Source organism: Lactuca saligna, chromosome 5, assembly GCF_052625555.1.
Source record: "Lactuca saligna cultivar CGN05327 chromosome 5, ASM5262555v1, whole genome shotgun sequence".
NCBI lineage: Eukaryota > Viridiplantae > Streptophyta > Magnoliopsida > Asterales > Asteraceae > Lactuca > Lactuca saligna.
Genome location: NC_136421.1, coordinates 182,506,133 through 182,578,221, shown reverse-complemented (window position 1 = coordinate 182,578,221; position 72,089 = coordinate 182,506,133). Strand labels below are relative to the sequence as shown.

At 36.2% G+C, this 72,089-nt stretch overlaps 1 protein-coding gene across 1 annotated transcript; it reads left to right on the top strand.

Moving 5' to 3' along the window:
• The first annotated feature begins 24,254 nt into the window (after positions 1 to 24,254).
• LOC145046015 (glucose and ribitol dehydrogenase-like) lies at positions 24,255 to 69,415 on the top strand. Its single transcript, XM_078994294.1, has 5 exons — positions 24,255 to 24,806; positions 66,613 to 66,750; positions 67,048 to 67,424; positions 68,807 to 69,203; positions 69,257 to 69,415. The coding sequence occupies exons 1-5, from the start codon at positions 24,255 to 24,257 to the stop codon at positions 69,413 to 69,415; spliced, it is 1,623 nt and encodes a 540-aa protein (XP_078850420.1).
• The last annotated feature ends 2,674 nt before the right edge of the window (positions 69,416 to 72,089 follow it).

Below are 72,089 nucleotides of genomic sequence, written 5' to 3'. Positions count from 1 at the left end.
ACCATATGAGTTTACAACCGTAAACTCAAGGTGGCCGTAAACTCATGTCCTTAAACATGATATTCCATCTCTTTTCTTCATTATTCACCATTACACCTCAAGAACTCGACTTCTCTCTCAAGTATCATCAAGAAATTTCATCTTGATCTTAAATCTAGTAAGTAATCCTTCCATTTTTGAGTTGATATCCTTCTATATCTAGTGAAGATACATGATTTCATCCATGAAATCTCTTCTTTTGGTTAGATCTTCAAGTGTTCTTCATTTCACCAAGAACACCAACAACACCTACTAGTTCTTGGACTGTGAACCCCCTCCTAAGCTTCAAAAACGTGAGCATATATTCTATCTCATAGTTAGGCTTGTTAAGCTCTTGATTTCTAGCCTTGAATCATCAAATAATGTAGGAATTCCAAGAGTTTATGGCCATGACCATCTCCCTTGGCCGTAAACCCTTGTTAAGGCTACTAGTTGGACATAAACTCTTCTTTAAGGCTTGGAATGAACCTAGAACACTTCTTGATACTTGTAAAAACTTTAAATCACCTTTTTGGCACAAGACTTCATGATTTTACGGTCGTAAACTCATAGGGCCATGAACCCTATGGCCGTAAACTCAAGGGTCGCGAACACATGGTCGTAAACACCATAGTGTGGCCGTAAACCACTTACATGCAACCTTTTTGTACTTCTAACACTTCAATCCAAGTGTTTCCTAAGTCCTAGGGTGTTTTCCTTACATGATTAGTTATATAAACACTAATTATACACATATGTGTCAGTATATGCTTATTAGGATCCGTTGTGCTCAAGCCTTCACTTGACGCTTAGCATCCTACAATCGATCTTACATTCGCATCACTCACTATAGGTGAGTTTATACCCCTTAACTTATCTTTTAAATGATTTTATGGGGGGGGGGGGGGGATACAAGTTGAACTATTATAGTTATTATATCAATCACATGTGATTAATAACTATCAAACAAATGGATTTTGTTACATTTCAAACTGTGATATCAAGCAAATTGCTTCAAACCGTTTTATCAACTCTTTTACATGTTAAATACTTTCTATGAAATTACCAATGTACGGTCAACGTACTAATCCTTTGCTGAAATTAACAAAATGCCACTTTGGACAATTTTGCACTCTTTCTTAAACTCAAGGACTAAAACCAATATTTATCCGTACATAGGGTTAAAATTGAAAATACCTCAACACCGGGATGTTACAATTCTTGCACACTTGAACTTGACTTCGCCTCGAAGTCGGCTGGCACGAAAAACTCACGATAATGCTCTTGCATCTATGCCTCCGACTCCCAGGTCCACTGGGAGCCTTTTCAATATTGCCACTGAACCTTTACCAAAGGTATCTCCTTGTTGTGCAGAATCTCCATCTGTCTTTCCATTACCTCTACAGAAATCTTAATATAGTTCAGACGTTCATTGACATGTATAACATCCAAGGGGACCCCTGCCTCATCGTCCAACATGCACTTCCACAATTATGAAACATGGAAAGTGTTGTGGATCTCGCTGAGATCACTCAACAAATCCAAATGGTAGGCCACATACTTTGCCTACCCTTGCAATCATACAGAATGATCCAATATACTGGGGACCCAAATTTCCCTTCTTCTTGAAGCGTATCACAGCCTTCTAGGGTGAGACCTTCAGTAGAACCATATCACCGACCTGAAATTCCAACTCTGATCGACACCAGTTGGTATAACTCTTCTACTGACTCTGAGTTGTCTACAATCTCTACCTGATCTGTTGTATAAGCTTCGTGGTATTAAGGACTACCTCGGTGCTTCCTATGACTCCATGACCGACCTCCCCCCAAGAAACTGGGGTAGGACATCTCCGACCATACAGGAGCTCAAAAGGTTCAACACCAACGCTGGAGTGATAACTGTTGTTGTAGGAAAACTCCGCAAGAGGTAGGTAGGAATCCAAACTCCTACCAAAGTCTATAACAAAAGCTCTCAACATATTCTTAAGTTTTTGGATGGTCCACTCACTCTGGCCATCGGTCTATGGATGATAAGCAGTGTTGAAATGTAGTCTTGTACCCAGTTCCTCGTGGAACTTCTACTAGAACTGGGAAGTGAACCGAACATCGTGGTCTAATACAATGGAGACCAGAACCCCATGACGAGCAATAATCTCCCGAACATACACATCATCCAAGTTTTCGGCCGATGAGCTCTCCCAGATGGCCAAAAAGTGGAACTCTTGGTCAATCGATCCACGATGACCCATATAACATCAAATCCATTGGTAGTCTGCAGCTTGCCATGTGGCCTCTATTTCTCAGGCCTTGACCATCCTACAGGTTAGGCACCTCTCAACATACCAAGCTATCTCCCTCTTCATACACAACCACCAGTAACTTAGTCTCAAATCCCGATACATCTTGGTGGCTCATGGGTGTATTTAAAAGCGAGACTTATGAGCCTACTCCAAAACTATCTGCTCGATCCCACCAGAAATTGGAACCCAAAACTGACTACACTAGGTCAACAATCCATGACTATCGATGACAAACCTACCGATCTAGCCCCTGATCCTCTCCTGTTTCCAATTCTCCCTCTTGACTCCTTTTTTCTATGTCCCTCTGACAAAATCAAAGAGTAAAAAATCAATGGATATCCTCATACAAATCTCTCAAACAGAAGATCCCACCGAATTGCGGCTCAAAGCATTACCAACTACATTCGCTTTACCCTGATAGTAAAGGATCTCACAATCATAATCCTTGACCACATCAAGCCATCTGAGCTGCCTCATGTTCAGGTTCGATTGGTCCATAAGATACCACAAACTCTTTTGATCCATATAAACGGTACAACATACCCCATATAGGTTATGTATCCAAATCTTTAGGGAAAACACCACTACTCCCAACTCCAGGTCATGAGTACGATATTATGCCTCATGCGGCTTCAGCTGCTGAGAAACATACACAATCACTCATCTCCAATACATAAGAACCGCCCCCAAACCGATGATGAATGCATCACAAAATACCAAAAAATCCTTGAGATCCTCTGGAAGGGTTAATATCGAGGCCTCACATAACCTGTGTTGTAGTGTCTCAAATGAATCCTGCTGCTCAGGTCCCCAATAGAAATCCATGCCCTTCCTCGTCAGACGAGTGAGGACCACTACAATCTTGGAGAAGTCCTGAATAAATTTTTGATAATAAACTGCTAATCCCAAGAAACTCCTGATCTCCAAAGGAGACTGCGGGACCTCCCACTGTATAACTGCCTCAATATTGGTTGGATCGACCAAAAAATCTCATTTTGGTTAATGAAATGCCCCAAGAATCGGACCTCTCGTAACCAAAACTCACACTTCGAGAACTTGGCATACAACCGTTCCCACCTCAATACTCCTAAAAGCTCTCGAAGGTGCTCCTCGTGCTATTCTCTGATCTTGGAATGCACTAAGATATACTTAATGAACACAACAACTTATCAAAGAGGCCATCAATCCGTGGAAGGGGATAACAGTTTTTCACCATCAACTTGTTCAAGTTTTGTTAATCAATGCACATCCGGTGTGAACCATCCTTCTTCTTAACAAACAATATCGGTGCTCCCCACGACGAACTGCTCAGTCTAATAAACTGCTTGCCTAATATCTCCTGATGTTGAGAGGACAAATCTTGCATCTCGGACCGTGCCAAAAGGTACGATGCCTTGGAAATCGGAGCTGCACCTGGTACTAGGTTAATCCTGAACTCAACCTGCCTCTCGGGAGGCACACCAGATAACTCCTCCGGAAACGCATCAAAAAACTCTTTGATGACTAGCACATCTGAAACCGAGACCTACTCCCCCACCCGAGTGTCAACCACATAGGCAAGATAACCCATACACCCATGTTGAATATACTACCGAGCCCTGACCGCCGACCAAAACATGATCCAACCCTGGTACCCTCTTCGTAGATGACCAGTTCTCCCCCACTTAGGGTTTGAACTATCACTCGTTGATGCTTGCAATTGATCATAACACCAAACCCGCTCACCTAATCCATCCCTACTATCACGCATACATCCCCATGGGGATATGGATAAAATCAATCAGATAAGGGCACCCTGAAAATCTCTAATACACAACCTTGATATACTCTGGATGAAGAAACCCTATGTTCATTGGTGATAGAAACCCGCAACGGACACTCCAATTCGCTAAGGCTCATACCAAAATACCTACTAAAAGATCGAGACAAAAAGGACAGACTCACGCCCGAGTCAAATAAAACAAGTGCAGGAAAAGAATTCACTAAGAATGTACCTATCAGAAACATAAACATAAGCATTCCATGAAATAATTAACAAAATAATAAATAGAAACATACCAGTCACGATGTCTTGCCCTGCCCTAGCCTACTCGGTAGTGAGCTGAAAAGCACTGCCCCGGGACGTTGGGGGCTCTGTCCTACCGTGGCGCCCATCGGTGATTGTCATAGTGGCTGGCATCGGGGACTACATTGGCTTGGCGGCGAGTAATGGACATTTTTCCTTCTCATGGCCAAGCTGATCACAATGGTAGCAAATCCTGGTGCTAAGTACTGGGGCTGACTGGTGATAATCCCTTGCAAAATTCCCCTCTTTGCCAAATTTGTCGCATCCCGAAGATGACCGGCAAGAACCCTCGTGGACCTTGCTGCACTTCGCATAAGTGTGGCCCCTCTAACTCCTGTATCTTACATCAACAAACGTGAACCGCTTCGCCGCAGGCTGCAACTGCACCGGAACCTACCTCTACTCCATTTTCTGGAGCTCCAACTCAATCTCCCACCGCCTAGCGGCCTCCTGTAACTCCACAAGTGTACCATAGCGCTGAGTAGACACAAACTGGCAGATGTCCGTATTGAGCGTGCTCAAGTACCGGGTCATCCGTGCGTGTTCAGTAGCAACAAACTCAGGGCTAAAAATGCTCTCTCAGTGAACATCTTGGTGATCTCGGTCACCATCTCCATCCCCTAACTCAGGTGCAGATACTCCTAGGATAATCTCTCTCTCTCTCTCTCTCTCTCTCAAGCAAATGGATGTATCTCGAGTGGAACATATCATAAAACTGCTCCCATGATACAACAAGTCTCTACTCTGGGGTGTATGAACCAGTAACCAGTCTCCACCAATCTTTCACTCCAGACCGAAGAAGTTTTAGAGCACTCTTGACCTTCTGGTCAACTGTATAGGAGCATGTAAAGAAACACCCCTCTACATCGGACAACCACCTCATGGCTATGATCAGATCCTAGGCTCCATCAAACACCGGGGGCTTCGTATTGTCGAAGTCCTGGTACTGGAAGGCTCTCCTCCCAATAATCCTCGCAGCAGCGACTGCCGCGGTAGCTGCAACAACAACCACGGAAAGTGCAGCGTATCAATCATGAAAGAACTCCATCATGGCAGTTTTGATAGACCTAAACAACTCCAGTCTCTAACGCAGGACAATAGAAACAACCTCAGCATGAATCATCCCCCTAACCTGGTCCTCAGTCAACCCTGGCCTATCTTGGCCAGTCGCTCCGACTCCTAATCCATATCCTGACTCAAATCACCTCGTAACCACGATACTAAAAATAAACCAGAAAATATCAGATGAGGCGCATATCATACCATATGAGCCATTCCAACAACAAAATCCTAGGGGTTGTGGCTTCCTTGCTATGCATACGGGTCTTGTGCTTCCAGTAGTATGGGTCCATACTACCTTCTGCACCTACCCGTATTTGTCTTATAAGATCATCGCAACAACCTTAACAACACATATTAGAATACACATACATCATATTCTAACTTCCTAGAGAAAGGTTAAACATTCCCTAAATGGCCAACTAACCCTACATAACTCATCCATGAAACTTACACCAACCATGCATCACTCGTGTATGGTAATCATACATAACAATAGATTCCATAGCCAGTTGAATACTTGATTCTACCCTAAGCCTACAACTAGACAAGGAACATGAAATAAGGCTAAATCAAACATTCTCAGGCTATAAAATCATAGTTATGTACAATTTTGATGCATACACTAAGCAACTCTAATAATGATGTCAATTTCATTCAAGAATAACCCTAGGATATCAGACATCATATAATCAGGCAATTCTATCATGCAATTCCTGAAGATCCCTAGCTTATCACTAGCATTCAGTTCTATCATAAACATAATAGCAGATAACTATGTGGTAACTTAGGGTATACTTCCTGGCTCCGACTGATAGTACACATCACATCCTTCCTTGTTTACTTTTGAAAACAATTTTGAAATTCAGTTTTAAAACTTTTGCAGTTCCTTAGTTTGAGCCTGGATTCACACGGATGTTCCTCCAATTCGCTCAAGCAAAAGCTATGATACCAACTTATAACATCTCAAAAATCACAACAAATTTAAACTTTTCAAAACAACCCATTTACTAAAAATAAGTGTTTACATAACCATTATTCGCAAAAACATTATTCAAAATCAGAGTCTCCCGAAATCAACAACATAAAACCAAGGCTGTGTACGGTCATGCCTTCGCCTGGCCACAGTCTTTAGAAGTACCTAAAACAAAACTAAAATTATAACCCAATGCTGAGTGAGTTCCTCAAAAGTACCACCAAGTTAACATAAGAAACAACAATATGCACACAAAGCCTTCATCATCACTAGACCGCCTCATCGGGCCTACAGTCTATCTGGAATGCTCTCTGGGCCATCAGACTGACTGATCCGCATTGTAGGCCTTCAGTTTATCTGGACCACCCTGGGTATCTTGGCCTTCATTCTTATTTGATTAGGTGTCTAGGTTCATAACTATTTCTGGGATGTACTTGACCCGGTTGGCATGTTCCATTTAGGTTGCATGGCATTGCAACACTTGGATAGACTAAATGAGAGAAAAGACACTTAAGTTTTATTAATATGTTATAAGTTCTAATATACTAATAATATTATTTAATTAGTATTGATCAAGAAATAATTTAGAATTAATTTGGTGATCAAAAGGAGACTAATTAAGTATATGGGGTTGATTGTGTAAATCATCCATTATTTTATAGTAGGCTAATGATCCATGGTTTATTGAATTGGGCTAAAACAAATAAGGTGCTCCAGGGATAGTCTATGGAGGTTATAAAACCATGGATCATGGAATATGAAAAACCATGTCAATTAGGGTTTACATGTTGTAACCCTACTTGTGACACAACTATAAAAGGATCCCATGGGCTACCAAAATCGGCACTATGTGTAGAACAAGAGGGCTAGCCGATTTTGAGTGATAGTATACTTCTCTCAAATTTATTCCAAGAGTTGTGGTGCTGTGTGAAACATTGGAGGCGCTAGGCTCACAAGGTTCTCAAGTAATCCAAGTAACAAGAAATGTATGTTCTTCTACTAGCTTTTATGTTTCAAAGTTCCCCATGCCATGCTAGTTAGGTTAAGAACCTTGGAAAATCAATTTTGCATGTATCTTAGTAAAACATAGATCCAAGGTTCCTAAGGTTACATGTACACCTTAGGAGTGTTAGAATTCTCAATACCTTTTAGTGGTATTAGAGCCTAGGCTTGTTTTCGTGATACTTGATGCAAATTGTTGAAAAAACTCAAGATTTCTAGATTCTATTGAGTGAAATCGCCTAGTCCATGGGGGGACTCGACGAGTCCATGTGTTATTTCAATCTAGTCGTCGAGTAGGTTCTTGCACTCGACGAGTAGGAGGCCCTGAACGCAAATTTTCAAGTTTTGCTGCTGGAAATGGACTAGAAACATTACCCTAAACTGTTTTGGTATTCTAAAACTTGTTTTAGATGGTGTAATGGTTATGCTAATCCATTTACAATAGCTATTATCAAAATTTTAAGTCTTATATGTGTTTTTATGATTCTTGAATATGTTGATATGAATGTTCATGAACTTATGAGTTTAGTAGATCATAGGAATTATTTTGTTAGTTTAATTCTTGATCTTGATGTCTTTTAATGGAATCCATAATTTGTCCTCAATTTATGGATTACCAAAAGTATTTCTTTTAAAGTCCATTAATGAACACATAGGTTACATAAAATGAAGAGTCTTTCATTTTAATAAACCATTAACTCATATGCTATGAAAGTCGAAAAGTTTTGAAAGTTACAAAACTTTCCCTCAAGTTTTGGAAAATGTAAAGTCACCTTAAAAGATTTAGTTCCAACCCCTAGAATTTTAAAAGTAAAAATACCCTTATACTTTATAATATTATAAGTTATATATATATATATATATATATATATATATATATATATATATATATATATATATATATATATATATATATATATATATATATGTATGTATAAGAACAAGTTGTTTTACCGTTAGTAGACCTCATTCACGAAGCCGGTCTATAAGGGGGGTGGGGGGAGGTATAAGGTTGATGCCTATAAAATAGTAGCTTAATGGGTGTCCACTCTCATCGCTTCCTTGACCGGTGGAGGGTCGTTAGCCGAATGGGTAGGACAATGACTTTAATCCTCATTAAAAGTATGATGGTTATAAAGTAACTAAATGTTTTTATAAATTCCCAATCTTATTTACTTTAGGAAAATGTGAATATGGTGCTAAACCATGAAATTACACTTCACACTTTGCTTAATTCATTAGTGGAGAATGTGTGGTTAACCGACACACTAACTTGGACTTAATAAGGTAGGCAAAGGGTGGCTTAAGGTTTATCATTGATCGGTGGAGCGCGTGTGGTTAACCAGCACATCGGTTAGGTAAGAAACACTAAGAGTACCAAGTAATTTGCATGGTTAATTCACACCTTGTTCTGTGATCCTCGGCATCCCAGTCACAAAATTTGAAGGGCACACTCGAGATTGAAACATGCCATTGAAAAGTTCAATGAATCTCAAAAGAATCTAGGAGTTTCAAAACCCATTAAAACCTAATAATTTATTTCGTTTTTCATGGTGGAAATTGGTGAATCGTCATTCACCTACCTTCAAATATTTTATAGCTTGGATTACGGAACCCCCCTTCTAAGTTATAAAATATTGAGTTGGTTCCTAGCCTTAATATTACATTTGGCTGTCTTGTTAAGGACTATCTTTATATCTAATCAAACTTGTCCTTCTTTATTTTCAGATGTCTTCCAACAATGCTGCTTCTAGCTCAAACCCTACCAACTCATTCTCTCTCATGAACCTTTATGGGAGAGTCATCTTCTATGGTTCCAACTTTATGGATTGGATATGCAACATCAGGATGGTCACTCATTACGAGGACAAGGAATATCCTCGATAAGGAGATTAAGGAGCTCGATGAGTTGTTTGCTACTCTTGAGGAGATCGCTAAATTCCGGACTCATGAGAGAGATGCCACCAAAGTGACGTGTATCATGTTGGCCACGATGACAGCCGAGCTCCAAAAGTCCCATGAGGATGATTATCCTTTTGAGATGTACCAGGACTTGATGGACCTCTACCATCAAAGTGATCATCAAGAGAGGTATGAAATCATCTCTTCCATGATAACAACCCGAATGAAGGACGGTGAACCCATCACGGGCCACATGCAGAAAATGCAAATATTTGTGGACCGTTTGCTGAAATTGAATGTGAACTTCCTCGAGGAGTTGGCAATTGACATCATTTTACGCTCCTGAACTTCGTGTTATGATCAATTCCGAATGACATATCACATAAACAAGGAGGAAGTTACACTCAACAAACTTCAAGGACTTTTGAAGACGGCCGAAAGTGGTCTTAAAAGTAAATAGGTTTTTACCACTCCTACTCCTACCACGACTCCTATCATGGCAATCAGGCAAGGTAAAAGGAAGAAGAGGAAGAGCCCTTCGAAGGGTACCAAGGTAAAGTCCCTTGATGGATCCTCTTCGAGTGGAACCAAAAGAGGTTATGTCACTCCTTTTGCCAACCCTAAAGATGCTGAATGCTTCTATTACCATGAAAAGTCGCACTGGAAGTGAAATTTCCCAAAGTACCTATAAGATGTTAAGGATGGTAAAGTGAAACCCAACCATGTAGGAATTTATACTATACTGTCTAATAACTCACCCCATTCTAATTCTTGGATCCTTGATACTGGTTGTGGTATTCACATATGTTCTGATTTTCAGGGACTAAGAAGAAGTGAGAATCTAGAGCAGGGAAAGATAAACTTGATCATGGGGAATAGGAAAGCTTCACCTGTCACCAAGATTGGACTGGAAAAGTTCCCAATCTGGACCACATCAAGATTTGGGGTTGCGAGGCTTTTGTGAGGCGCAAGACTCAAGATAAGCTCGAGCCTCGAAATGAGAGGTGTATTGTCATTAGCTACCCACATAAATCCTTTGGTTACCTCTTCTACAGACCCAATGATAATGTGGTCTTTGTAGTAAAGAGCGAGAGTGAGAGAGAGAGAGAGAGAGAGAGTTTATAAGCCAAGGAAATAGTGGGAGGCAAATTGACCTTGAATAAATTCAAGATTGAAGTTATGAAGGAACCTCAAAACCTAGCAATCAACCTGAGGAGGAAATTCCTTTTGATCCGACTGACGAGTTCGTACCTCTGAGGCGTTCCACGAGAGTCAGGAATGCACCTGAGCATTACTATGGTTTCCATATTACTGTGGAAGGTGATACACTTATCAGTGATAATACACTGGTAATTCTGGATGAACATGTAGGGTTTTGAGCATTCTAACACTCCTAAGGTGTAAATGCAACCCTAGAAACCTTGGATCTATGTTTGTCTAAAATACATGCAAAATTTGATTTCCACGATTCTTAATGCTATCTAGCATACATGGGGAACTTTAATCATAAAAATTTGCTAGAAATACATACCTTGAAGTAATTTGGATTCCTTGAAACCTTTTGAGCCTAGCACCCCAAGTGTGATGCCTTAAATGTCTCACACAACACCAAATGCAGTGGGAATAAACTTGAGAGATATGTAGAACACTTAGAAATCGACTTGCCCTCACTAGTTCTCTTATGTGCCGATTTTGGTGTGTAACATGAAGCTTATATAGCGTGTTACAATTAGGGTTACACCATGTAAAACCTAATTGTCACGGCCTTTCATTTCCATGATCCATGGGTTATATAACCACCATGGAGCATCCTATGGGTTTTAGCCCAACTTGATAATCCATGGAGCTTGAGCCCACTATACAGTATGAGTGATTTACACAATCAACCTATATATTTAATTAGTCTTCTTTTGATCACATAATTAATTCCAAATCAATTCTTGATCAATAGTAACTAAATAATACTATTAATATATTAGAACTTATAATATATTAATAAACCTTAAGTGTTATTTCTCTCATTTTAGTCTATCCAAATGCATGATGCCATGCAACCTAAATGGACCATGCCAAATCGGGTCAAGTACATACTAGAAATAGTTATGGACTTTGACACCTTATCCAACAATCTCCCACTTGGATAAGTCTAATAACTATAATTGCAAGTATGACTTCAGGAACCGATCAACAATCGTAGCTCTTTCAAGGTCTCTCGGAACTAAGACGATGATGATACGCCATTTAAGATAAGTGATCATATAATCCTCTATTCTAGATATCTTCCGGACAAATACATGGACCAATGTCTTACTTATTATCCAATAGTTTGTTTCTCGATTTCCGATTTGTTTGAGATAGAACTTAATCTAACACATCAATTTAGTTCTAACCAGGCCCGGTACATGGGTCAAAACAAAATCATCGAGGGGCCCAAAAAATTGCTTCTAATCCAAGAAGGAACAGATAAACTTCGACTCATGTGCTTGTTCTACTACTTGTTGAATCACACACAAAAGCATGTTTTATAACATTCGTACGATCAATGCATAACCAACTCATAGGGAACAAGTCATATCTCTAGGTTTGAAGACTTATATGATGTTACCGTCTCACGGTCACTCGAGATAAATTCCATGAAGTGATACTAGGGAGCATGGGTTGAATCCAATACTCATAACTTATGAGCACTCATGAGTGTTGTAGCCATGTCCAATAACTTAGACCTTTGCAACCAACTCATGACAGTCTTGATTCGTCCCTACTTCCAACATATTACCGACTGTGAAGAATTTGAATAATATGATATAGCAAACATAATTATTCTGGAAGTCAAAACATGCAAAAGAAATATAGTAAATGATTGACAAAAGATAGCAACACTTTACTTATAAATAAACACAACTTTTATTCATCATCAAATGGTAATTACACTTTACAAATTTCAAAGCTATCTAACTACTAAAACTAATATCATCCTTCAGCCCTATGCGCCTCGCATGTTGGAGATGCTTAACCCTATGCAGTGCCTTCGTGAGGGGATCTGCTGGGTTCTCATCCGATGATACCCTCTTTGCCACGAGGAGTCCTTCTTATATTCGATGTCTGATGAAATGGTATTTTTTTGTCGATGTGTCCTTCTTTCACTAAGGCTACTACACTTTCACTATTACAAAAAATTTCCATTGGCTCCTTTATAGCTGGTATAACTCCAAGGTCACCAATGAAGTTCTTTAGCCATATAGCCTCCTTTGCAGCCTCGCTTGCTGCTATATACTCTGATTCACAAGTTAAATTAACCATTGTCTCCTGCTTGGAACTTTTCCAAGTAATTGCTCCTCCGTTTAAGGTAAAGACCCAGCCCGTCTGAGAGCAGAAATTATCCCTATCAGTCTGGAAGCTAGCATCACTATACCCTACAACTCTCAAGTCATTACTCCCACTGAGGGTAAGGACCTAGCCCTTAGTCCGCCGCATGTACTTGAGGATATTCGTTACCACAATCCAGTGAGCCTTGCCAAGATTCCCCTGATATCGACTGATCATGCTCAACACAAAGTCCAAATCAGGACGAGTACAAGTCATAACATACATGATCGAGCCTACATCGGAAGCATATGGTACTCGACTCATCTAAGCTATCTTAGCCTTTGTACTCGGGCTCTGAGTCTTACTCAATCTGACGTTACTCTGGATCGGTAACTCTCCTTTCTTGGAATTCTGCTTGCTAAACCTATTCAACACCTTATCCAAGTAGGTACTCTGACTAAGTATAATTAGTCTCTTACTCTTGTCTCTCAAAATCCTTATCCCTAGGATATAGGCAGCTTCTCCAAGGTCCTTCATAGCGATTCACTTCCCAAGCCATGACTTCAATTCCTACAGAGTTGGGATGTCATTTCCTATGAGTAGTATGTCATCCACATACAATACCAAAAAGCTAACTATACTCCCACTAGCCTTGACATATACACAAGATTCATCTTCGCTCCTTGAAAAGCCAAACTCTTAGACTTTCTCATTGAAACAAATATTCCATCTGCGAGGTGCTTGTTTCAATCCATAGATGGATTTCTCAAGCTTACACACTCTATTAGGGTATTCTGTACTGAAAAAACCTTCTGGCTGACACATGTATACATATTCAACCAAAGTTCCATTAAGGAAGGCGGTTTTGACATCCATTTGCCATATTTCATACTCATGACATGCAACAATGGCTAATAGGACCCTAATGGACTTAATTTTTGCTACTGGTGAAAAGGTCTCATCATAACCAACTCTTGGAGTTTGAGAGTAACCGTTTGCAACCAATCACGCCTTATATGTGTGTACATTACCATCCATATCCGTCTTCTTCTTGAAGATCCATTTGCACCCAACTATCTTACGACCTGGTACATTGTCAACCAAGTTCCAAACTTGATTGTCATACATGGACTGTATCTCGCTGTCCATTGCCTTTTTCCATTTAGCAGACTCGGTGCCTTCCATGGCTTCCACATAGCTGTTAGGTTCATCCAGACTTACTAGTGTCTCACCTTCCATAGTAATATGGAAACCATAGTAATGTTCAGGTGCATTCTAACTCTCGTGGAATGCCTCAGAGGTACATACTCGTCAATTGGTTCAACAGGAGTTTTCTCCTCAGGTTGACTGCTAGGGTTTGAAGTTCCGTCACCACCTGACTCTCGAATTTCTTCGAGGTCAATTTTCTTCCCACTATTTCCTTGGCTTATGAACTCTCTCTCTCTCTCTCTGTGTGTGTGTGTGTGTGTGTGTCTCTCTCGAAAGACACCCCTCCTTGCTATAAAGACCACATTCTCACTGGTCTATAGAAGAGGTAACCAAAGGATTTCTGTGGGTAGCCGATGAAAATACACCTCTCAGTTTGAGGATCGAGATTATCATGAGTCTCATGCCTCACAAAAGCCTTGCAACCCCAAATCTTGATGTGGTCTAGATTAGGAACTTTTCTAGTCCACATCTGATGAGGAGTTTTGACAACTTTCTTTGTTGGGACTAGATTAAGGACATGGGCAACAGTCTCTAAGGCATACCCCCAGAATGAGATTGGTAGCGAAGCTCGACTCATCATGGATCAAACCATATCCAACAAGGTTCGATTATGCCTCTCTGCCAGACAATTCAATTGTGGTGTCATAGGACGTGTCAATTGTGAGACAATCCCACATTCCTTTAGATAGTTGTGGAACTCTGTACTAAGATACTCACCACCACATCGAAGCATCTTAATGTTCTTGCCCAATTGATTCTCGACTTCTTGTTTAAACTCTTTAAACCTTTCAAAAGTCTATGACTTATGCTTGATTAAGTTGACATATCCATATCTACTATAATCATATGTAAAAGTCACATAATAACGATTAGCATCCCTTGTGGTAGTTTTGAAGGGTCCACACACATATGTGCGCACTAGATCTAACAAACCTTCACCCCTTGCACAAGAACCAGTAAATGGTGACTTTGTTATTTTTCCAAGTAAGCATGATTCACAACTATAATCCGACTTTAGGTCAAATGACTCCAATACTCCATCCTTTTGGAGTTGGCCTATGTGTTTCTTGCTTACATGTCCAAGACGACAATGCCATAATGACGCTTTATCCAAGTTATTATTATTATTATTAGAAGAATCAATACACAACACATTATTCCCTAGGTTATCTACAATAGACACAACTTCATACACAACATCATAAGGTAATGCTTTATAATAAAGAGCATTATTAAAGAAAGCATTTATTCCACCAACTTCATTATTAAAAGAAAAGGTAAACCCTTTTTTGTACAAAGCATGAAAGGAAATAATATTTCTTGCCATTTCAGGCGAGTAACAACATTTATTCAAATCTAATGTAAACCCACTACTTAGAAACAAATAATAAATTCCAATCTTTGTGACACGTGAAGCTTTCCTATTCCCCATGATTAAGTTTATCTTTCCAGGCTCCACAATCTCACTTCTTCTTAGTCCCTGCATATAAGAACATATGTGAATTCAACATCCTGTATCAACGACCCAAGTGTTAGAATAGGGTGAGTTATTAGAAAATATTGTGTAAACACCTGCGTGGGTAGGTTTCACTTTCCCATCCTTAATATCTTGCTGGTACTTTGGGTAGTTCCGCTCTTAATGCGACTTTTCATGGCAATAGAAGCATTCAACCTATTTTGGGTCAGAAGAAGGAGTGAAGAAACCTTTCTTGGTTCCACTTGAAGAGGAGCCATCATGAGTCTTACCATTGGTACCCTTCGAAGGGTTATTCCTCTTTTTTCCTCAACCTTTCCCGATTGCCAGGACAGGAGCGGAGTTTGGAGTAGGATTAGGAGTGGTAACAACCGACTTACCTTTAAGACCTGTTTCATCGGTCTTTAGAAGTACTTGAAGCTTGATGAGGGTAAATTCCTCCTTGTTTATGTGGTATGTAATGCAGGATTGATCAAAACACGATGGTAAGAAGTGCAAAATGATATCAATTGCTAACTCCTCGGGGAATTTCACATTTAGCTTCAGAAAACGGTCCACATACCTTTGCATTTTCTGCATGTGGCCTGTGATGGGTTCACCATCCTTCATTAGGGTTGTTAGCAAACAGTCCACATACCTTTGCATTTTTTTCATGCATGCCACTTTGGTAGCATCTCTTTCATGTTCCTCATATTCAGTGACCTCCTCAGGAGAAGCAGATGGCTTGGGTACCTTAAGCTCCTTGTCGAGGACATATTCCTTGTCCTCATACCGAGCGACTATCCTGATGTTTCCGATCCAATCCATAAATTTGGATCCATCAAAGATGACTCTCCCACAAAGGTTCATGAGAGACAAGGAGCTGGTAGGGTTTGAGCCAGAAGCAGTGTTGTTGGTTGACATCTGAAAAAGAAGAGAACAAGTTTAGATTAGATATAATGATAGTCCTTAATAAAACACCCAAATGTAATATTAAGGCTAGAATCGAATCATAATATATTATAACTTAGAAGAGGAATGCCGTAATCTAAGCTATAACATATTTGAATTGTAGGTGAATGATGATTCACCAATTTCCACCATGAAAAAAGAAATATAAATTATTAAGTTTTGAATTGGTTTATTAGAAACTCCTAGATTCTTTTGAGATTCATTGAACTTTTCAACGACATGTTTCAATCTCGAGTATGCACTTCATGTTTTGTGACTAGGATACTGAGGATCACAAAACAAGGTGTGAAGTAACCATGTAAATTACTTGGTACCCTTAATGTTTTTCACTCAATCGATGTCCCGGTTAACCACATGCGTTCCACCGACCTATGAAAAACCTTAAGTCACCCTTTTCCTACCTTTTTAAGTCCAAGTTAGTGTGCCGGTTAACCATACTCGCTGCACTAACGACTTAATCAAGGTGTAAAGTGTAATTTCATGGGTTAGCACCATATTCACATATTCCTAAAGTAACTAGGATTGAAAATTTATAAAAACATTTAGTTACTTTATAATAATCATTATACTTTTAATGAGAATTTTAAGTCATTGTCCTACCCTTTCGGCTAATGACCCTCCACCGATCGAGGAAGTGGTGGGTGAGAGTGGATACCCATTAAGCTGCCATTTTATAGGTAGCAACCTTATACCCCCTTAATAGATCGGCTTCGTGAATGAGGTCTACTAACGGTAAAATGACTTGATCTTAAACATGTATATATATATATGTGTGTGTGTGTGTCTATATATATATATATATATATATATATATATATATATATATATATATATATGTACATATATATATATATTATTATTATTATTATTAACTTATAATATTATAAAGTATAAGGGTTGATTTTTAACTTTTAAAATTCTAGGGGTTGGAACTAAAGTTTACCAGATGACTTTACATGTTCCAAAACTTGAGGGCAAGTTTTTTAACTTTAGAAAACCTTTCAATTCATAACTTATGAGTTATTAAAATGAAGACTCTTCATTTTTGTAACTTGTGTGTTCTTTTAATGGATTTAATACAAAGTGACTTTTGGTTATCCATAACTTGAGGACAAGTTATGGACTCCATTAAAACACATAAAGATCATGAATTAAGCATTAAACAAGTAATTCCTATGATCTATCAAGAACTCATAAGAACATGAATATTCATATCAAAATTTCAAGAACATATGAACACATATAATCATGGAATTTTGATATTAGACATTGTAAATGGATGAGAACAACCATTACACCATCTAAAACAAGTTTTATAACACCAAAACAGTGTATGGTAATGTTTCTAGTCCATTTCCAGCAACAAAAATCAGAAATCTGCACTCTGCATGGCCAACTTGTCGAGTGCGAGAACTGACTCGCCGAGCTGGCTGAAGAATCACTTGGACTCATCGAGTCCCCCCTATGGACTCGACAAGTCCCCTGTTTAGACAACAATAAATTCAACTTTTTTCACTATTTTGCATAAAGTATCAAACAAACAAGCCTAGGCTCTGATACCACTGTAAGGTTTTGAGCATTCTAACACTCCTAAGGTGTACATGCAACCCTAGAAACCTTGGATATATGTTTGTCTAAAATACATGCAAAATTTGATTTCCAAGGTTCTTAATCCTAGCTAGTATACATGGGGAACTTTAATCATAAAAAATTGCTAGAAATACATACCTTGAAGTGATTTGGATTCCTTGAAACCTTGTGAGCATAGCACCCTAAGTGTGATACCTCAAATGTCTCACACAAACACCAAATGCACTTGGTATAAACTTGAGAGATATGTAGAACACTTAGAAATCGACTTGCCCTTACTAGTTCTCTTAGGTGCCGATTTTGGTGTGTAACATGAAGCTTATATAGTGTATTACAATTATGGTTACACCATGTAAACCCTTATTGTCATGACATTTCATTTCCATGATCCATGGGTTATATAACCACCATGGAGCATCCTATGGGTTTTAGCCCAACTTGATAATCCATGGAGCTTTAGCCTACTATACAAGTATGAGTGATTTACACAATCAACCTATATATTTAACTAGTCTTCTTTTGATCACTTAATTAATTCCAAATTACATCTTGATCAATACTAATTAAATAACACTATTAATATATTAGAACTTATAATATATTCATAAACCTTAAATGTTATTTCTCTCATTTTAGTCTATCCAAATGCATGATGCCATGCTACCCAAATGGACCATGCCAAACCATGTCAAGTACATACAAGAAATAGTTATGGACTTAGACACCTTATCCAACAGAACCTAACAACTACATGGAAGCCATGGCAGGACCTGAGTATGCTAAATGGAAAGAGACTATGGACAACGAGATATAGTCCATGTATGACAATCTAGTTTGGAACTTGGTTGATAGTGTACCAGGTCGTAAGACAGTCGGGTGCAAATAGATCTTCAAGAAGAAGACTGAAATGGATGGTAATGTACACACTTATAAGGCGCGACTGGTTGAAAGGGCTTTTCTCAAACTCTAGGAGTTGATTATGTTGAGACATTTTCACTAGTAGAAAAGATTATGTCTATTAGGGTTATGTTAGCCATTGTTGCATTTCATGATTATGAAATATGGAAAATGGATGTCAAAACCACTTTCCTTAATGGAAGATTGGCTGAGGATGTTTACATGTAACACTAGTAAAAATTAGGTCAAAAATAAATTATTCAGTAACCGTAATTGGGAAGTGCCAAGTGGTAGATATCGTAAAAAGGTTTTCAGAAATATAAAGAACACTAAAATCCGAGTTATAACGAAGACGTTATGACTCGCAGGATAGACAATTATTATGGTATTATGTTTCTGGGGGAAAAGTAATATTACAGTTATTTTTACGTGAAAATACAAACTTATTATAGTTTTGTTTACTAATAAAACTATATGTGACAACTGCCAATTCAGGTCATTCTTGGACTCATGCATCTTTATAATAACCATTCATGCACAACATGTCATGACCTAGTAGTATAAATTAGGTCAAAAATCTTGCATAAACTAGGATCCAACTAAGGTCTAGGACTAATATACTTGATACTTACAATTCTAGTAAGTTGCTTAGCTACAATAGGAAATGCCAATACTATAATTAGAATAAAGCTTCAAGCTTTGTTATAATTGAAATAGGGTATAAAACTCTAAAAATAAATTAAAACATTCTAATTATACTTCAACATGTTGTTGAATATCAATCAATGTTCCAAAAACTCTAAACAGCCAAAAATCCAAATTTATAAATCTTAAAGCTTAAAAACTTTATAAAATTTGGCTATAAACTTTCTAATATCAAATTTTATTAATCAAATTATGGATTATACCAATGAAATAGAAATATAAATTACAAGTATTAATCATAATTTATTAGTTAAAAACAAGATTTTTAAATAAATCAAAAATTGCTTAAAGAATCACTTTTATAAAAATTAGATTTTTATAAAAATTAGATTTTTATAAAAATTAAGGAGGGATTTTTTATAAAAATTTGAATTTAGGAGAGAGGAGGCTTTAATGCCTCAAAAATCTGGCCATCTCCCCTCTCCCCATGCACTCTCTTCCCAAAACTCATGATTAAACTCAAACCCACACTCCACCTCTTCTCTCTTCACTCTTCTCACTTCACTCTCTTCACACACTTCACCCTCTTCCTCTCTCTCTCTAAACTCACGAAATTTCTCTCATTTCTCTGCCAAATTTCAAGACTTTGAAGACCTTGAAGTGTTCTTACTTCTCTCAAGATCATAACCAAGGTAAACAACATCATCTTCTTCCATAGTTTGATGATTCTACTTCTTTTCCTTCTTAGTTTTCTCTTCTTTTAGGATTCTATGCCTTTCCATGGCTAGAAATCTTTATTCTCCCCTTGTGGTTTGTAGATTCTCACCATAACACAATGCATGTGTTTGAAATGGTGAAAATCCGGGATCAAACCCATGCAAGGAGTGAAAAAGATGCACATATGATCATGTGACATCAAAATCTAATATTTCATGTTCTTCTCCATCTCTTTTATGTTCATGCATGACCAAAAGCATTTAAACCATTTCTAGTACATATTGAATCCTCATTCATTCCATGCATGTGTTAGAAATCGGATCTTACCAAAGACATGCATGATGTTCTTGTTGAAATACCCTAATAATGCACACAAGCAAACATGCAATCTGCCAGATTACTTTGTTCGACTTTGAACAGTCATAACTCAGTCATTTCTTAACCAAATCATGATATTCTTTTTGTATTGGTTAGTTCCACGAGTTAACTTTCTAACCCAATTGGTCTCACTGTAAAATATTAAATATCCGATTTTTAGCAGATTTTACAAAAAGGTTGCGCATACAGCTCTTTTTCTGTGATCACTATTTTTATCTTGCTTAAACAATGGCCTTAAACCCAACCATAAATCTGAGGAAAAATACCTTAGAAACTTAACATATCTAGTGAATTATGGTTGAAATTTCGTGGCTTAAAACCTCACTGAATGGGCTACACAAATTCATGAACTTCAGCCACATTTACACTTCATGCATTATTGCATGCAACTTTTCTTAAATTGTTTGGAATCATTACCCTCATTTCTCTTCTGAATACATTTTTTTACATTTTTCCTTTTGAAAGCCCTTGCATGCATGAGATAATCTGGAAAATTTCAAGAGCTTTTGTTATTTATTTGATTTATTAGAATTATTGCTAAAACCAAGGGCATAAATCATATAAAATACTTCCAGAGGTCAATAAATCCTAAATAAATTCATGGATGATACTTATGGGGAATAATGACCCCTCACCAAATTTCAGTAATTTTTGTTACTGTTTAATACGATTTCTAATTTTCTTTTAATTAGAACATGATAAATTACAAAACCACTTTTTAGGATGTGAAAATTGTATCTAACAATTTTCGCATACCTTACCTGTGATGGGTGACTCAAGAAAATAATTTCAAAATTTTTCATCATGTCTAGCTATTTTTCCCAGTTTTTGGTAATTATAATGGTCTAAAAATGGGAAAAATAGTTCTGATTATCCAAAATTCATGAAAATTTGCCAGGATATCATATTATATAGTAGGAGGTTACATAAAAATTTTGAATATTTTTCTCCACTGTAAACTATTTTTCTCTTATTTTCTAAAGTTAATTGCACTAAAATTCACTTAAATATACATAAATACCCAAAACCAGTTTATACATTATGAAAACCACTTTTGATATTTTTCCCAAGATATTTATGCTGTAAATGATGTTACAAAAATTTATGGTAATTTATTTTAACTGTTTAATAATATTTCTTTAATTAATGACTATTTAAAGGAATAAAACAAGGAAAAATACAAATAACCACTGAAAAATATATTTTATATTTTTCCCAGCCTATTTATGTATAATAACAATTAAATAAAAAGTTTGGGTAATTTTGGAAACTGTTTTCTATTTATTTCAATTTTTATTGAAATAAATGCTCAAAAATTATAAAATATAATTAAACAGCTTGGAAATCCATTTTTATAATTTTCCCAGCTTAGTATTATGTAATAACAGTTAAATAAAAAGTTTGAGAATTTTTATCCCTCGAATGCTATTTTTCGTGAATTTATGTTGTTATTGAGACTTAAAATTTGGAAAATTAACCTTCCAAGGTTGTAATTAATCGCACGACTTGTAAAATTTCAATACATCAGAAAAAGTGTAACAAAATGATATAAATCCAATACTAAAACGTAAATTGGCATTTCCCTATATGTAGAGTTTAGTATATTAGCATTAGATATCGACATGGAAACTCACTAGTGCGTGTGTTTGGTGTCGTAGGATCCCGGTAGTAAGACGTTGGTGCATCCCGAAGTACCGCTTGTGTCTACACAAAACATCGTGAGTATTCACGCACTCCCCTATTTTCGGTTTTTATGTTTTGGGGTGGAAAAGCATGTCCTAAACTACTTATGTTCGTTATATTTAATTGACTCGTATAAACTTGATTACTATATTTAGCATACTGTGAGTATTCACGCACTCCCCTATTTTCGGTTTTTATGTTTTGGGGTGGAAAAGCATGTCCTAAACTACTTATGTTCGTTATATTTAATTGACTCGTATAAACTTGATTACTATATTTAGCATACTGTGAGTATTCACGCACTCCCCTATTTTCGTTTTTTTTATGTTTTGGGGTGGAAAAGCATGTCCAGAAAAACTATTGTTTGCATGTTGTACTTAAATTGAATTGTATCAAACATGATTGCTATTGTATTGCTATGTTTCTTTATGTATGTCTATGCAACACGGAACATGAGAACTTATCGTACAAAGGCCCTTCCTTTATCTCTAACCATTAACTCTTTGAGCCAATGGTCGTTATGGATAGCGCTATTAGGAATTGACAACTCCTCACTCGCCCGAATCGCTGGAGTGCATGATACCATATTCATCTATGGAACGATAAGCATAGATCTCGATAGGGCTTCAGTCATAGGTTTGGTTGAGACTCATTGTTTGCTCATACACATACAAACGCGTTTCTCGTTATAGCAATAAACTTGTATTCATTAATAGCAATCAACTTGTTTATCATTGAAGCAATGTACTTGTATTTACGAAAAGCCTTATTGTACGCTCGATTTTATAAACTTGTGATACTCACCAACTATTTTCATAGTTGACGCTCGTTTTACATGCTTTTTCAGGAAATAATTAGTAAGTGGATGTAAAGATTCATCATCATAGAGCATGCTGCATCGTGTTGAAGCTATTATGAAGCTATATTTTGAACAATGTTATTTTGAAAAACTTGTATTTTGTTCTTTTGAAGCTATGGGTTGTAAACTTTTAAATACTGCTATGGTGATGTATCTTTATCTTTTGCAATGAAACCGTTATCGCTGTCATACCTTGCGTTTCCGCTTTAGCGGGGTGTGACACTATACATCATTATTTTATGTATGACATATTTACTTACACGTTACAGTCTTGGGTATTTAAGACTACTTTTCAACTTTAGGAAAATATAGTATTTTCTTGGTTCAATATATTCATTTTATACAACTCATCGATTCATAACTCACTTTATAAGAAAATATCGGATTTTCTAGAAAACAAATGTGAAGTTTTCGAATGGCATGCATTTACACAAATATCTACTTATGAACTCACTAACTTAATTGTTGGCACTTTGTATTTGAATTAACTTGTATTCTCAGGAAATCACTAAACACCAGGTTAGCAACTACTTTTGGGGACTAATGCTCTGACATTAGTAACATCTTTTGGAACATCATATTGTATTTGACTTTTGAATCATGTAATACAACAATCATGTAAACTTTCAAATATATGTTATGGTGGTGTGTACATTATTTACTATTCAATTGTTATGATACTGTACATGACGTCCTCCGCCCCCGAATGTTTCCGCCGTTCAGGTTTGGGGGTGTGACAGATTGGTATCAGAGTATTGTTTATAGTGAACTAAGTATATCAAAACCAAATTTTGATATACATCTATAAACACAACTGGGCAAAAACACTATGATTAAGAGATATACTTTTAAAAATAAAGTTTTATTAAAAGTATACATGCATGCATTTCATAACAGTAACAGTATAACAAAAGGAAAACAATATATAAGTATTATAGATGAGTTGTGCACTACAAGTATGCCTTGGAATATGAAATCGGGACTGGGATGAATATAGCCTGATCAACTATATTTATCCGAGAGACGACTAACATATGTCAGGGAATAGTTGCAATGGACAACAAGTCTAGAACTTACCCAAACATATAATCTTTAGAATCAAACATAATATTTAGAATACTATAGGAGTATTTTGTAAATACAATAGTTTAACCTTGATGTTCAAATCTATATGCTTTAGTGTTTAGACAAATCTCATATCCCTATTCTCACACAAACGCAATGGACAGATACCATTTACCAGGGGACCCTTACTACCCAAACCAAGGCAATGGAGGATGGATTGAGGATGATCTAGAAGAAATTGTGGACAAAGAAGAAGAATTCAAGGAAGGAATGCAAGCGGACTCCGACTTAGATCCCGAGGACAATAACCTCCCTTTAGTGGCTCCGATTCAAAATCCTAATCCTCGACCAAGATTTGAAGGCTCAACACCTCTGTGGGCAGTGAACTTGAATAGGTGGAGCTGTGAGAAGGATCAATCCCCTTCCTATAATGGAGACTTGAGCTTCTACAATCTGAGCGAGGGAGGATCAGCAGACAAAGTCCTTCCTATATTGGTTCACCAAATTTCTCACAATGATGAGAAAGGAAAGGCAACTATCCAGAGAACCGAGGAGAATGATATGAACACCAGAGTCAATACAGTTCGCATCCATCAGTTAGGATTAGCTCATGGTAGAGTCGTAAATCAAAATGAAGCTTGGCAGAGAGAGCTAACTGTAACTCACACTGAAGTCATGGAGATCCGTGCTAACTATAGAGTCAACACGGTTCGTCTTCATCATCTGACCGAGGACCAAGACTCTGAAAGGTCTGATACTCACACCTTACAGGTGGAGTTGGATGCCTGTCGATCTGAGACCAAGGATCTGTTGGGTTTTGAGAAATCTAACACTTCCTAAGTGTGCATGCAACCCTAATAAACCTTGGATCTATGTTTGTCTAAATACATGCAAAATAATAATTTTCCAAGGTTCATAACCTACCTAACATGGCATGGGGTACTTTTAAACATAAAAGAGTTAGAAGAGATTACATACCTTTTTGATGAGTTTGATTCTTAAGGAGTTTGAGGGCCAAGCACCAATAGTGTGAATGCCTCAAATGGAATCACAAATCACCACAAACTCTTGGAAAACTTTGAGAGAGTGTATACATACACTAATTTCGGCCACACACAACCACACACACTAGTAGCTATTTCATGCAACATAAGCATGCTTATATAGTGTACATGATTAGGGTGAAACCCTAATAACCCATGACCTTTCCTTTTCCAAGGATCTGTGGTTAAAAGCTCCATGGATCATCCATGGACTTCCATACAAGCCTAGCCCATTAACAAATGGGTGTTAGCCCACATCATATAAAATCAATAGCCCACAATCTAATTAGTCTTCCTTTTAATCTCTAAATTAATTCATAATTAATTTAAGACTAAGACTAATTAAATAACATGACTTCATATTAATATATTATAACTTATAATATATTAATAATAATATGTGTATAACTCTCATAAAATTATCCATAAATAGTTTGGATGAAATGCAACCCAAATGGACCATGCCGGTCATCAAGTATATACCAAATAAGTTATAGACTTAGACAACTTATCCAACAGACTCCCACTTGGATAAGTCTAATAACTGTATTTGCCTATTACTTCCGGAAACAACCAGCAATTGTAGCTCTCGAAAACTCTATTGAACTATGAAGCACCATTTTAAGATAAGTGATCATACAATCCTCTATTCTCATGATATCAGCCGTACAAACACATGGAACTATGTCTTGCTTATTGTCTGGCAGTTGTTTCTTGATTTCCGATTTGTTTGACAAAGAACTCAACTGAACACATCAATTTAGTTCTGACCGGGCCCGGTACATGGGTCAACACAAAATCATCAAGGGGCCCAGATATCACTTCTATTTCTAGAAGGAACAGATAAACTTCGACTCATATACTTGTTCTACTACTTGTTGAATTGTACACAAAGGCATGTTTTATAACATCAAGTTACTGATGCGTTTACCTGCAATCAATGCACAACCAACTCATAGGTAACAACTCATATCTCTAGGTTTGAAGATTTATATGATATTACCGTCTCACGATCACTCGAGATAAATTCCATGAAGTGATACAAGTGAGCGTGGGTTTATTCCAATACTCATAACTTATGAGTACTCATGAACGTTGTAGCAACCATTGCCATGTCTAAACACCTTTAGCCATCTACAAACCCAATTCATGACAATCTTGATTCATACCTACCTCCGACGTATGACCGATTGTGGAGGTTTGAATAAATTAATTATTCTGGAAGTCAAAACATGCAAAGCTGAAACAATTGTAAATAATTGACAATGATACAATTTTATTTATCATCAAATGTCGATTACATTTTACAAGTTTCATAGAATCTATCTAATTTGTAAAACTAATATCATCCCTCAGCCCGATGCGCCTCACATGCTAAAAATGCTTAGCCCTCGTCAGTCCCTTTGTAAGGGGATCCGCAGGGTTCTCATCTGACGATATCCTCTTTGCCACGAGGAGTCCTTCTTCTATCTTGTGTCTTATGAAGTGATATTTTCTGTCAATGTGTCGGGATCTCCCATGATCTCTCGGTTCTTTAGCTAAAGCAACCGCAGAAAATTTCCATAGGCTCCTTAATAGTTGCCACAACTCCAAGGTCTCCGATGAGGTTCTTCAGCCATATCACCTCCTTCTCTGCTTCACTTGCTGCTATATACTCTGATTCACAAGTCGAATCAGCCACCGTCTCCTGCTTGGAACTCTTCCAAGAGATTGCCCCTCCATTTAAGGTAAAGACCCAGCCCAACTGAGAGCGGAAATTATCCATATCAGTATGAGAACTAGCATCACTATACCCTAATACTCTCAAGTCATCACTCCCACCAAGGGTAAGGATCCAATCCTTAGTCCTTCGCAGGTACTTGAGAATGTTCTTTACCGCAATCCAATAAGCTTTACTTGGGTTCCCCTGATACCTGCTGACCATGCTCAAAGAAAAGGCCACATCAGGGCGGGTACAAGTCATAGCATACATGATCGAGCCAACAACGGAAGCATACGATAATTGGCTCATCTCAGCTATCTCTGCCTCTGTACTCGGATTCTGAGTCTTACTCAACTTGGTGTTGCTTTGGATCGGTAAATCTCCTTTCTTGGAATTCTGCATATTGAACCTTTTCAACACCTTATCCAAGTAGGTACTCTGACTAAGTCCAATTATTCTTTTACTCCTTTCTCTTAATATCCTTATCCCTAGGATATAGGCAGCTTACCCTAGGTCCTTCATAGCAAAGCACTTCCCAAGCCAGGACTTAACCTCCTGCAAGGTTGGGATGTCATTTCCTATAAGTAGTATGTCATCTACATATAGTACCAAGAAGCTAACTATACTCCCACTAGCTCTGACATACACACAAGACTCATCTTGACTTCTCGAGAAGCCAAACTCTTTGACCTTCTCATCGAAACAAAGATTCCAGCTACAAGATGCTTGTTTTAATCCATAAATGGATTTCTCAAGCTTGCATACTCTATTAGGGTACTCTGCACTGACAAAACCCTCTGGATGATTCATGTACACATCCTCAGCCAACTTTCCATTAAGAAAAGCGGTTTTGACATCCATTTGCCATATTTCATAATCATGAAATGCAGTAATGGCTAGCATAGCCCTAATAGACTTAATCTTTGCTACCAGCGAGAAGGTTTCATCATAATCAATACCCTGAGTCTGAGTAAAACCCTTCGCAACCAGTCGAGCCTTATAGGTATGCACTTTTCCTTCCATGTCGGTCTTCTTCTTGAAGATCCATTTGCACCCGACTGTTTTACGGCCTGGTACATGGTCAACCAAGTTCCAAACTTGATTGTCATACATGGACTGTATCTCGCTGTCCATAGCCTCCTTCCATTTAGCAGACTCCAGGCCTGCCATGGCTTCCTTAACACTGCTAGGTTCATCCAAATTTACCAGTGTACTATCACTGATAAATGTATCACCTTCTGTAGTAATATGAAAACCATAATAAAACACAGGTGTGTTCCTAACCCATGTGGAACGCCTCGGAGGTACAGACTCGTCAGCTGGATCAACAGGAGTTTCCTCCTCAGGTTGATTGCTAGTGTCTGAGGTTCCTTCAGCAATCGATTCTTGAATTTCTTCAAGATCAATTTGCCTCCCACTGTCTCCTTGGCTTATAAATTCTCTCTCACGAAAGACCCCTCTTCTTGCTACAAAGACCACATTCTCACTGGGTCTGTAGAAGAGGTAACCGAAGGATTTCTGTGGGTAGCCGATAAAAATACACCTTTCGCTTCGGGGTTCAAGCTTATCATGAGTCTCACGCCTCACGAAAGCTTCGCAACCCCAAATTTTGATGTGATCCAAATTCGGAACCTTCCCAGTCCACATCTCATGAGGTGTTTTGGTAACCTTCTTTGTAGGGACTAGATTAAGGATATGGGCGGCAGTCTCTAAGGCATACCCCCAAAAAGAGATTGGTAGCAAAACTCGACTCATCATGGAGCGAACCATGTCTAACAAGGTTCGATTACGCCTCTCAGCTACACCATTTAGCTGTGGTGTCCTGGGAGGAGTCAATTGTGAGACAATCCCACACTCCTTAAGATAGTCAAGGAACTCGGTACTAAGATACTCACCACCTCGATCGGATCGAAGCATCTTAATGTTCCTGCCCAATTAATTTTCTACTTCCTGTTTGAATTCCTTAAACCTTTCAAAGGTTTCTGACTTACGTTTGATTAAGTAGACATATCCATTGTTGGGTTTTGAGCAATCTAACACTTCCTAAGTGTGCATGCAACCCTAATAAACCTTGGATCTATGTTTGTCTAAATACATGCAAAATATTAAATTTTCCAAGGTTTATAACCTATCTAACATGGCATGGGGAACATTTCAACATTAAAGAGTTAGAAGAGATTACATACCTTTTGATGAGTTTGGTTCTAAGGAGTTTGAGGGCCAAGCACCAATAGTGTGAATGCCTCAAATGGAATCACAAAACACCACAAACTCTTGGAAAACTTTGAGAGAGTATACACACTTGTATAATTTTTGGCCACACACAAGCTTACACACACTAGTTCACTAGTTGCCATTTCATGCTCCATAAGCATGCTTATATAGTGTGCATGGTTAGGGTGAAACCCTAATAACCCATGTCTTTTCCTTTCCAAGGATACATGGGTTAAAAGCTCCATGGATCATCCATGGACTTCCATATAAGCCTAGCCCATTAACAAATGATTCTTAGCCCACACCATATAAAACCAATAACCCATAATCTAATTAGTCTTCCTTTTAATCTCTAAATTAATTCATAATTAATTTAAGACTAAAACTAATTAAATAACATAACTTCATATTAATATATTAGAAGTTATAATATATTAATAAACATATGTGTATAACTCTCATAAAATTATCCATAATAGTTTGGATGAGATGCAACCCAACTGGACCATGCCGGTCGGGTCAAGTATATACCAAATAAGTTATGGACTTAGACACCTTATCCAACAGACTCCCACTTGGATAAGTCTAATAACTATATTTGCCTATATAATTTCAGGAACCAACCAGAAATCGTAGCTCTCGAAAACTCCGTCGAACTATGAAGCGCCATTTTTAAGACAAGTGATCACATAATCCTCTGTTCTCATGATATCAGCCGGACAAACACATGGAACTATGTCTTGCTTATTGTCTAGCAGTTGTTTCTCGATTTTCCGATTTGTTTGACAAAGAACTTCACTGAACACATCGGTTTAGTTCTGATCGGGCCCGGTACATGGGTCAACACAAAATCATCGAGGGGCCCAGATATCGCTTCTATTTCTAGAAGGAACAGATAAACTTCGATTGATATGCTTGTTCTACTACTTATTGAATTGTACACAAAGGCACGTTTTATAACATCAAGTTACTAATGCGTTTACGTGCAATCAATGCACAACCAACTCATAGGAAACAACTCATATCTCTAGGTTTAAAGATTTATATGATGTTATCGTCTCACGATCACTCGAGATAAATTCCATGAAGTGATACAAGTGAGCGTGGGTTTATACCAATACTCATAACTTATGAGTACTCATGAATGTTGCAGCAACCATTGCCATGTCTAAACACATTTTAGCCATCTACAAACCCAATTCATGACAATCTTGATTCATACCTACTTCCGACGTATGATCGATTGTGGAGGTTTGAATAAATTAATTATTCTGGAAGTCAAAATGTGCAAAACTGAAACAATAGTAAATAATTGACAATGATAATAACACTTTACTCATAAATAAATCACAAATTTTATTCATCATCAAACTTCGATTACGTTTTACAAGTTTCAGGAAAACTATCTAATCTGTAAAACTAATATCGTCCCTCAGCCCGATGCGTCTCGCATGCTGAAAATGCTTAACCCTCGTCAGTCCCTTCGTAAGGGGATATGCAGGATTCTCATCCGACGATATCCTCCATGCCACGAGGAGTCCTTCTTCAATCTTGTGTCTTATGAAGTGATATTTTCAGTCAATGTGTCGGGATCTGCCATGATCTCTTGGTTCCTTGGCTAAGGCAACCGCACTATTGTTGTCACAGAAAATCTCCATAGGTTCCTTAATAGCTGGTACAACTCCAAGGTCTCCAATGAAGTTCTTTAGCCATATCGCCTCCTTCGCTGCTTCACTCGCTGCTATATACTTCGATTCACAAGTCGAATCAGCCACCGTCTCCTGCTTGGAACTCTTCCAAGAGATTGCCCCTCCATTTAAGGTAAAGATCCAGCCCGACTGAGAGCGGAAATTATCCTTATCAGTCTGAAAACTAGCATCATTATACCCTAATACTCTCAAGTCATCACACCCACCAAGGGTAAGGACCCAGTCCTTAGTCCTCCGCAGGTACTTGAGAATGTTCTTTACCGTGGTCCAATGAGCCTTGCCAGGGTTCCCCTGATACCTGCTGACCATGCTCAAAGCAAATGCCACATCAGGGTGGGTACAAGTCATAGCATACATGATCGAGCCAACTGCGGAAGCATACGATAATTGGCTCATCTCACCTATCTCTGCCTTTGTACTCGGACACTAAGTCTTACTCAGTTTGGTATTGCTTTGGATCGGTAAATCTCCTTTCTTGGAATTCTCCATGTTGAACCTTTTCAACACCTTATCCAAGTAGGTACTCTGACTAAGTCCAATTAGTCTTCTACTCCTTTCTCCTAATATCCTTATCCCTAGAATATAAGCAGCCTCCCCTAGGTCCTTTATAGCAAAGCACTTCCCAAGCCAGGACTTAACCTCCTGCAAGGTTGGGATCTCATTTCCTATAAGTAGTATGTTATCCACATACAGTACCAAGACGCTAACTATACTCCTACTAGCTCTGACATACACGCAAGACTCATCTTCGCTTCTCGAGAAGCCAAACTCTTTTACCTTCTCATGTCTGTCTTCTTCTTCAAGATCCATTTGCACCCGACTGTTTTACGGCCTGGTACATTGTCAACCAAGTTCCAAACTTGATTGTCATACATGGACTGTATCTCGCTGTCCATAGCCTCCTTCCATTTAGCAGACTCCGGGCCTGCCATGGCTTCCTTAACACTGCTAGGTTCATCCAAATTTACCAATGTACTATCACTGATAAACGTATCACCTTCCGTAGTAATATGAAAGCCATAATAAAATGAAGGTGTGTTCCTAACCCGTGTGGAACGCCTCGGAGGTACAGACTTGTCAGCTTGCTCAACATGAGTTTCCTCCTCAAGTTGATTGTTAGTGTCTGAGGTTCCTTCACCAATTGCTTCCTGAATTTCTTCAAGATCAATTTTCCTCCCACTGTCTCTTTGGCTTATAAATTCTCTCTCACGAAAGACTCCTCTTCTTGCTACAAAGACCACATTCTCACTGGGTGTGTAGAAGAGGTAAGCAAAGGATTTCTGTGGGTAGCGGATGAAAATACACCTTTCACTTCGGGGTTCGAGCTTATCATAAGTCTCACGTCTCACGAAAGCCTCGCAACCCCAAGTCTTGATGTGGTCCAAATTGGGAACCTTCCCAGTCCACATCTCATGAGGTGTTTTGGTAACCTTCTTCGTAGGGACTAGATTAAGGATATGGGCGGCAGTCTCTAAGGCCTACCCCCAAAAAGAGATTGGTAACGAAACTCGACTCATCATAGAGCGAACCATGTCCAACAAGGTTCGATTACGCCTCTCAGCTACACCATTCAGTCGTGGTGTCCTGGGAGGAGTCAATTGTGAGACAATCCCACACTCCTTAAGATAGTCAAGGAACTCGGTACTAAGATACTCACCACCTCGATCGGATCGAAGCATCTTAATGTTCCTGCCCAATTGATTTTGTACTTCCTGTTTGAATTCCTTAAACCTTTCAAAGGTTTCTGACTTATGTTTGATTAAGTAGACATACCCATATCTACTAAAATCATCAATAAAAGTCACATAATACCGATTAGCATCCCTTGTGGCGGTTTTGAATGGCCCACATACATCAGTATGTATTAGGTCTAACAAACCCTCACCCCTCTCACAAGTTCCAGTGAAGGGTGATTTTGTCATCCTTCCAAGTAGACAAGATTCACAACCATCATCTGATTTAAGGTCAAATGATTCCAAGACTCCACTCTTTTGGAGTTGGCCTATGCGTTTCTTGTTTACATGTCCTAGACGACAATGCCACAATGATGCTTCATCTACGCTAGTAGAAGAATCAATATACAACACATTATTTCCTAAGTTGTCTACAATCGACACAGTTTCATACTCACCATCACAAGGTAACGCTTTAAAATAAAACACATTATTATAGAAAGCATTAATACCACCACATTCATTATCAAACGAAAAGGTAAAACCTTGTTTGTACAAAGCATGAAAAGAAATAATATTCCTCGCCATTTCAGACGAGTACACACATTTATTCAAATCTAATTTTAACCCATTATTCAGCAACAAAGTATAAACTCCAATCTTGGAAACAGGTGAAGCCTTCCTATTCCCCATGATTAAGTTTATCTTCCTGTGCTCCACATCCTCACTTCTTCTTAGGCCCTGCAAATCAGAACATATGTGAATACCACATCCTGTATCAAGAACCCAAGAGTTAGAATATGTTGAGTAATTAGACAATATAGTGTAAATACCTGTATGGGTGGGTTTCACTTTCCCATCCTTTAGATCCTGCAAGTACTTAGGGCAGTTTCTCTTCCAGTGTGCCTTTTCATGACAATATAGTGTAAATACCTGTATGGGTGGGTTTCACATCCTGTATCACTCGTCGAGTCCCCCCCATGGACTCGGCGAGTCCATCATACAGACAGCAAGTATCAAACAAGCAAGCCTAGGCTCTGATACCACTATTGGGTTTTGAGCAATCTAACACTTCCTAAGTGTGCATGCAACCGTAATAAACCTTGGATCTATGTTTGTCTAAATACATGCAAAATAATAATTTTCCAAGGTTCATAACCTATCTAACATGGCATGGGGTACTTTTAAACATAAAAGAGTTAGAAGAGATTACATACCTTTTTGATGAGTTTGATTCTTAAGGAGTTTGAGGGCCAAGCACCAATAGTGTGAATGCCTCAAATGGAATCACAAATCACCACAAACTCTTGGAAAACATTGAGAGAGTGTATACATACACTAATTTCGGCCACACACACTAGTGGCTATTTCATGAAACATAAGCATGCTTATATAGTGTACATGATTAGGGTGAAACCCTAATAACCCATGACCTTTCCTTTTCCAAGGATCCATGGGTTAAAAGCTCCATGGATCATCCATGGACTTCCATACAAGCCTAGCCCATTAACAAATGGGTGTTAGCCCACACCATATAAAATCAATAGCCCACAATCTAATTAGTCTTCCTTTTAATCTCTAAATTAGTTCATAATTAATTTAAGACTAAGACTAATTAAATAACATGACTTCATATTAATATATTATAACTTATAATATATTAATAATAATATGTGTATAACTCGCATAAAATTATCCATAAATAGTTTGGATGAAATGCAACCCAAATGGACCATGCCGGTCGGGTCAAGTATATGCCAAATAAGTTATGGACTTAGACACCTTATCCAACAGGATCTTCGTCAGAACCAGGTGGAACTGCAAAGATGCGTATGAGAAGCGGAACAGTAGCCTACTGAAGCCAGAACTGAACCAAGTACCAATCACAACAATTCCCCTTGCAAGTAGAGTCTACTCTACTCTGTCTTTTGGATATAATTTAGGTCCTTGTATATACTCTAGTATTAGCTTTTTGTACTGTAGACCTGTAGATAAGGTCAAAATTTCTCAACATTTCGATATATCCACGATATATATATATATATATATATATATATATATATATATATCTGTGTGTGTGTGTGTGAGTGTGTGTGTGTGTATGTTGGATTAATGTCTAAGTCCATAACTATATTTGGTATGTACTTGACCCGACCCGACATGGTCCATTTGGGTTGCACTTCACCAACATAATTTATATGGATAGTCTTTTGAGAATAGTATATTTATTATTAATATTAATATATTATAAGTTCTAATATATTAATATAGAATCATATTAATAAATTAGTATTGATCAAGAATTAATTAAGTGATCAAAATGAACTAATTAAATATGGAGTCTTATATATATGGAATGGGCAAAGTTCATTTAGGATGGGCTAAGCTTTCATGGATAGACCATGGAGTGTTTAACCCATGGATCATATGAAATGAAAGGTCATGGGTTTAACCCTAGTCTCCATACTATATAAAGATGTCATTGGTTGGTGAAATTGACACTAGTGTGGTACACTAAGAAGGGCAAGCCGATTTCACTAGAGAGAACCAAGTATCCATATTCTCTAAAGTCTTCCAAGGTGTTTTGGTGATTTGTGATTCCACTTGAGGCTTCCACACTATTGGGGCTAAGCTCTTAAAGCTTGAAGACATCAAGCTACATCAAAAGGTATGTCATCTAAGTAGTACATTGTAGTATAAGAACTTCATAATATGCTAGTTAGGATTAAAGCCTTGGAAAGTTCGTATTTGCATGTATAATAGAGAAAACATAGATCCAAGGTTTATAGGGTTGCATGTACACCATAGGAGTGTTAGAATGCTCAAAACCCATCAATGGTATCAGAGCCTGGTTTGTTTTCTTGTTATACTTGCAATAGAAGCAGAAAAATCGAGTTTTATTGCTGTCTACCCAGCAGACTCGCCGAGTCCATGAAGGGACTCGCTGAGTCCAAGGCAAAATCGATCCAACTCGCCGAGTTGGTTCGTGCACTCGACGAGTTGGACCCCTAGACAACATAAATTCGACTTTTTTGGATGGAATTGGACTAGGAACATTACCCTAAGATGTTTTTGGACTTATAAACTTGTTTTTGACGTGGTAATGTTCATGCTAATCCAATTTCAAAGATAATTATCAATAGATTCATGTTTTGTATTAGTTTAAGGTTTAGACTAATTACATGAAAAAGTTTGATTTGAATTATCTTGTTCTTATGAGTTGCTTAGATTAATAGAAAAGTTGAGTGAAATAGTTGTTTTCAATCCAAATTAATCTAAGAGTTGATTCTAAAATGTGTTTTTGTAACTTGTCCTCAAGTTATATGAAAAGTCACATTTAAGTTTCATAAAACGCATAAAGGTTGGCAAAGGTTACAAAAATGAAAAGTCTAGTTCTAATTAAATGGTTTTATCACTCCATAACTTGTCCTCAAGTTATGGAGGACCAAGAGTCTCTTCATTAAATAATAAAAAAATAAAAAAATGTGTAACCTTAATTAATTCCATAAGTTATAAAATAAAGAAAAGTTAATTCTTTTGTTAGTTTAAAGTCTTCCATAACTTGTCCTCAAGTTATGGAACTTGAAGAGTTTTTGGATTAAAACTACTTTAAACACATAAGTTATGGAATTAATTAGTTTTGAATGGTTTCAAAACTTGCCCTCAAGTTTTTGGAATTTGTAAAGTTTTTTCTTATGAATACTTTAATTCCAAGTTAGGCCTTAGAATTTTAAGAGTTAAAATTCAACCCTTATACTTTATAATATTATAAGTTAATAATATATATGTAGAAGAGTAAAGTCAGTCTTACCGCTAGTACGCCTCATTCACGAAGCCGGTCTATAAGGTGGGTATAAGGTTGTTTCCTACAAAATGGCAACTTAATGGGTGTCCACTCTCACCCACCGCTTTCTTGACTGGTGGAGGGTCGTTAGCCGAACGGGTTTGACAGGACTATAATTCTCCCTTCATTAAAAGTATTAATGATAAATACTAAGTAACTAAACTCTTAATAATACCCAATCTTAGTTACTTAGGAAAATGTGAATAAGGTGCTAATCCATGAAATTACACTTTGCACTTTGTTTAAGTCGGTTAGTGGAGCGTGTGTGGTTAACCGGCACACTAACTCGTACTTAACAAGGTAGGCAAAGGGTAACTTAATGTTTATCATAGTATCGATGGAGCGTGTGTGGTTAACCGACACATCGATTGATGGGTAAACACTTAAGGGTACCAAGTAATTTGCATGGTTACTTCACACCTTGTTTTGTGATCCTCGACATCCCAGTCACAAAACCTGAAGCGCACACTCGAGATTGAAACATGCCATTGAACAGTTCAATGAATCTCAAAAGATCTAGGAGTTTCAAATCCAATTAAAACCTAATAATAAATTTCATTTATCTTGGTGGAAATTGGTGAATCGTCATTCACCTACCTTCAAATATTTTATAGCTTGGATTACGGCATCCCTCTTCTAAGTTATAAAATATTTTGTTGGGTCCTAGCCTTAATATTTCATATTGGGTGTCATATTAAGGACTTTAGATCAACTATTTTGAATATCTCCCAAAAAGATGTCTGATCTAGACATCTATGATCTTCCCAAATCTCTTGAAACAAGCTTTCCTAAATGAAGATGATGTCCTTTGGAAATCATACTTCTTTAACCTCCTCCAATTATTCTCCCTAACCCACAAGTTCAAGGTCACTCAAGCCCTATTGGCAAGGCAAGGTCTAGGTGTGATCATATCTTGGAGATGTAGTCACATATTGACAAGTCGGGAGAGTTGGGTGTCAAAGTCTTGAGAAAGTTGGTGGTTCAACTACTTTCTAAGTCACATAGTGAGTTCTTTTGGAACACCTATGAAAAAGACTATGACAAGACCCTTAATGATCTTATCTATTTGCTAAGATCAACTTCCTAAAACTTTATGGACATTGACAATAATGACATTGGATATCTAGTAAAGCTCTCTCTTCCCAGTGGAAAGGGATCGGCCATAGTCAACTTGGTTGACCAAATGGTAAAGAGAAAGGCTAAGTCTGAGACAATCCCGTGTATCATTATCAAAGGGTCCATATGTTTATATTGCCAAAGAAAGGGGCATTAGTTGCAAAGCTGCCAAATATACCTAAGGATGTTAAAGTCAATAAGTTTGACTCTACTTCAGGTAAAGTCCGCTATCTAACTCTGCTAAGTTTCTATCATGGTGATGTTTTAAGAATCAAAGAAAAGTGAAGAAACTTAAAGAAAGAATATGCTGAATCTGATCGCGTAGATGGATTTCTATCGCATAGTTTGAAGATTGGATTCTTGAGCTACTTCTTAGGAGTTATGAGATATTGCTTCGGAATAGATAACAACAAGTTTTCATATGGGTTGTAAGGATAAATTTTTCCGCAAAGTTTTAAAATAAAAGAAAATTTTTTTGATTTTATTTATTTTAAAATATCCTTACAATGGCATTTGAGGAAAAATTGTTGCTTATATGATTCCATTAATAGCAAGAGTGGAAATATGAAATTGATTCTTTCATTTGTCGTAATGTCTAAATTTACCAAATAAGGAAAGATTCTCATCACCCAAGTTTCAATTGGACCGAAACTTGGAATCATGCAAGTTGTATAGCATGATGAATGAGAACTTTCAAGTATTGGAAAATTAAGACTAACTACTTGTTCACATGGATGTGTGAGTCAAGTAATGGACTAGGGGATCGAGTAGACATTCTTGTGCACTGATTAAGTCCACCACAAAAGATTGATAAGATTATTCATCATAGTTTACTAAAGCTCAGTAAATATGGTTATACTTACAATCTTAAATGTAACTCTGAGACATTGAAAAAGGTTCCAATGTAAGGCAGAGCGAATAAGAAGAATCAACTTAGGTAGAAGGATAAAAGCTTCTCAAATCTGAAAAGATTGGAGAGTACTTTAGTATCAGTTTTGTGATCATCTTAATGATTAAGAAACCATAGCACAATTAGTTCTCTAAGGAAATCTTAGTGCATTCTTATGACTAAGAAGAGGAATCTTGAATTGTTGAAATGGTTAAATCAATAAGATGAGTCATACTTCGTTCCAATACAAGTCTTAGAGTCATACTCCAAGATTGTAATTTGAGTGACATGTCTTAAAGAAGGTTTAAAAACACTTATCAAATGTAAGAGTAAAAGTTTCCCACTCTTGTACATTTGACATTGGTAAGTTGTGATGTTTTGGATAAAACAAAGACCAACTAAGGCCAATTGTGTGAAGTGTTTGTCTTGATTAGAATCCGCACTATCTCTTGGATGTTTGACAAGGGAGTCTTATAGGTCAAGAGGACCGTGGGAGTCTTAAAGGTCTTGAAAGTCTCAAGAACTAATCAAGAATAAAACCTGAAGTTCTTCACTAGCACACGACTTGAGGTTTACAACCTATCATGTTGACATATTCTGTGCCCATTCCAGTTAAAGTTGGCTTTGCATATGAGTTCTTAGAGTTCTCAATTGGTTGCGCAACAACTTGGAAGAAATGGCAGGCCCTTGAGCTGCGAGGTGGTAAGAAATCAAGATTGAATTCAATCCATATGAGTTTGGATTTGTCATTATCCTTGTCTTGTGACTATGGGTTTGACAATTCACATGGATAAGAACACATACACCAGTAAATCTAAGTGCCATAAGGTTTCTCTTCGATTCATGAAAATGATGGTGAGGAAACTCTTTCACTAAGTAGATTTTAGCTAGATAGCAATTGTAATATTTGCATTCTCAAAGTCGTTAGTGGAGTGTGTGTGGTTTACCGGCACACTAACCTGGACTTGTGAGAAGTGGCAAAGGTCTAAACAATTGAGACTATGATTACGGCATCCCTTTTGATAATTCTTAAATTGTTAAGACACACAAGTGTGGTATCTAAGGCAAGGTGTATGATTTTGATAAAGTTTTATCAAAGCTATCTAGTATCAGAAATCTGAAATTTGGAAAGAAAGTCAATAAAGTATTGATTTCTAGAAGTCCAGTTAATTTCTGAGTACATGTCAAAGTTAGTGGGAGCATAAGTGTTATGCTAATAATCATCATGTTAGTGGGAACATGTTAATTATGATAAGTATTGCAAGTTAGCAATGTTAATTATAGAAAACAAAGTTTCAATTGGGAAAGAGTTGTTTTGTTATAATTAAGGGAGAGGAAATTATACTTCATCTCAAATCTAAAAGCTTAGATTGAGGTTTTAATCGTGTTTAGTCAAGGATATATATATATATATATATATATATATATATATATATATATATATATATATATATATATATATATATATATATATATATATGAATTTCATGTTGGAATGGCTCAACATAAGGAAATTCTATATATGGGTCCATTATTTGCGTTCTAAAATTCAATTATGATTACGACATCCCTTTTCATAATCTGAATTATGATAACTTGGCAAATAGAAATGGAAATTGATGGGTTTTGGTCATAAGAACATCCTATGTGCTCATACAAACCCTAATGCTTGGATCTACGTTTCTCTATTGTACATGCAAGTTATCCAAGACTATACACCCTAATTCTAACATATGGAAATCGACATTAACATATAATTAGGTTTAAGATATTACCTTGATTTTTATGTAGCAATAAAAATCCCAAATTCCTCCTTGTGTTTACTTTAGAAAGCTTAGAGTCACAAATGTCACTTCTCTAATGGTTCACAAACACCAAGAGCAAGAGGATGAAGAGGAGAGAAGATGGAGGCTTCCCAAAACGTGTTCTTACCCTAGAAGAGAAGTTCCCCACGTTTTTGAGCCTTAAGAGTTCTATATATAGTGAGACTATAAGGGTTATCTAACAAGGAAACCCTAATTTGGATGCTTAAGCCCTAAGCAACCCATAGACTCCTTTAATTAAGACCCTTGGACGATTTCCTTATGGGTTTCCCCATAGAATTCGTGCACTCCTTAATATAAGGCAATCCATGGCCCAAATTGCAATTATCTTATAATTACAATTCCAATCCCTTAAGTTTAATTAATCTCTTTTAGTCACAAAACTAATTACCAATTAATTATTGAATAATATTAATTAAACAATATGATTTCTCCTTTAATATATTATTCTCATAATATATTAATAAATCATATTTAATCCTTTCTCTCCATAATTCATCCTATCAAGTTGCTATGGTGAAGGCAACCCAAAAGGACCATGCACCATCGGGTCAAGTACATACCAAAATAGTTATGGACTTAGACAGTAATCCAACAGTCTCCCACTTGGATAAGTTTAATAACTATTCTACGTATGACTTCAGATCCTAATCTGCAATCGTAGTTTTCCAAAGCTGCTGTCAACTCTGATCATATCAGATACGCATGTCCTTAGATAAGGGATCATATATTCCTCCATTCTAGATATTGTATGAGATATGATTTCTAATCATTCTCTTTGTACTATTTCTCGATTTCCGATTTATGACGACTGACTATTTGAACAAATCAAATTATCCCTAGCCCGGCCGAGCATTTACGTTTGTCATCACTAAATCATCGAGGGGCCCAAAGATATCGCTTTTATCCTTCTTTGGATAAAAGGAACGGATAAACTTTGATACAATGCTCGCTTGCACTCACTCACCGAATCACACACAACAATATGTTTTATAACACCAAGTTACTAGTGCATTTACATATTATCAATGTGCAACCGATTTGCAAGATACAACTCACACATCTTGGTTTCAAGAATATAAGATGTTATCGTCTCACCAATCACTCGTGATACAATTCATGGAGTGATCCAAGTGAGCGTGTGTTTAATCCAATGCTCAAATCTTATTCATAAGCACTCATGAACGTTGCAGCAAACATTTACTTATGTCTAATACTCTTTTACACAATCCACACACCAATTCACGATAGTCTTCATTCATATCTACTTCCAACATATGAACGACTGTGGCTCGTTCGAATAATTTGACTGTTCTAAACCAATTAAATTATTCAGGAAGTCAAAACATGCAAAGTGAAACACAAGAATAATACTAATCCCATATGCCCTCAAACCTTTGAGTATTATTAAAACACCTTTTATTTATCACCATATCGATTACTCATTATTTGTCATTTCGGGTAATCAACTTCTTACTTGAATTATTACTACACTTATCCCATGCTCTTAGCATGCACACAATGTTTACCTATGGTTCTTTCTTTGTGAAATAGATCAAATTGAACACATTTCCAATCATTCTCATTTCACAACTCCAAATCCTTTTCCATAAGTGAAAGAATATCAAATTCTTGCTACTTATAGAATATGCTAGATTCTAACATTTTATGCAATGATCCTTTCGTAATGTCACTGCACCAAAGTCACAAAGACTATTGCCAATGATATTACAAAGTCCTCTATCAGAGATTGTTACAAGACAATTCCTTAGATATGATGTCTCTCACTCAAAGTACATTCCTTTGAACATCCTTTTGCATAAATGTTTCTAATCTAGACATAGATTTTCAATATTCAATTCCCAATATGGACATGTTTCCATATTTTCCATATGACAACTTATTCTTAATAGAATCTTATCTATTCATAATAATGTCGATATGGTCCATCCAATATGGAAACATTTCCATATTTTCCATATGACAACTCAATCTTAATAGAATCTTTTCTATTCATAATAATGTCAATATGGTCCATTCAATACCATGCTTCCAACTACTCACAAGCAACCAATCCTAGTCGAACTTTGGATTGTCCTTTGATAGTTGTTTAATTATTTTAGTCAAAACCGATTCTAGTCCCTTTTCCCTCTAAATGAGCTAGACATTTTTAGAATGGTCAAATATTAAAGCATTTGCAATCGACACTATACCCGAAGCGTATGGGACACGATGCATAATGTTTTATTTGCTATGTTCTCAAAATTCGAATTGTGAAGAGGAATGCCGTAATCATAATCGAAATTTTAAGAACACACTATGTATCTTTGACTAAATTTATTAACATTTCTCAACCTAAGCCTTTAGATTTGAAATGAAGCAAAATATTCTCTCCCTTAATTATAGCAAAACAACTTTACAACCCTTACGACTTTGCAAGGTATAACTCTTGTTTTCTATAATTAATATTGCCAACTTGCAATACGTGCCTTAATAATCATACAATCATAACATTTATGCTCCCACTATCATGATGATTATTATAAAACATAACACTTATGCTCCCACTAGCTTTGACATATACAATCATAAAATTTATGCTCCCACTATCATGATGATTATTATAAAACATAACACTTATGCTCCCACTAGCTTTGACATGTATTCAGAAACAGCTTAACTTTCAGAAAAACAATACTTATTGAATTTCTTAAGTTCATGTTTCTAATACTTACTGCTTTGATAATCTTTTATCAATGCTTCTTGAACTTATACACCTTTTCCTTAAATAGTTCATATGTGTGTCTAAACAATTAAGACTAATTGCCAAACCTCACAATTCAAATCATGGAAAGGGATACCGTAACCATAATCGAATTTGAGAATGCAATTTTACAATCACTATCTTCTTAAAATCTTTCTTAGTGAAAGCATTTTCTCACAATCATTTTCATGAAGGAGGAAATCTTATGACACTTAGATTTAAACGGTGTATGTGTTCCTATCCATGTGAATTTGTTAAAACCAAGGTTTACGACAAATTCAAACTCATATGGACCGAACTTTCTTAATCTTGATTTGTTGCCTTATGGTAGCACGGCTGCCCACCATGTCTTCTAAGTAGTTAAGCAACTCACTTTTTCCTATCAAGGTCCTTGCCTTTTATGCATTCAAATGAGAACTCATAGGACTCACATGCATAATTAACTCAATTGGAACAATACACAAACAAAATAATGTCAACACGATAGGTTGTTAACCTCAACTTGTGTACTGGTGATGATCGATAAGGTTTATTTGATTTGTTCTTGAAACCTTTCAAGACCATTAAGACTCCCACTGACTCCTTGACATATAAGATTCTCTTGTCAATAACCATTTCTTGACAAACAAATATTCAAGAGTTAGTGTAGTTTTTATCAAAACACTTCATAAATTGGTCCTAGTTGGTCTTTGTCTTATCCAAGACATCACAACTTTCCACATTTGATGAACGTTATAAAACTTTTAATACTTGTCACTCATTGTCACAATCTTAACTCTAAGACTTGTTTTCGAACGAAGTATGATTGACTTCTTGATTTAACCATTTCTTCAATTATTGATTCCTCTTCTTAAACATACAATTGTACTAAGACTCACTTAGAGGATCATTTTAGATATGGTTCTTAATCATTTAGAACTATCATAAAACATAAAAGGTACTCTCCTTTCTTCTTAGAATGGAGAACCTTTTATCTTTCTGCCTACTTGATTCCTCTTATTCGTTCTGCCATTGATTTAAACCTTTTTAATCAATTCCGAATTACACTTAATCTTATAAGTATAGTCATATTTACTAAACCTTTAGTAAATCATGATGAATATCTTTGTTACTCTTATGGTGGACTTGATCAACACACAACTTTGTGTGCTCGATCTCCTAGTCCTTCACTTGACACTTTGTCAACGAATTAGTCTAATTTCCAAATATGAAATTTCTCATTCATCATGCAACCAAGTTGCGTGATTCCAAATTTCTGTCCAATTGAAATTTGGGCGATGAGAAACTCTCCCTATTTGGTAAATTCTCGACATTTCCATAAATAAGAATCATATCCATTCGTTGTAGAAATATGCAAACATCAATTTTCATAACGATTTCATTGCAAGGGAATAAACAAATAAATAAATAAGTCAAACCAAAATTTATTTTATTTATAAAAGCAGCAGAAAACATTTGTCCTTACAATGAAAAATCCATTGAAAACTATGTAGTTAAATATTCCTAACAATTCTATCATAAATATATAAGCTCAAAATCTAATCTTCAAGTCCATGCGATCGAGATCCATGTCTTGTGATTAGATTCATCTTGCTCTTTCACCAAGCTTCCTTTCTTTTCACCGATCCTACAAACACATTCAAATGCAATCTTATCACATCATGTATTTTGAATCAATGAATAGGAACTTAACGAAGTTAGATAGTGGATTTCACCTGAAGCGCAGTCATACTCTTTGACTCTCCCATCTTTGGAATTTTCAGGCTCTTGGGGCAGACTTCTATCCAATGCCGTTTCTTTTGGTAGCAAACACAGGTTGGTTCTCCTAGAACGTCCTTGGAATCATGGTCGGTTGACTTTCCTAACAAATACGCTCCATTGCTTTGCCAAATCATTTATGATTCAACAGTAATGAGCATGTAAGTTAGGTCAATGAGGTTGTCATCTATCATATAATACTTTCTTTTGAACTCATTATATGATTCAGAAAGTGACTGCAAAACCCAATTCATAGCCAACTCATCCGGGAATGACACACCCAACATTATCAACCTATCAATGTGTGATTTCATTCCTAGAACGTGGGCACACACGGGTTTACCATCTTCATGTTTCATTTCCAATAGGGCTTTAGTGATATTGAACCTTTCAATTCTTCGATCTTGTGGGTTAGGGAGAACAATTGGAGGAGGAGGAGGAAGTGAAGCATGATATCATGTTCCTCGAGCGAATCATGGAATACCATCTTCATGTGGAATGCTTGTTCCACGGGATTTGGGAAGACCATAGTTGTCGAACTTTGACATCTACAAAACGGGGGAAAACGAATTTAAGTTAGTTGATCGATTGAGTCCTTAGAAAATCATCCAAATGAGATACCAAGGCTAGGATCCAACACAATACGCTACAACCTAGAAAAGGGATACCGTAATCTAGTTGCAGAATATTTGAAGGTAAGTGAATGACGATTCACTAATTTCCACCATGAAAAACGAAAAAGAAATTTAAGTTTTAAATCTATGAAAACTCCTAGATCCTTTAAGATTCATTGAACATTTCAATGGCATATTTAAATCTCGATATGCCCCTCTAGTTTGTGACTGGGATGCCGAGGATCACGAAGCGGGTGTGAATAACCATGCAAACTTACATGGTGCCCTCACATGTTACAGTCACCTATTCGATGTGCCGGTAAACCACACACGCTACACCGAACTATGACAAACATTGAGTCACCCTTTGCTACCTTTGCTTAGAACCATTTAGTGTGTCGGGAAACCACATACGCTCCACTAACGTCTTCGCAAGGGCACAAAGTGTAATTTCATGGAATTGCATCATTTCACTTTTGCCTAAGTAACTAAGATTGGGAATTTGAAAAACATTTAGTTACTTTGTATTTCATTATACTTATAATGGAAGCTTTCGTCCTATCCTACCCGTCCGGCTAACGACCCTCCACTAGTCAAGAGTGCGGTGGGTAACAGTGGATACCCATTCAATCGCCATATTATAGGTAATTTCCTTAAACACCCCTTATAGACCAGCTTCGTGAATGAGGCCTACTAACAGTAAGACTGACTTTTACTCATACATATATATAATGTTAGACTTTTAATGTTATATATATATATATATATATATATATATATATATATATATATATATATATATATATATAGTATAGGGTGTATTTTACACTTTTAAAATACTAGGTGGTCAAATTTAATAATTATACTTTTATGGATTTATTAAACCTTTTTTAATTATACACCTTAATTAATTAATAAAACCATAAGGGTGTGAATTAAACTTTTCAAAACATTACTAGGGTTTTAGAATTTAACATTCCTAATTAAACTTTTAATCAACTTTTAAATTCCAAAACTTGAGGGCAGGTTTTGAAACATTTCAAAAACATTAGGGTTTAGAATTTAAATATACATCAAAATTAAAATTTTAATCAAAATTTAAATTCCAAAACTTGAGGGTAAGTTTTGAAACATTTCAAAACATTAGGGTTTCAACTATTTAAATTTCAAAACAACAAAACTTTTGGGTTCAAATTTAAACTATAAAACCTAAAAGGGAAAATATGAAACTTTTCATAACAACAAGGATCAAATAACAAATAATCTAAATTAACATTTAATCACATAATTATCCATATTTGATTTATTTAATGATTTCTTGCAAAACAATTTACCAATTTAATCAAAATAATTAATCAATTATCACATAAGGAAACAAATATTTTATTAATTAATAAATATCTTCAATTAGATCAAGAATATAGTCAAATATATCATAAAATCAGATTTATATTGATCTAATATGATAAGGAAACTATCCTTAAGCAAAAACAGCAAGAAATCCCGAAGTTTGCTCCATCTGACAAGTTGACTCGTCGATTCAAGCATGGACTCGGCGAGTTCAGCTATGGACTCGGCGAGTCCAGCCCCTAGAAACACAAAAAATGAATTTTTCAAACATATAATGCATCAATACAATATAAACCAGTCTAGGCTGTGATACCACTGATGGGTTTTGGTCATAAGAACATCCTATGTGCTTATACAAACCCTAATGCTTGGATCTAGGTTTCTCTATTGTACATGCAAGTTATCCAAGACTATAAACCCTAATTCTAACATATGGAAATCGACATTAACATATAATTAGGTTTAAGATATTACCTTGATTGTTATGTAGCAATAACAATCCCAATTCCTCCTTGTATTGACTTTAGAAAGCTTAGAGTCACAAATGTCACTCCTCTAATGGTTCACAAACACCAAGAGCAAGAGAATGAAGAGGAGAGAGGATGGAGGCTGCCCAAAACGTGTTCTTATCCTAGAAGAGAAGTTCCCCACGTTTTTGAGCCTTAAGGGTTCTATATATAGTGAGACTATTAGGGTTATCTAACAAGGAAACCCTAATTTGGATGCTTAAGCCCTAAGCAACCCATAGACTCCTTTAATTAAGGCCCTTGGACGATTTCCTTATGGGTTTCCCCATAGAATTCGTCCACTCCTTAATATAAGGCAATCCATGGCCCAAATTGCAATTATCTTATAATTACAATTCTAGTCCCTTAAGTTTAATTAATCTATTTTATTCACAAAACTAATTACCAATTAATTATTGACTAATATTAATTAAACAATATGATTTCTCCTTTAATATATTATTCTCATAATATATTAATAAATCATATTTAATCCTTTCTCTCCATAATTCATCCTATCAAGTTGCTATGGTGAAGGTAACCCAAAAGGACCATGCACCATCGGGTCAAGTACATACCAAAATAGTTATGGACTTAGACACTAATCCAACAGAAATATTATAGCAAAAGACTGGTTTAGTCTTTATGTGAGACATCATGAATCGTGTCCCATATACTTCGGATATAGGATCGATTACATGTGCTATATTCATCATTTCTAAAATTTTCCAAATGCCTAGGGCATTAAGAAGGGAAATGGTTTAGAACTGGATATGACTAAAAGGACTAAACAATTGTCGAGGACAATCTAAGGTTTACCAAAGATTGGGTTCTCAAGGACAGTTGGAAGTATAGTGATAATTCTGGAAGGACCATATTGACATAATCTGTAAGGAGGTAGCTCTTGTTCAGAAGTGACAGTCAAAATGGAATCTGGAAATGTTTCAAAGTTAGAAATTTTCAATCTGTTTAAGATTAGGAAACTTAATGCAAGAAGGATGTTTCTAAGGAGCTGATCTACTTGGAATGCTCTGTAATGGTTGTTGTCAAGTCTTTCTGATTTCGTGCATAATCATTACAAGAGGATCAATGCGTACAAGTTTAGAATCTAACAGATTTCAGTAAATCGCATGAACTTGGAATTCATGCATTTGCAGTAAGGATTTGGGACAGTGAAAAGAGGATCATTGGAGTTATGTTCAATTGATCTAGTTCACAAAGTAAAGATCATAGACAAACATAGTATGCATACTTGGTGTATGGCATGACTACTGTTTAGAAAACATAGTGTACATGCTTGGAGCATGGGACAATTATTGTTTTAAATTCAAGAATAAAGTTGATAGCTGAAACAGTATACAATGAATAATGTGTAATCATATGGTGATAAATAAAAGGTGTTTTATTTATGTTCATAGGTTTTGATACCATATTGGATTCAATTATTATTGTGTTTCATTTTGCATGTTTTGACTTCCAGAATAAACTAGCTTATTCTTCCGGAATGACTAAGTTATTCAAACCATCCACAGTTAGTCATATGTTGGAAGTAGACATGAATCAAGACTGTCATGGGTTGGCTTGTAGAGGTCTAAGGTGTTGGACAAAGGGCTACAACACTCATGAGTGCTCATAAGTTCTGAGTATTGGATTCAACCCGCGCTCATTGGAATCACTTCATGGATTTTATCACGAGTGATCATGAGACGATAATATCTTATATTCTTCAAACCTAGAGATATGAGTTGTTACTATGAGTTGGTTGTACATTGATTGCACGAAAACGGACTCTATAACTCGGTGTTATAAAACGTGCCTTTGTGTATGATTCAACAAGTAGTAGAACAAGCCATATGAGTCGAAGTTGATCCATTCCTTTTACCATCGGGATAAAAGCGATATTTGTGGGCCCCTCGATGATTTAATGATGACACATGTGAGAGCTTGGCCAAGCCAGGACTGATTTGATTTGTTCAATTAGTCAGTCGTCATGAATCGGAAATCGGGAAACAACAAATGGACAGAGAGAATGATTATAATCCATGTCTCAGTCTATATGATATCTAGAATGGAGGAATATATGATCCCTTATCTAATGGACAAGTTCGTTGACAAGATCAGAGTTCGACAGCTGCTTTAAGAGCTACGATTGCCAGTTAGGTTTTGAAGTCATACTCAATAATAGTTTTAGACTTATCCAAGTGGGAGACTGTTGGATTAATGTCTAAGTCCATAACTATATTTGGTATGTACTTGACTCGACCCGGCATGGTCCATTTGGGTTGCACTTCACCAACATAATTTATATGGATAGTCTTTTGAGAATAGTATATTTATGATTAATATTAATATATTATAAGTTCTAATATATTAATATAGAGTCATATTAATCAATTAGTATTGATCAAGAATTAATTTAGAATTAATTAAGTGATCAAAATGAACTAATTAAATATGGACTCTTATATATATGGAATGGGCCAAGTTCATTTAGGTTGGGCTAAGCTTTCATGGATAGTCCATGGAGTGTTTAACCCATGGATCATATGAAATGAAAGGTCATGGGTTTAACCCTAGTCTCCATACTATATAAAGATGTCATTGGTTGGTAAAATTGGCACTAGTGTGGTACACTAAGAAGGGCAAGCCGATTTCACTAGAGAGAACCAAGTATCCATATTCTCTAAAGTCTTCCAAGGTGTTTTGGTGATTTGTGATTCCACACTATTGGGGCTAAGCTCTTAAAGCTTGAAGACATCAAGCTACATCAAAAGGTATGTCATCTAACTAGTACTTTGTAGTATAAGAACTTCATAATATGCTAGTTAGGATTAAAGCCTTGGAAAGTTCTTATATGCATGTATAATAGAGAAAACATAGATCCAAGGTTTATAGGGTTGCATGTACACCATATGAGTGTTAGAATGCTCAAAACCCATCAGTAGAAGCTGCTCTCACGCAAATAAACTCTAACAACGCTGGTGGAATAGGAAGCAATACTAACCACTTGAATCATAGCACTTGCCATGGTCACATCAGGGAATGCACATACAAGGAATTTTCGAATATGAAGACAAAGACCTTCAACGGGGTAGGAGGAGTCATTGCACTTATGTAATGGTTCGAGAAGACCGAAACGGTCTTCGAGATCTGTGCATGCCCGGAGACAAGCAAAGTCAAGTTCGCCGCTTGCACTTTCTCTGATCGATCCCTCACCTGGTGGAAGGGCCATGTGAAAGCCCTATGTCTCCTAGTTGCTAATGCTATGAGCTAGGAGGATCTTAAAATGTTGATACTGGAAGAATACTGCCTGAGGGGCGAAATCCAAAAGTTAGAACATGAGTTGTGGAACCTAAGGATGACTGGATCAGACCTAGCCACTTACACGGCTAGGTGCAATGATTTGTCAGCCTTGTGCCTAGGTATGGTAAACCCGAAACCGAAGAAGGTGGAGAGGTATATTTGGGGATTATCACCCCAGATCCAAAGACATGTCCTGGCTTCTAACCCACTCACGTTTGATAGCGCGAAGCGCTTGGCTCAACGATTGATTGATCATGGTGTTAAGAAGGGTACTATTACCATTGCTACTGAGCCACTGAAGGAGGTGGAGGATCGAAGTAAACCCTAGAAAAAGAGAAAGGGGAAAGCCCCACAAGAGAACCCCAAGAGGAAACAGTCAGTAATAGCTCACGCTATTACTGTCCCTACCATCCCACACCAACAATGCCGTATATCGGAAAACTGCCAAAGTGCAATAGGTGCAAATTTCACCACCATGGACCCTATCGTGAGATGCAATGCACCAAGTGCAATCAGAAGGGATACATTGTCCATTTCTGCAAGGAACCAACCCAACCAGCTGCTCCAGCTGCAAATGTGGGAGTAGGTCGTACTTGTTATGAGTGTGGAGCAATGGGACACTTTTGAAGGGACTGTCGAAAAGCAAACAATGGGAATACTGGTGGAAGAGGCCGAGTATTCTCAATGGGCCAAGAGGAAGCCATTGCAGATCCCACGGTTATTACGGGCATGTTTCTCATCGATAACTCATTTACATGCATTCCATTTGATATAGGAGTGGAGAGGAGTTCCGTGAGTCACAAATTTAAAAATCCACTCAAACAAGCACCCCAATCATTAAGCAAAACCTTCATAGTAGTAATAACAAAGATAGACTAAAAGCACTGAAAACACATATGTAGAATGCACTATCCCACTAATGAACACTTTTCCTGATCGACTTCACAATTGTTACAATAAGAAGTTCCCAAATAGCTACTGGAAATAGATTGGCATGGTCTTCACCAAACCAATTACATGTGATATGAAAAGACCCTTTGCGTTAACCACCGACTAATGAAACTCTTCTAACCTATAACGACAAACCCGACTCAACTTCAAAATCATCACTCGTTTCAAAATCCCATAGCACTCATGTGAGGAGTACTATATCTTTTGCAACCTTCCCGAAGTATTACCGACGGATTACTTAGGAATAGCACATGTACAAAGAGTCAAGTTCAAACACAGAGACTAGGAATGAATACGGTTAACCTATCCCTACAAAGTGTATATACAACTTGTATACGCAAGGAGATGATAGATGGACCAGGTATGGATTCAACCAAGAACTCCAAGGATAAGATGACCTGTGTTATGAGTGAACAATACTAACCTTTAGATAAACATATGCAAACAAACCCAAATCCACCTGACCTCGATAGGTCAAAACAAACGGAAAAATGAAGGTCCGTAGGAACACCCACACTGGGATCTGGATTCGCTAGAGAAAAAGAAGATTAAAATGGAATATAAGTACGCTCACCTTTCCTCAACCCTTGATGCCCCATTCAAATGTGAATTTCAGGACGAAATTCTCTCTAACGGGGGGATGATGTAACACCAGCAAAAATTAGGTGAAAAATAAATTATTCATTAACCATAATTGGGATGTGCCAAGTGGTAGATATTGTGAAAAGGTTTTCAGAAATATAAAGAACACTAAAATATGAGTTATAACGAAGAAGTTATGACCCATCTAAGATCCGCAACAAAACTGGTAAAACACTGTTAAACGTAAAATGCAAAATTTCAATAAAATATAACATTAAACCATAAACATACATAAAAAGAATGCCAAAATCTAACTTCGTATGAGGAAGTTATGATTTTTCTGAGTTTCAGATGTTGTGGTAGACAACTAAAAACTCGAAATAGAGATCAAGTGATTTTTAGCCAAATTGACCTAAACGAGAATCGAAGATCTCGAGAATAGTGATACAACGGTAACAAGGATAGACGAAAATGGACATCAGATGAAGAAGTTAGGGATTTTTAACGAACTTTTCCAGTCCCGACCTGATAAAAATATAATATTAATATATAAATCAAAACTTGCCAATGAAGTCTAAATGAAAGTTGTAGAATATAATCTCACCTACGCGTGGATATAAAGAACGTCAAAATCGGAGCTTGTACGCGAAACTTACGGAATTTAGAAAATCTGGGCACATACTTCGAGGCTGGTCTAAAGGGAATGCCCTGCGTTCCGAGGGAACGCGCTGCGTTCGATAATGCTGGGTCTCGGTTAGTCCATGTCGCCCCTGATCACATCACTTGCTCCATCCGAGGCTTTGGTTAGCGATGATGCACCAGACTGCTGAACGCGCTGCGTACGAAAAGGGAAAGCCCTGCGCTTCGAAACGCCCAACGTTCCTCGCAGGTATGCCCTACGTCCAAGGTTCAGCCAACCCCTATAAATAAGATAGGAGGCTACCAGGGTTTGGTTGATTTACTCTCAATCTTTCACCATAAAACACCTCTAGAGCCCCTTTAAGCATACTTGAAGCCTCGGTATCACCGCTAGCACATGACGCAAGTCCCGACACCCCCGAGATTATCCTAGAAATTGACTTCTTTCCGGTCGAAGTGCTGCCCGAGCAAAGTATCGTTTTCATCAAATCGTCACTTCTACCAAGTGAGTTGATACCCTATCACTACACTTTCAAATGCTTTTAAACACTTTTAGGGGGGGGGGGGGATACAAGTAAACGCACAGTTAAACTTGTGTGAAAAACACCAATCTTTTGCTATACTTTTCGTACTATTGTATAACTATCGTATGAAGTTGTTAACATGCAAAACATCAAACATCACAGCTTTACCCTCATGGGATACAATATGTTTTATAAATAGAAATAGGTTTTATTTATATTTTGGCATACTACATCATACCATGGGTAACCATTTCAACAATAACATTACATTTATAAAAGGAAAATACATATCATTATTATGCCTTTATCAAAACTATAGAAAGGATAATCATTATGGACATAAACATATACATTGCAAAATACGTAACTTAATTGAGAATATGTGAGTCATTCCGCACCCTGATTGTTAGCCACAGTCTGCAGGGTGACAAATATCATAACGTTTCGATGTATAAAGAACGTCGCTACAGGCAAATCCATCATAGTACGATTATGAAAACTCACAGGGTAGACAATTATTATGGTATCATGTTTTTGCGGGAAAAGTAATATTACAATTCTTTTTATGTGAAAATACAAACTTCTTATAGTTTGTTTACTAATAAAACTATACATCATTATTTTAAGTATGACATATTTACTTACACGTTACAGTCTTGGGCATTTAAGACTGCTTTTCAACTTTAGGAAAATATTGGATTTTCCTGGTTCAATATATTCATTTTATACAACTCAAAGATTCATAACTCACTTTATAAGAAAATATCGGATTTTCTGGTAAACAAATGTGAAATTTTCGAATGACATGCATTTACATAAATATCTACTTATGAACTCACCAGCTTAATTGTTGACACTTTTTCTTTAAAATAACATGTATTCTCAGGAAATCGCTAAACACCAGGTTAGCAACTACTTTTTGCAACTACTTTTTGTTTACTTTCTTTACTATTCAATTGTTATGATACTATACATGAATTCCTCTGTCCCCGAATGTTTTCGCCGTTCAGGTTTGGGGGTGTGACATTACATGAGTCAGCTAGAGGTTTTTGTCAGCACAGAGTACCCTATTAGAGTGTGTATGCTTGAGAAATCCATCTATGGATTGAAACAAGCACCTCACAGATGGAATCTTTGTTTCGATGAGAAAGTCTAAGAGTTTGGCTTTTCAAGGAGGGAAGATGAATCTTGTGTCTATGTCAAGGCTAGTGGGAGTATAGTTAGCTTTTTGGTATTGTATGTGGATGACATACTAATCATAAGAAATGACATCCCAACTCTGTAGGAAGTGAAGTCATGGCTTGGGAAGTGTTTCGCTATGAAGGACCTTGGAGAAGCTGCCTATATCCTAGGGATAAGGATTTTGAGAGACAGGAGTAAGAGACTAAATAGACTTAGTCAGAGTACCTACTTAGATAAGGTGCTGAATAGGTTCATCATGCAAAATTCCAAGAAAGGAGAGTTACTGATCTAGAGTAACGTTAGATTAAGAAAGACTCAGAGACCGAGTACCAAGGCTGAGATAGCTAAGATGAGTCGAGTACCATATGCTTCTGATGTAGGCTCGATCATGTATGCTATGACTTGTACCCGTCCTGATTTGGCCTTTGCGTTGAGCATGGTCAGCCGATATCAGGGGAACCCTGGAAAGGCTCACTGGACTGTGGTAAAGAACATTCTCAAATACTTGCGGAGGACTAAGGACTGGGTCCTTACCCTCGGTGGGAGTGATGACTTGAGAGTAGTAGGGTATAGTGATGCTAGCTTTCAGACTGGTAGGGATAATTTCCGCTCTCAGTCAGGTTGGGTCTTTACCTTAAATGGAGGAGCAATTACTTGGAAAAGTTTTAAGTAGGAGATAGTGGCTGATTCAAGTTGCGCATCAGAGTATATAGCAGCAAGCAAGGCAGTAAAGGAGGCTATATGGCTGAAGAACTTCATTAGAGACCTTGGAGTAGTACCAGCTATAAAGGAGCCTATGGAGATTTTATATGATAGTGAAAGTGCAGTTGCCTTAGCTAAGGAACCAAGGGATCACGGAAGATCCAAAGACATCGACAGAAAATACCATTTCATCAGACATCGAATAGAAAAAGGACTCCTCCTGGCAAAGAGGGTATCATCGGATGAGAACCCAACAGATCCCCTCACGAAGAGACTGGGTAGGGTTAAGCAGCTTCAGCATGCGAGGCGCATAGGGCTAAAGGATGATATTTGTTTTAGAAATTAGATAGATTTGAAATTTGTAAAGTGTAGTTGACATTTGATGATAAATAAAAGTTTTTGTTTATTTATAAGTAAAGTGTTGCTATCTTCTGTCAATCGTTTATTATCATTTCATTTTGCATGCTTTGACTTCCAGAATAATTATGTTATGGTATATCATATTATTCAAATCCTCCAAAGTCAGTCATATGTTGGAAGTAGATATGAATCATGACTATCATGAAGTTGGCTTGTAGATGTCTAAGGTGTTGGATATAGCAAGAGTTGTTACAACACTCATGAGTGCTCATAAGTTCTGAGTATTGGATTCAACCCACACTCACTTGTATCACTTCATGGAATTTATCTCAAGTGATCCTGAGATGGAAATATCATATAAGTCTTCAAACCTAGAGATATAAGTTATTGCCTATGATTTGGTTATACATTGATTTTACAAAAACGCATTGGTAACTCGATGTTATAAAACGTGCCTTTGTGTATGATTCAACAACTAGTTGGAAAAGCATATGAGTCGAAGTTTATCTGTTCCTTCTTGGATTAGAAGCGATATCTGGGCCCCTCGATGATTTTTTTGACCTATGTATTGGGCCCGGTTAGAACTAAATTGATGTGTTCAATTTAGTTCTATGTCAAACAAATCAAAAATTGGGAAACAAACTGTCGGAGAATAAGTAAGACATTACTCCATGTATTTGTTTGGTTGATATCTAGAATAGAGGATTATATGACCACTTATCTTAAATGGCGTATCATCATCATCTCAGTTCCACAAGACTTTGAAAGAGCTACGATTGCTGATCGGTTCCTGAAGTTATTCTTGCATTTATAATTATTAGACTTATCCAAGTGGGAGACTGTTGGATTAGGTGTCTAAGTTCATTACTATTTTTGGGATGTACTTGACTCGGTTGGCATCGTCCATTTGGGTTGCATGGCATTGCAACACTTGGATAGACTAAATGAGAGAAATGACACTTAAGGTTTATTAATATATTATAAGTTCTAATATATTAATAATATTATTTAATTAGTATTGATCAAGAATTAATTTGGTGATTTAAAAGGAGACTAATTAAATATTTGGGGTTGATTGTGTAAATTATCCATTCTTTTATAGTAGGCTCATGATCCATGGTTTATTGAACTGGGCTAAAACCCATAAGGTGCTCCATGGATAGTCCATGGAGGTTATAAACCCATGGATCATGGAATATGAAAAGCCATGTGAATTAGGGTTTAAATGTTGTAGTCCTACTTGTGACACAACTATAAAAGGACGCCATGGGCTACCAAAATCAGCACTATGTGTAGAACAAGAGAGCTAGCCAATTTTGAGTGATAGTGTACTTCTCACAAAGTTATTCCAAGAGTTTTGGTGTTGTGTGAAACATTTGAGGCATCACATTTTAGGTGATAGGCTCACAAGGTTCTCAAGGAATCCAAGCAACAAGAAAGGTATGTTATTCTACTAGATTTTATGTTTCAAAGTTCCCCATACCATGCTAGTTAGGTTAAGAACCTTGGAAAATCAATTTTGCATGTATCTTGGTAAAACATATATCAAAGGTCCGCCTCAACCCATCAAACCATAACATATCAATACATAACATTACTTGTCAATAATAGATAACACATGTACTCCTACAGATCTACATGTCTAATCACATAACTAGTACCACATAACTCCACATAACATCATACAACAAATCAGGATATCTAATCCAATGGGCCGACCTTAGTGCCTTCGACACATAAGTACAGTGATGAAGACTCACCTTATAGTCTGACGAATAGATGAACAATACATAGCTCCAAATACCGGATCTACAGTTTACCTATTCAATAGATAGAGAACATGGCTCAACTGTAGCTCAAAATACCTAAAGTTCCCTTAAGTCAAACTTGGTCAACCATGGTCAAAGTCAAAGTCAAACTCAACGGATCAAGGAGTCAACTTGGTCCACTCAGCCGAGTACGCGGGGCTTACTCGGCTCCTATGCTGGGCGTACTCGAGCCTTGAACGGAGTAAGGGAATTTACCATGTATGCGTGGCGTACGCTAAGGTACACACGACGTACTCTTCAAACTCTATTTCCTCAATAAGAGCTTAATTCATTAACCTCTCACATCCAGCTTTAGATCCAAGGCCAAAATACCACTAAAAGTAATAAAGTTTCAACCTTTATGACTTTACATGTCCATTAAGTGCTTAATACACAAAATATCAATATCTTAATGCCTTAAGACCTTATATAGCATGCATGGAGAAAAACTAAGCATTAAAACCATATTTTTATGACTCAAGACCCCTAATAAGGTCTTAAAGGATGACTTATTTGGTTAAGAGCATGCCATGCTCAAGATCCACCATATTTGGGAAAAAAATGCTCTAAATGAAGAAATGGCTAGATCTACAAGTTAGGATGATCAAGAAAGGAGCTTTTTACGTTTTAGAGGTAACTAACATGTGAAGAATCCCAGACTAAAGCTTTTTCCCAAGCTTGAAGTCCTTGTACAAACTTCTTTTTCTTCTAGAACACCACCAATGCACATAAATGCGCTAAAATGCACTCTTTTCACCTAGCATTTGGTAGAGGTTGTTTTTCTCTGATGGAGGTTGGTGAGGGAATGAGAAATGAGAGATAATGATTCTTATATATGGGTAATACCCTAAACACTTGGGTTTGAAGGTTGAACATGTTTGCCCTACATACAAAGTGTACACCTAACGTACTAGGGTCCACCCTAGTACGCCTAGCATACACAATGTACACTCAACGTACTAATCCTATGCGAAAATTACCTAAATGCTACCATGGGCCACTTTCACTCTTTCTTAAACTCAAGGACTAAAAGCAATATTTATTCATCTATAGGGTTAAAATTGAAAATACCTCAACACCAGAATGTTACATGTTTCTATTTTTCTTTTCGTTTACATGACTCCTCTAATATGCTTTACTACAACTGAAAAGACATCTCATAATTCTCACAAATTTGGATTTACCCTATCTCTTACAAATTATGGTTATTGGAAAACCATGATTCAACCCTTTTGGTTAGAAATGACTTATTCGGTTATGTTGATGGAATGGTACCTTGCCCGGATCAACGAAATGCAACAACATCTAGAAAAGAAACTATTCTAGAGACCAATACTAATTACATAGTGTAGATTGCCAATGATTCTCATGTGCGTATGCTGATTCTGTTGACTATATCTGAGGCTTCCTTTATACATGTTCAAGGCTCTACATCTTGAGATATGTGGCTTTTTCTTGAGCGTGCTTATGCTCCACACACGTCCTCAAATGAATACACGTCAAATACTCATCTGCTTATCTGAATAGGGCTCACACATATTTTGATGCTTTTGCTAATATTGGCGAACCTATGAAAGAAAAGGACATTGTCATGCTTGTTATCTCAAGCCTTCAGGAAGAGTATAATGGTCTAAAATCTACCATTCTTTCTCGACAAATTCCCATTGATTCTCCGAACCCCACGACCTTCTTTCAGTTCATGATTATATGGGTAACAAAATCTACACATGAATATAAAGTCTCTCTAGTTCAAGCATTCACGACTACCACCACTCAAGCCGAAATCACACAATATTCCTAGTGCCTTTTTCTTATCAGCTGCAAGCATTACATCAACTCTTGTCTCAACTTGGCATTCAAGCTCAGTTAACCAATAATTTAACTGCTCAAGTTTTCTTTACCAACATGCTCACATTTCGAATAACGCTTCAATCTTTTCTTTTAAAAGGACCTATGCATAAATATTACTAAGTTCAGTCATCGTTTATATTATTCGCGATTATAATTATAGTTTCTCAAACTTATCAATAATGCCAAATGAAAACTGACTTATAGATAGTAAGAAACAACATGTAAGATTGTTTCGGAGGTAGGGTCCATTTAACATATAAAGATATGCTATTGGGAATATCCACTTTAAACACCTCACAAATCTAGCCTAGACACCATTCTCAGAAGTAGATCGATTAGTATAACAACTGGTATTATTGATAAATCTTATTTATAAGCTCATAATAACAATTACAAACATAAATATAAGTTATACTTAAAGTACAATAAACATAACTCAAATTAAACGTTTTCTAGCGCAAGTTTGGGAAGTTGCACGTAGAACTTCGGCTTCAAATACTTCTTTCCTTTGAGATTTCCAACGTTGCAACACTTTGCTAAAATGCTCATGAATTATAGGGTTTGATCTCGGCGGTTAAGGAGGGTTTTGAGGGAGAGAGTTGAGAGTAAATGAGCAAGAAAAGGAGGACGACTTAACATCTCTTTATAGGTTGAAAATGTGTCTGTCAAGTCGTGGCCTAGTTTTTCCATGTCGTGGTGTCCAAGATTTTGCGGGAAGGGTTGCTCCTGGTGGCGACACGTGCGGCCCATCCATGTTGCCACATGTCTCTATCTAGACCGTCCAAATTTCAAAATATTCTAAAAATCATAACTTTTACATACGAGCTCTGTTTTCAACATTATTTATTGATATGTGCATATTTATCCATATATTTCATGCATTATCTTAATATTTTTTTCTATATTATAGAACAAAAGGTACTTAATCTATTATATGTTGTTATGGAACATAAAAGACATTCTCGAAAGCAATATGGAAGCTGGAAGCAGGAAAATGCGAGCTTAGGCAAGAAGAAGAAACAAGAAGGATATTGTTGGATAACTTGACCCCTCGTTAGTATTTTGACCATATCTCATGAATTGTAACACCGATTGACGAGATTCAAACTGTTTTGAGATCTAGATAAAATTTCGGATGTGATGGCCAGATTTTAGGTACCTATATTTATCCTAACATTAGGACGAATTGGGGGACTTGTAGGTGACTTTTTGGAGAAGTATTATGACAAAAACCATTCTAAGAACCCTTTGGGGTCAATTTTGAAGCTAGGAAGTCGATTGGAGCAAGGATTCGCATCTACACTTTCGGTTTGCTTAGTTTCATGATGTTTAGCTTAGTTTACCTTTTGTTTATGCATTCATAAAATGTGATTATGGGCTAAAAACCCTTGTTTTCATTTGGATTAGATGAACTCTTGATTACTATGTTTTGATTTCTTGTTTGATGGATTGATGAAGTTGGTTTTTGCTTTAAATATTGTTTGATAAATCTAAACCTAGTTTGTTAAAGTTTCTATCTTTATTTCCCAGTCTTAAGTTTTATGTAGCTAAAGTGCAGTTAATTGCATGAAAATTAATTTACCTAGTTGTTTATGACCATTAAATTGGTAGAGCTAGAGATCGACCATATCTTAGTAAAGGTGATAAGTTAGCTGCCTAACTATGTTTAAGAGCAATATTTGATCATAATATTTGTTCGATTAATAGACTTGACCAAATAATAGTAGTCTGTAGATTATATCATTTAGAGTCCAAATTACATTTAAAATCAATTTAGTTTCCTTAATTTCCATGACCATTAGGGTTAAAGTTGTTAAATTGGTTTATGCTATTAAGTTTGACCACGATGACTAATAACTTTTATTTGGCAAGTAACAAAATTATTCCATTTTCTTGAAATTAACCATAGGAAACTGGAGGTATTCAAAGCTAAATGAAGGTATCTTTTATTCTTGGTTTTAAATCGTCTCTTTAGTAATTAATTAGGTATTTTAGTTTAAGTTTTTCTGAACTTGTAAAATAAGATAAAAAAAACCCACTTTTAGTTGTTTTTCTTATTTTAGCTTTTAGTAATTATTTTATTTATTAAATTCAGTTCCCTATGATCGACACCCGACTTACCCAAGCTATTATGTAATCTGACCAGGTATAGTAGCTATAAGTGCATAATTTAACTAAGTAGTTAGGTTTACAAATTTAAAAGTTGATAGGTATACTTATGCACATCATTTAAATCCAAACTTTCATATCGACGGATACTACAACTTTTATTTAGACTTTATCGAATAATTCACACTTTATTTTTCATTTTATGGTTTGAAAAGGCTTACACTATAAATGTAACACCCACAAATTTAAGCTAGTCGATTTAGATATATTAAGCGCTAAATATGACTTTTGACAGAAGATTATTTAGGATAAATAATCTTAACCCAAGTTAAGGTGTATGTGATAAGGATAACGTACATATAAAGAATACCAAAATCTTACTTCATATGAGGAAGTTATGATTTTTTGAAGTTTCGACGCATCAGTATACGGCTCGGAATCCGAAATTAAATTTTGGTCGATTGTTAGGAAAAACAATCTAAAAGAGAGTTGAAGACCTCGTCCATACCTATCCATCAATAAAAAGTCAGTCGAGAACGGATATTTTATGAGAGAGATATGAATTTTTAACTGACTTTAACAGTCTAAGCCTGTTAAAAATATAACTTTAGAAATAAAGTCAAAATTAGGAGACAAAGTCTAAATGAAGGTTGTAGATCTCGTCGATAGCTATGCGTGAATATAAAACCCGTCGAGAACGGAGCTTGTATGAAGAAGATATGGATTTTTGAAGAAATAGAAATTCGTCGTGTGAGCCTATGCACACAAACAGCATGCACAACGCACAATGACACACCAACCAAATCACGACACGTGACACCACCCATCAGCTACCACGCCAACACTTCTAACCAAGTGTGTGACCCATCAACTGCCACGCCAACACTTCTAACCAAGTACGCGACGTGCACTTGGGAATGCACGACGCTCATGTCATTTTTCAGCAATAAAAGACGACTGAAGTTTAGCTCATTCTCACTTAAAATTCAGCCAAATCTCTCTAGAATTCTGTCGTACTTCTAGCCTCTTTTACTCTTGAGTTTCTGATTACTTTAGCGGAGCCCTGTAGTGTTAGATAGCCGGTGAATAGAAGCTCCCGAATCAAATTTCTGCATCCATAATTCTCGGTTTTCATCAGAACACTATGTAAGTTGAGCTACACTTACTCTGCTTTAAGTGTAACTTATAATTATAATCATAGTCATTATTATGACTTTATAATTAAGGTTTATTAGTGATTCCAAAGTCATTATGCTGATTGATCTACTTATAGGAGTGATATGTAGGCTAGATTTAGTGAGGCGTTTAAAGTGGTATTTCCAAACAGTATACTCTGTATACCCAACGGTACCTACCTTCAATACGATCCTACCAGGTTGTTCCTTACTTGATAGATCTTGATATAGACATTGCGATTGTTGAGGAATCTAGATTGCCATTAGTCATATGGAATATCAGACTAAGATGTAGTAATTATCGTACTTAGGTCATGTCAAGGGGAAATCTCTAGATGTTAGCGAAGCTCTGCTCAAATCACTAGTCATCCACTTTATCAAGTGAGTGCATAGTTACGTTCAACTTAAACATAGATACAAGTATTCTAAATGCTTAAATTCTATGGGTGTTGTCTTGCTGTGTTTAATATATATGTGCAACATGATATAGTTATTACTTAATATATATATATATATATATATATATATATATATATATATATATATATTACATATATATTACATATATATATATATATTACATATATTACGTGTGTATATATATATATATATATATGTATATATATATATATATATATATTACATATATATATATATATATTATATATATATATATATATATATATATATATATATATATATATATATATATATATATATGGGTAAAGTGAATATACCTAAGAACCTTATATAAGCTTATGTACCTAACTCCATAATACTACATCGGTTTGTATCATATTTACATTGTAATTGCCTAAGGTTCTTAAACTTCAACCTCATAACTTGATTACTTTCAAAATCTTTGGGCTTTCACCAATATCTTTCTTTTACATCACATGTTTCTATCGAATACCACCTGATGGGCTTCATATCCTACCGCTACAAATGAAAGGATGTAGGAGAAATATAATGATAAATTTCCAACATTTTTTGAAGTAAATCAAGTTTAGGGATGAAGTTTAAGAACCTTGGATGATTGCAATGAAAATTTAATGCAAAATGATGTAGTTTGATGAGGTTAGGTACCTAAGCTTATATAGGGTTGTTAGGTATATTCACTTTACCCTATATATATATATATATATATATATATATATATATATATATATATATATATATATATATATATATATATATATATATATATATGATGTTACACTTTCTTGCCTAATCGTTTAGGAAAACTATAGCTGACTAATGTCAAAGATCCTTTAGAAAAGATCTCATGAGGTTATCATTCTAGGATTAGGAAGTGAGAATAATTAGAATAGGGTAAATGGGTTATTTAAATGTTGAATATTTTATAATTAAAGATTATAATATTGTGGGTTGAAAACCCTATGTGTTCGCCAGGTTTCCCAACCCGACCCACTCAGTTTCCTTGTATCATATGTAGCGATACAAATATATTGATAGGTAATGTTATTATCTGCTGAGAGATTTACGGAGATGTAGACCTTTAGTATATTGAGACTTTGTATGTCTCCGTTTATGCTTATGTTTCTTATATCAGTTATCACATCGCAAACTTTTAAAATATAAAATCTTCTGAAACACCTTGATTTTGATATTATATCATGTCAAGGATATTTTGGGATAAATTTCGCAATAACAAATGTTTTAAATAAGCATAAACTAGAAAGTTTTAAAAAAGGTCGTGAAAATTAGAGATGTCACAAAAAATGATGTTGTGAAACTCATAACTTCTTCATACATGCTCTCTTTTCAACATTATTTATATCCCCACTTTCGTACCAACGAGTACTACAACTTTCATTTAATTTTTTTTTGTTCAATGAGCAACCAATTTTCGATTTGATTTTTATGACACACATAGATGTATCACGTCGAACTCAAAACTTCGAAAAATACTAACTTCCTTATATGAAATCAAATTTGGCTTTTATTTATATCGATAATTTCGAATTGACGAATACTACGACTTTCATTTAGATTATTTATCCTAAATACACTTTTATTTTTAATTGTTAGTTTTAGCTTTTCATTACATTTTTAGCCATATTTTTATACAAATATCATATTGTTATAATATTTATCTGTATAACATAATAAAATATCATATATAAAGAACACTTTTGTAAACACACTACATGTACGAATAATTCTTATTTATTCATTTATAATAAACTTTTACATTAATTCGCTAATGTAAATGAGGGTCTACGTCTATCTATGATATGTCTAACGAAAGGTGCGGACGTTACATTCATCACCCTTCCTCACCTTCTTTGGAGGCAACTTCAACCCACCACATTGACAACCAAACATCTAAAACCAACTTCAACACCCTTCTTCACCTTCTTTGGAGGCAACCTCAACCCACCACACAGACAAACAAACACCACCCTTATTCTTCCTTTTAACCACCTTCCCGCCACCATCGTTACCTTGGAATCATTAACGAACCTTGTCCCTCTATTCAAGCACCACCACAACTTCAAATCACCACCAGAAAACACCTACATCATCTACAAACCACCATGAAAACCTTTATCACCATTAACCACCATCAACTTCAAAACACCCTCCTTTATCCCTTCATGCACAAGTTGATGTCAAACCAGTTGCAAAAAATCAACAAAGGAAAAATGTCATCTAAACTAGGTGCAATAAATCAATTAAACATGCCAAATCTATCAAATGCAAAAAATGTTGATCTAGCAAGGAAGCGATTAAACAAACCAAAATCTACATATTTTTGCTGATTTTCGAATACTTGCTTCTACAAAGTAGACTTATCAAGATTTTTTTTCCTACTTATCATAGATGAAGGTGAAAGACAAATAGAATTTCTCAGAATATATTTTGAATCGAAGATTGCTGCTTGAAGAAACCCGATTTTTGAATATCTTCCCAATCGAAAAACGAATTGAATTTCATAGATGTAGTTGGCCGGATCTGAAAAATCAGAGATGACGTTGCAAAACGAATAAAATTTCTCAGATTTCGTTCTTTCTATGTATGAATAGTACAATATACATGTTCATGTAAATTGATGTTGCTGGTTTCAATGGAAGTTGGCTGTGTTAAGAATTTTAGGAGGTGAAGGCATTAAGATTTTCAGGAGGTGAAGGGGGTGGGGAAGAAGACAGCAAGGGGGTGCTGTTCATTTCATTTTTTTTTAAAAAAATTTATTTAAAGAAAAATATAATAAAAAAGGTATAAAAGTTTTTTTTTTTTATGGGTGAGGGACTAACCACGATAGAAATTGAAAGAATAGGGACCTTCCATTAGACCGAATAAAAATTAGAGATTAGATTTGATATTATTAAAACCATATAGACCATTTATGAATATTTGTCTTTACTTTATTAAATGTATATTAATAATATCGATACATCGGTTGTGCATCTAACAAGTGTGGGTGCATGTATGCTAACCCTCTAATAAATATATAAAGAAGAAATAATAAGTTGAAATTAACGACATGAAAAGATAACTGTTGTTGCAGCTACTGAAACAAGTGTAAATAGAAATCTTTCCTGCCAATAGTTTTTCCAAATAATGCATTTTCGTATCAACAACACACTTATTTCAATTTGTTAGGTAGTGAGGTGATACAATAAGCAAGGTTGAAAAGAGACCAAACATTCATCTATATTTCATATTGGTGAAGTATTTGACATTTAGATGATTGATATTTTCCCACTATATATATTGTAGTATTTCTTATGGGGTTGTTTCATTCAGTTATCCAATCGTAAGTAATATATATTCTGCTTAGTGATGGCCTCTTTAATGGGATCAGTGTCTGGCATGCCGATTCTGATCACAGAGAACTCGTGTCTATGGTCACGGAGGTTTCTGAATTCACACGTTTCAACAAGCATAAGAAACAACAGTGTTGCAGCGGTGGGACAAAGTGTCTTCTTATGTGGTTCCTCTTCTATTCACAGTTTTAAGGTCGTCTTCTTTCTCATTTATTCAAGATGTTTATTTTAATTCAGATAATTTAGTAATGCGTTACTTAAAGCATCCACGATGCTTGGTTTAATTGAATGGTTAAATGAGGTGGAATTTGTAGTTGGTATTCAATGGATTAAATTCAACCAAAGTGTGATGCTAAAGCTAACATTCAATGAATTTGAAGTTCAATGACTGCTTACATTGAACTTCTTAGAAGAGTTCTATACTTTGTAAGAATTAAATTGTAAAGTTGAATGAAAAGTGGAATGCATTCATTAATGACAAAGTCTCACACACATGAAATTCTCCTAACCGGAGTTTGGTAACTTTTTTTAGGCGAAGGCCATGAGGAGGGAAGAAGGCGAACGAAGATTCCCACCACAGCATCAGGATGGTCAACCGGGAAAGGAGTACCTAATGGATCCTCTCCCAATATTCAGCGATCCTAATTACCAGCCCACTAACAAACTGAAAGTACACTTAGTTCATTAAGCTTTTATTCTTCATGTCATTTTGTCACACTTTGATAGAGTGCTGCTAAATTAGAAGAAATTCTATCCTTCCTTTATGAAACTTCTGAGTTTGTAATTAATACCATATTCTCATTTGATTTCATTGCAAAAGTTTTCTAAAGTAAAACAGTGTAAATATTGAACCTTTGACCAAAGCAGCATAAAATCAGAAGAAGGATAATCTTGATTCTTGTCCACTTGTTTTCTCTTGTAAAAAGCCATTATTTTTTTGTTTGTTTTAAATAATTTCCTGGTGCAGGGGAAGGTGGCTTTGGTGATAGGTGGGGATTCGGGTATTGGGAGGTCTGTTTGCTACTTCTTTTCTAGGGAAGGTGCAACTATAGCCTTCACTTACGTGAAAGGTGTGGAAGACATAGATGCAAAGTATACTTTAGAGATCATAAATGATTCAAAAATGAGTTACGCAGGTGATCCAATTGCAATACATACTGATGTTAGGTATGACAAGAATTGTAAGAAAGTTGTGGATGAGGTCGTTGCTAAATATGGAAACATAGATATCCTGGTGAACAATGCAGCCGTGCAGTATGAAACATATACATTAGATGAGATTACGGAAGAGAGGCTTGAAAGGATATATAGAACCAACATTTTTTCGCATTTCTTCATGACAAGGTGTGTGTATCTCCTCTTATTCTTCAATTAATTTCTTGGACAAAATGTTTTTTCTGAGAAATTCTATTACTTGTCCCTATAAGAAGAATCTTGAGAGACTTAAAAAAACCTAATTAGTAGGTATTTATTTAATATAAATTTTTATTAAAATAGATTATCCGGGTTAGAATTGCTTTTAATTGATTAATCACGAGTTTGCAGAAAATGGATTTTGTATACAGTTGTACACTTGATAGATATCTTCTTAGCTTTATACATCTTCCAAATCAACTGTGCTATCTTGTGTTTATAGCTTTATTGTATCTAAAAGATTAGTTGATGGTAATACATTGTTAGACATTTGGTGACAAATCGACAATTCTACGTGTAGTCATCGACTTTAATTACTAATCCATGATCGAGTCTTTTCTCTATATGAGCATGGTATGTGCATTTTCTTTATCTACAAACTTGGGTAATTACAGTTGAAACAAATTGCAATATTGTGTGGAATTTCATAATTTGAAGAAAATTAATATAAATATTTGGTTCAAAACATTGTCTCACATGGAACTGTTATTTGAACCTTGTGTATTCAGATAATAATCTCTATAATCTTGCATGGTATCACATCATTCCAATCAGTAGGTAATTGTTGGAAATCATACTCAAGTTTAATTCCAATTAACGTGGAAACCTTCTGTCAAATATGTAATAGAAGAAAAATCAAGTGAATGATTTTTAGAGATTTATTAAACTGAATTAAGCATATTGTCTTTGGAATGGGAAGTGTCTACCATTAGTAACATAGATGCAACACCATCTTACCTCAAGGATAGATAGTATATGCACACAAAATTAATGATTGTGGCATTTATTTGTCAAACAATAATAATAATAATTTCAAACGCTAACACGCACCTCATAATCCTATTCCTAAATCGACACATTTGTCCACCACCATGAGACTTCAACCCTCAACATTTGGTTGAGGGGCACATTTCAAATGCACTAATACTCCTTAGCCAAAAACCCAAGTGTCAAATAACTCGATTATTTTGCACTGAAGTAGCTATAAAGCTGCAACAATTTAACCTGTCATTTTCACTATCTACACTAAAGAGTAGTTTGGAAATAGCTAGCTTTTGTGGTAAAACTTGTAGGTATATAAAAAGTGGATTAAAACTAAGTCTAAGGTCTTGTTTGCAAATAAGTCTAAAGTATAGGGGTCTAATGTGTAATAAGGGAAAAGTTAAAAGACCTTTGATGTTTGACCTAAAGTAGATGTTAACATGGACAAAGGGTGTTTTCAACTTTTCATCCAATTTTTTCACTTTTTCCCTTGTGTTCTCTTTGTGCTATACGAATCATCATAAAATACCACAACAAATTGTGATGTGTAGGCATGCTGTGAAGCACATGAAACGAGGAAGCAGCATCATAAACACCGCATCAGTGTTAGGATTCTCAGGAAGTCCAAAACTCATTGATTACGCGTCAACAAAGGGAGCCATCGTGAACTTCACCAAGAGTTTAGCAAGATTCCTGGCTGACAAGGGGATTCGTGTTAATGGTGTGGCCCCTGGACCTATCTGGACCCCACTTGAAGCTGCATCACTCGATGATGAGGATTTAGCAACCTTCGGGTCAAAGAATCCTATGAATCGGGCAGCTCAACCTGTGGAGGTTGGTCCATCATATTTGTTCCTGGCATCCAAGGAGGCTTCCTTCTACACTGGATCATTTCTTCATCCTGATGGTAAAATTCTATACACACAAACACATGCACTTAAACATTGGGTGAAATCTTTGGAGTTGTGGGTTGATCACGATGTTGCAATATTTTCTTGCAGGTGGAGAACTCGACAATGCTGTTCCTGACGTCAACAACAACCACAATACAGAAAACCCATAGCATAATGGGAGTAAATTTGATGTTGATAACCTTACCTACCTACGCAAAGGGTGAAGAGTTTACTTCTATTAATGCTAGTCCTTTGTCATTTCCATGAGTCTCTTATAAAAATGAAGTGAAGAATAATATAGTTGCGCGCCAAATTAGGTTGTGTACTTCAAAATAAGCTGATGTTCTGATCTATAATAAAATACTAATAAAAGTAAAATTCTAAAGGTATTATGATAATCAATGTGGGATTTTACCCCATTTTCTAGACATAACGGCCGTAAACCTATATATGATTCTGGCTTATTTAGAAAGTAGCCAGGGTACAATAATTCGTTTCAATAATTCACACTATATACAGTCACATCTGAAAAATATATACATAAATGTATTATTAATATAAAAGGGATTGCAACCACTAAATAATATGTACATAGACCACACGAGCACAAGAGATATATATATATATATATATATATATATATATATATATATATATATATATATATATATATATATATATATAGTTAGTGAGCTTCAATAGAGAACCATAATAATTAACCAAGGAATCAATCTTTTATTTAACTTTTAAAACTTATTTTTTTTTAAAAAAACAAAAAAACTAAAAATACAAAAATTTATAACTTTTTATCATTTCTCTAATGATATTAAATTTGATTTTTTTAACGTCAAATTCACAATGTAAATTTTTGAAAATTCACAACGTGAATCCGGATTCACACGGTGAATCCGAAAAATATTTTTCACATTCACAATATTAATATATGAATTTAGATATTTTTAGATTTTTTTTTTCGATAAAGAATAAGCTCTAGAAATTAAAAAAAGATTTGGTTCCTTGAAGAACCAATAATTATGGTTCTCTATTGAACTTTTCCATATATATATATATATATATATATATATATATATATATATATATATATATATATATATATATATATATACCCTTTATATACATGTTTTGAAAATCAAACCAATCATCGAACCAGTTGCCTTACCAGTTTGATGGTTCAACTAGATCCAAAAATAAAATTACTATCATTATTACATTATAACTAAATGTAGAATTATATATAATAAATACAAAATGTATAACAACCCTTCAAAATTAAAATCCGAATGAAAGTATGTAACTTACATAAAAACCTAATCTTCAATTATCTTTAAAAAAAATGAGAATAGAGGTTAAGAAAAATGGTTTATAAAATAGCCTTCAAATATCTATTTACTTATGTAGTCACAGCAAGGAAAATGATTAATTGCGGCGACAAAAATCATCGATAATAACTAGGGTTGTCGCCAGTAATAGTAATAGCGGCGATGCGTCGCCGGTAATAAGTTGTCGCTACTGCCTCAATGCTATTGATAATACCGTCGCCGCTAATGACCATGTCGCCGATATTGAGGTGCGTCGCCGCTAATAACATTGTTGCCGGTAGTAACCCTGTCCCCACTAATAACAATTTTCATTTTTTTAAGATAAAACTTCAAAAATGGTCCTGTGGTTTCTGAAAATATCAATTTTAGTCCTTAAGTTCAAAAAACTTCACAGATGGTCCCTGTGGTTTCAAAACTTTTAACAAATGATCATTTTCGCTAACTCTGTTAACATTTAGCCGTTAAGTGAAAGACATTTATGTTATTTCACAACCACAGGGACCGTTTATGAAGTTTTGCCTTAATTTAAAAAAGAAAAGAAAAATAAATATAATTATTTAATATTAAACACCTCTCTCTCTCTCTCTATCTCTCTCTCTCTCTCTCTCTCTCTCTCTCTCGTGAATCAAATCATTCTTCATTGCCCCAACCATCGCATCATTCCTCACCGTTTATCACCACCAAATTCTACCACTGGTTCCTTTGGTAAACACTTTGATCCCCATCCCATCCTTCTCTTCCTCCCTAAAAGTTCACCAAGAAACGGGTTCTCCGTTTTAGTTACCGGAGCAGACATGAAATCGATTAGCAACCCCAATGAAATCATTCACAAAATCAAGAAACGAGTTCTCTGTTTTAGTCACCAGAGAAGGTAGAAGACGAAATGGGGACAACCCTCCTCCACCCCTCCTACTATTGATCGGAAACAACCAAATCCCCTGAGGATTGCTGCTTCCCTCCACTGCTACTTCGCTGTTTCCTTCCTTTCCTCCCTCGTGTTTTTCCAATGGAACAATGAAGGAACGACCAAGGAGGCCACCAGAGCTACCCCTTGCTATAAAAGTCACCCAACATCATAAGTTGCCTTCGTTTTCTTCCTTCATTTTGGCGATTGTCCAATCCCCCCACCGAACCACCTCTGCTTCCATTCTTCTTTCTCTATTCGATCTAGTGTTTCCTATTCCCCTCGATTTGTGATCGCCGACGACGAGAGAAGAGCCAAGGGGAGTTTGACGGAGATTGACTCCCTTCTTGCGATCTATTTAACCATCAGACCACCATTTTGACTGCCTCCATTCGTGTTCCTTCTCCCCTTTCCCAATCAACGAAGAAGAGGTGTAAACCAACAAGGGGTTATCGGTCTCAACGGACATCCTTTTACCTCCTCGTGATTTCCCAGCCGCACCGTACCTCCCATCGATCTGCCTTTTGTTCGTTTGTTCCTTGCCCAATCTAATGGATACGATGATTATTCAAGGTTAAAGTTGCTTTGAATTTTTGGGGAAGATGACACTATAAGAATACCTACTGTACAAGTCTCAAAGAAATATGGAGAGAGAGAGAGAGAGAGAGATCAAATTTCTTTCATTTTTTCCTTTTTC

Bases quoted from the DNA above. Each gene is read 5' to 3' on its own strand.
- LOC145046015 (XM_078994294.1), top strand. From the start codon at position 24,255: ATGGACAGATACCATTTACCAGGGGACCCTTACTACCCAAACCAAGGC. The intron at 67,425-68,806 runs GTGTGTGTATCT...TGTGATGTGTAG, and splicing joins TCGCATTTCTTCATGACAAG to GCATGCTGTGAAGCACATGA. The intron at 69,204-69,256 runs GTGAAATCTTTG...ATTTTCTTGCAG, and splicing joins CACATGCACTTAAACATTGG to GTGGAGAACTCGACAATGCT.